At 42.0% G+C, this 66210-nt stretch overlaps 1 protein-coding gene across 2 annotated transcripts; it reads right to left on the bottom strand.

Annotated features, from left to right (window-relative positions):
- Window positions 1-8245: 8245 nt before the first annotated feature.
- LOC117188712 (protein gustavus) lies at window positions 8246-29583 on the bottom strand. Of its 2 annotated transcripts, none has more exons than XM_033392966.1 (3): window positions 29496-29583; window positions 13069-13958; window positions 8246-9562 (listed from the first exon to the last, which is right to left on the bottom strand). In XM_033392966.1, coding segments are annotated over exons 1-3 (1032 nt in total). In that variant the 5' UTR covers window positions 29498-29583; the 3' UTR covers window positions 8246-9422. The 2 variants fall into 2 exon arrangements, with proteins under 2 accessions (XP_033248857.1, XP_033248856.1); XM_033392965.1 differs by lacking the exon at window positions 29496-29583 and adding an exon at window positions 14308-14577.
- Between the last annotated feature and the right edge of the window lie 36627 nt (window positions 29584-66210).

Genomic DNA, 66210 nt, shown 5'->3' with positions numbered 1-66210 from the left:
GGGAGGAACTTGGAGCTGTGGGTGGGTTGCCAAGAACACCGGTCCAGGCCAGGTCAGAAGAATGGCCAATGTCCGATCCTACACCCACGCTTGCTTCCGAACTGGCATCAGCAGTCAACGTATCGTTGGCTCAGGCTCATGCGACACACAGGGCAGCGAACACTGACTCGATTAGTCGGGTGTTGCAGGAGGAGTTGCGTAAGGGGTTTATCGAGATGATGCACCAACTCAACGAGGTACTCCAGCCGGTTAGACAGCTGCAGCAGCAGAAGGAACCGCAGCGGGAGGAGGTTCACCACGAGCAGGAGTATCGAGGAGCAATTCCGAAAAGGAAGCCGTCTAGCACGACTGATGCGCCGATTCCGCCACCAAAACCATTTTTGGCTCGCTCGGGGCGAGGTGGTATTGGTCCTGAACCGTCTTCAGGAGTAGGACCGACCGCATCCAGTGAGCAGCATCAACGGGGTGGGCATCAAGCGCGAAATTGGCGAAACCCGATAGCACTCAGACACTCGGGTCAGGGTCGTCGCGAGGGTAGGAGAGCTGGTGGGATTCCTCGAGAAGATCCGCATCCAAATCCCCCGGGTTATAGACCTTGGCCACGGTGGGGCCGAGTCGAAAAATGGGACGTGACGTTCGACGGAGACAGCAACAAAATGACAGTCGAGGATTTTGTGTTCCGAATTGAATTCCTACAAGCCCAATGCCGCTGTCCGTGGGATGAAGTTCTAAAGGGATTTCATCACCTGGTTACAGGAAACGCGCGGGAATGGTACTGGCAGTACATCCGTGATCATGGCGGTGGTGTTTGGCAGGAACTAAGGGGCGACTTAATTGCTCGTTTCCGAGGCACGGCGTCCGAGTTCGACCGCATGAGAGAACTGCGAGAAAGAATGCAGCGGTCAAACGAGAGTGTGGAAGACTTTTTCCATGTCATGAGAAAGCTCGCGTCGAGGTTGGAGATGCCACCACCTGAAAAGGAGAATGTAGTGAGGTGTGGGTGTGGCCTACGTTGGGCGCGGCAGAAGAATGCAGGGCACGCCGGCGTGTGCTCAATAGTGTTCCGGAATCCGGTGGGCATGCCCACGCGTATGTTGTCCCTCCTGGGACTGACGACATACTCGTGGTGGTGTTCCAGTCCCACCTGAACGATAGGTGGCCAGGGCTGAGGGCGACGCGCCATCTAGCGGAAGTCCAGGGAGGCTCGATGGTGTATGGGGACATCGGGGGGAGCTGGAGCCGTTACTGCGGATATAAGGAAGAGAATAGGATTAGTTATATGTATTAGTAAGGGAAAAGGGGATAAATAGGAGTGAAAATATTAGAAAACGTGGATTGGATTATGGAAATCGTGGAGCGTGGACGGAGTAACGTCGAAATTTGAAATTTTGTGCTTAAAACAGAAAGTTTGAAGTGAGTACAGAAAAGGCGGGCGATAAAATAGGTTGTAATGCAGAAAATTTTACTAACAGCCGGCAAGGAATATAGCCACCAGAACCGGGCCAGAAGGTTTCCTGGAGAGGGACACTGGAGTTCGAGAAAGTCGACTGCAGAGAAGAAGACTGCCCAACGGAACCTGAGTGAGTTCGTTCCAGTTGCGCGTGTGTGAGCCAAGTAGCGCGGGACGTGTGAAGGGGGAGGGTGAAAGAGGACGATTTAGCTGCCAGGGCGATTCTAGCCACACCGCACGATCGTTGCATCGCCTTCCAGTGCGTGCCACACGTTTGGTCTCATTCACCAAGTAAAAACCCCGAAACCCTATTCACACACACACACACGCGCACACATATACACGGACCTATATAAATTTAGGGCTGACCGGCCACGGCCAGCGATCGCCCACGTCGTTTGAACTTAAAGAAAAAAAACATAATCCGCACTCCAAACACCGTTCCACATTAAATGTTATTTTGTTCCGTGTGTTGTCCTTTATTTAGTAATTAGTATTAGCTTAAACCGTTTAACGTAAAATCTTGGCCATTGAAAAAAAATATGTAAAAACACCAACACCTTTCACGAACCTAAATCTGCGATCAGCTGTTCAGTGCCAGAAGATTAACCCTTAGTGGGTGACGCGGGGGTTCCATCAGTCCACCGTATTTGGTCGAGCGATTTGTGGAAAAATATTGTTTATTGTTTATGTCCCGGGGACCCTTAACAAGAGCTCTTGGTAGGTTAAGTCTCCGTAGGGGCCCGAGTTAAATTAACTCCCGTAAAACTGGATCCACTCATCTACACATATTCCATTACGTATGGGTGAGGGTATCCCTGTTGGTTGAACGAAATTTCAGCAGTTATTTCCTTGTTTGCCTTTGTGTCGAACGTTTTGGTGTTTCTTAGTGGTTAGTGATAATTTTGAGTATAGCTATTTATTAATGAGAAAGATGAAATTGTCAATTTACGATTATTAAAGCTTGGATATATATTGAAGCATGATGCATTAAATTTAAAATAGAGGGAGGACGCGTGGCGTAAGCCATGGATTAGGCCAGCCGTTACCGTTCTAGCAGAGGGTGGCCAAAATGAACGTTGTGTTTGGTCACAGGTAGGGCGGGCGCGCGAAGTGATAACACCCAAGCTTCACCCACTTGATAGCCGTCTGTTTATGATTTTCTTTGTTGTTGTTAGGTTGTTGTTAGTTTTGATGTCCCGAGAAGTAGTATGTCTCCTTTTTTGTCTACATTTGGCGGGCAAGGGGAACTACCCAGCCCTGGGGTCGACAGCTAGCCGGCATTGCCCTCTGGGAAACAAGCCAAGTGTAACAGCTTTTCTCATAAAGCTGTCCCTGTTTTTGCAGGGAGTCAGTTAAGAAAGTCTAATGTCGTATGCTATAACGTAAACCTCCAACCACCATAACATATCGAAGTTTTGCTAAGAAAAAATAAGATATCGCAGATGAATTTGTGGATATTTAGGATAAGCCAAGTGGTGGAAATAAGATTCAAAGATTTCTACCATAACTTGAAGGAATTCCGACGTTCAGATTTCGAAATCAAAAATTAAAATTGAGAATAATTGATTTAGAGTGTAGTTTATCAATACACCTAATTCTGTTTTTGCACGATCTTCTTTTACACGGTTTTAAAAATCAAAAAATTTAAATCTATTTAGACGATTTTATTCCATTTAGCACGGTTCAAAATAACACAAGACAAATAGATAAAAACACACACTGCTTGAAACCATACGAAAACGAAAAAGAGCATAAAGAGAATATGTACATATTTGTTTCTTTTTCTTTTTTTTTGTGTATACATACATACATACAAGCAAATTTGCTGGTCAGAGCAATTGTAAATAGAAAAAATATAGGGAAATTCCCTCTTTGTGGAAATTCAAGGGGATTCAATTTTTGCAATAGAAATGTGTTAGTATTTGGTGAACTATCAATGCAATCAGACGTGTTTGCTAATAAAATTTTTTATGCGCAAATTTTTTTTTCCAACGTGTCCTAATTTTAGATAGGTTTTAGAGATAAGGAACCAATCTATTTTTTCCTACGATCAATCTCTTTTTTCGCCGGTTTTTTTAGGCACCAATTTACGGTGTAAAAACAGAATTAGGTGTAACATACTTGCAATCTAATATGGCATTAAAACAGAAAAACAGCTCAACTTTGTGACTTTGAGTCAGTACAAATTGGCTACTGTTGCCTTGTTATACAGATCACATTTATTGGGAACGGTTGGGAATTTTTGACGGATTTTAAACCCCGATTCCAACTGGAACCATCCATCAACTGATGACAATAAAAAAAACATAGTTCTACTCTGACTTGTAAAGTTTATTCAAGACTAAAAAAAAACCATGCATATATGTACAATATAATATTTGGAGTCCTTTAAGCTCTGTTTGGAAAATGGTTTGGCATTTATTTTTATTTTTAGAAATTGTATTTGCTTATTGCATCTTCGCATTAGGAGGATTTTTTCAAATAGCTTCGAGAGGCAAGTTAGCAGGTTTATTGGTCTATACGATGGCTTATTTGGCTCAGGAATCATCACTATAATCGCCTTCATCCATTTTTGGGGAAAGTACACACTGGTTGGTGACAGTTTCTCTATTTAGCGGCGTTGGGCATCTTCTTCTTCTTCTTTGAAAATGCTTCACGAACTCCGGGAATTGTAAAGTCTTGGTACAACAGACAAGTGATCGGATGATAAATCCGAAAGTGATTCGGCACTTATTGAACAGTCCAGTGTGTTGTTTCCTTTGATGATTGCGGTGTATTCTTCTTTTGTTGAGTTACTGAGTTTTTTCATCAGCCTAGACACGATTGATTTCAAATATAATAGTAGCTCACGAACTGGTTAATATAGCAACTAAATACAAGACGGTTTCAGCTTGAAGAACTAGAATCCAAGACGATGAGCAATAACAAGTGAGTGCTTGGTGCAGGATAAAGGGCTGGCTGGCCGAATTGCCCGTGTCCCAATTCAAGCGAGGCTTCGACAAGAGCGCGACAGATCGGGAGAGCGAAAGCGAAAGAAAAAAAGAAAGGCGCGATATGCAGAAGCGAGAGAACGGCTGCATAGGTAGCTGCCGTGTGCGAGAATATAAATATAAGTACATGAGCGGATGACAATGTGGTACATTGGGCAGTGTAAATAACAAACCATAATAGGATTTTACTCTAAGTACTGGTGAACCACTGGCTATGCTATTGGCGAATATTGGGCTGCATAACTCAATATCATTCCTTAAGGAGTCACAAGGTGTTTTCACCAGGGCATGCGTTTGGCATGATAGTCTCCTGATTCTATAAAACGCTCCCCTAGAGAATTGTTAAAGTCCATGAGCTGACCTTCGGTGATTGTAAAGCGTCGTACAGAAATTGAGTAAATCCCAGTTTATGTTATTAGACGCTGTTGGCATTCCACAGGGATATTCTAAGGGAGCCCATTGATTATTTGGACTGTTGAGGTGCAAGCATCTGAATCAGTGTATTTTGATTTTTCATTAGATTTTACATAGTTGTTCTCATGAATGACATAAAGTCCATCATTCTTTTCTGCAGAGTAAGTATCCCTCATCATGGTGTTTGCGGGGCCAAATTAAGAGCTGCTTTTGCGAAGAATTCTTCAGGTAAGTTTAGGGAAGTTCTTTGGTAGCGTTAATCACAACGGGCCGAAACCGGCCTAAGTGTGCTGGGCTCCGAGCGAGCTTGGCAGCCGTCTCTACCTAACCTTGGTAGCGTTATAAGAGCGTGTTGTAGATAGACGTCGGATACGCTATTTTAACTCCTTGTTAACACTGTGTAAACAGTTTCAGCTGTTAGCTATGCAAGAAAAGCGAGTGACGCCGGTTAATACCACTTGCATGCCCTTGCTGCTTTTAAATTTGTACGTGTAGTAATACTTCTTGGTAGCCGTCAAGCATCGAGTGCTACTGGGGGATAAACGGATGGCGAATTGGCTCGCACAACTGTAAACTCGAAATGAGGCGCGGCCACTCCGGTTAGGAATACCCAGTGCATGGCCGAGGGGGTGCTCGGTCGATAATATGCGGACTCTGGATACCTGCCGCAAGTGGGCTATGCCTCGGGTGACTAACCCCTTCCCGCCTACTCGTGGGAACAAAATGTCAGCTAACAAATCGTGTGGCTCCAAGGGCGAATCGGGTACCGGGGTGGCTGCTAAGCAGAGCAAAATTTCGGCTGGTAAGCGCTCCGGGACCGAAGAACCCAAGGAAGCCCCGACAGGTAGCGTCGCTGTACCACGGGGAGAAAAGTCGTCGTACCAGGACAGGAGACGAGCGGCTTTCATACTGGCCAACGAAGACCATAGCTACAGGGCGTCAGGAGAAGGATAGGATCTGAGGCTGTAGGCCTCCTCAATCCTGCCACATTTCCAGCCAGCCAAAGACGGAAAGGGCGCAGCCGCTAGCCAGCCAGGCCAAGCACAGCAAGCCAAGCGGGTTAAGACCCACCTCACGAACCGATCGTTGAGAACGAGCTCTAGGAGCGGTTCCTACAGGTACTGGAGGAGAACGGCGGACCACCGCCAAAGTGTGAGGCCGCAGGGTGGCATCAAGGCAAGGTGAAAGCCATCGCCTGCCAAGACGCTCGCTCTGCAGCCCTCTACATGAAGGCGGTGGCTGCTCTCAAATAGGTCTATCCAGGGGCGAAACTGGAGGCCGTGAGATGTGAGGATGTCCCCAACCGTCCGAGAGCCAGAGCATGAGTCTCGGCTAAACATGCAGAGCCTGAGAAAATCCTCAGGTTACTGCAGGTCTGTAACCCCCACCTTCCCACAGCCGATTGGAAGGTGGCCAAGGTAGAGGACATCCAAGGACAGAGGCGCCAGATAATCCTCGTCCTTAATGAGGAGTCGCTAGAGCTCCTCGAAAAGACGTACGGTGTGGTTGACTATGGATACAAAAAGGTCAACATATCCACCTACAGGTCCGATCGCAAGGGCAGGCAAGCGGAGGTCGAGCCAGACCCGGAGCTGCCGGAGATCCCAAAAGAGGGGGCCTCGTGTGAAGGGGCGTCGGATGCGGCATCCATGATGTCGGACGACATCCTGGATGACTACGCGATCGATGAAAGCGACATAGCCAGGGGTCTCAGCCACATTGTTGTCGGGGAGGAGCCGGAGTCCAACGACAGCGATCTAGAAACAACAATGGTGGAGGTGAGCCTCAGGAATGTCATTGACGCTCCTGCAGATAAACCTCCACCATTGTAAGCAGCATGCGCTGCTCTACTGGAGCCGACATAGTCCTCATTCAGGAGCCCTGGATCCTCGGAAACAGGGTCTCCGGTTTGAGGACTTCAGATTACAAGGTATACGTAGCTGAAACCGCAGGTAAAATTCGCACCTGCATTCTTGCAAAAAGAGAGTTGCACTTATTTTTGCTCCCAAATTTTAGCAATAAAGATGGCGCTCTGGGCGCTAATCGCAGACCGCGAGGCCAAGGACACCGGCCTTATCGTAGGGTGCGACGCCAATGCACACCACTGCCAGTGGGGAAGCACTGACATTAGCGAAAGCGGTAAGTACCTTTTCAACTATTTACTGACCACCCAGATGGTCCTTTTAAATAGGGGGAGTGATCCCAACTTCATTATTAAACACAGCAAGGAGGTTCTTGTGTCCCGCTTTCTTGTCTGATAAGATCTGGAAAGCTCTCTTGGTTTACCAAAGAATTAATTATCCACAAGTGTATTTCCAAATTGCGACTCCACAATGAACGAAAATCTGTGGCATCCACAATTTTGAAGATACGAGAAAACCCAAGACGTGAACTATAGAGCCCATTCTACCAGATTGCCGATTCTGGATAAGACCTGATTATTATAACCATAACAAAAAAATCAATTTGCAGTGGCTACGCAACTCCGTCTATGCACTTACTCGCTCTCTCTCTCTCACACTGAGTATCGGGTATAAGTGCAGAGCCGCGGGCCTAGCTGCTACTTGCTACTTACAACGTGCAAAACGCGCGCCCAAGAAGCCCCTCCCCTTGGTAACGGGACCTTGGCGGACTGCGTCCGATTTCTCTGGCTAAGACCCCTTTGCAAAGTGAAGCTTGCTGGCACGTTACGTGACTGTATTGCCGCTCCAATCGCTGAGCGCAGCTTAGCTCGGCTTGCATAGATAAGCAAGCATAAAACATAAATATTGAAGAGCGAGGTTTGAGAGAACGCTTGGCAGAGCAAGCACGTGCAAAGCTTTAATAAATATTGGAATAACATAAAAATTTGTAGCTTAAGTATGCGGCTGCAATCCAATAACTTTCTGCTATTTGGCAAGCAGCTAATCGGCGGGGTTCTGCTCCGAACACATCGAATCCTGGATCCAGTTGCACCTTTGCCTCATATTGGAGAAATTTGAAAATTTGTTGCTAACTGTGATCAATTTGGGCGCAGCTCATTTTGTTGCCGTTTGCCAAAAGTCGACTTTATTTGGATGCCACTTTATTTTTTTTTATCAATAACGCAGACTTTGACGGCACAATCAGCCTGTTTTGATTTTTATCTGATGATTCTTAGATACTAGCACAACGATATCACATTTAATAAGTTTTTACTAAATTTGATTAACGATTTTATTAGTTCATTAGCGTGATCCACTCAAAATCTAAATTAATAACTTTGTACAATTATTTTATTTGGAACTTACGACTTGATATTTCGTTACTAGAGATTAAAAGCTGATAATAAATAAATGCATGACAAAACCTAAAAGATATTCGTAACGCCAAGAAAAAGTATAAGTATAAGTAGATCTGATAGCAGGGATTTTTTGTTCTGTTAAATTAGGTCTTTATTAAATGTCATGAATTTTAATAATAAACTTACGAACAAACAATCTAGAATACAGTATAAGTACACATTTTAAAATTAACTGTTTACAAAAATCATTTCCAAATTAATATTAGATTCAAATTTGGCCTTATTTAATAAAAGCCACAATTTATGATTACTTGGAAGCTTATTGTTATAAACTATACAACGCATAACGCGCATTATAATTAACCGCAGTTATTGAGCATACCAGTCAAACTTCTCCAACTCGAACGACAATCAGTGCAAAATAATTTAATTTCTTTTCTTATTGTTGAAGCTAAAAAATAAAGCTGTCATACTTAAAACTCAACAAAGTTTATTAATACCCAGCTTAGTTAATAAAGATTTAAATTTGAATTATGAAATGCACTGCCCAATATTTAAGTTTCAGTATTGCAAAAATCCATATTTTTCTCTAAAAGCAACGCCATTGACACTCAATATAGTTCGAGCTTCAAAAAATTCGTCTTAGGGAAGTTCTGGCTAGAATGTTCAAGAATATTTGTATTTGTTCGGTTCTGCATATTTATTATTTGCTATGCATATTTTGTTAGCCAAAATTTGATAGCATTTAAGAAAATTATTTCTCTTGCATTCTTTATAAATTATTGCACCTATAAAATTTGTTTGTTTTGTAAATATGAATCTAATCTTCCGTAATAAATGAAATCGAGACAGTTTGAGCATGACCAATGACATATAAAATATACACAAAATATACGCGATCAAAAGTAGCTCGTTAAAAATAAAAATATACTTAAAATTAGTATATTTGCGTGTAATGTATTTTACAAATATATTTTATATAAATACCGCGGGGAGTACACTTAATTTTTTTATTTTTAGGAATATAAGTATTAAATGAAGAACGTACGTTTCCTCAATTTATTGCAAAATGAGATGTCGTTTTCTATTAGTACGGTTAATTGCATGCGACTTAATATACAATAAACCTTTTAAACCTAAATTCAAGTATTAATATATTTTATACTTTTTACGTTTTCTGGTAGAAGACAGAAAAACTAACATTGATCTAAGACTATTATAAACTAACTTAATTGTTTTTTTTACTGCTTTCATCACATGCAGCAAAAATTAAAATTGGTACACTTTTTACTTATCAAAAATATTATCTACGGTTTTTATACAATAAATAAGTTTTCATCGACAGTGGAAGTTGAAGTTGTTGTATACGTTCTTCCAAGTTTGCGCGTCCAATTTTTTGTCGAATAGTCCTTCGGCAAAGATCCATTAGGGGCAAGGGTTCAGCTTAAATAAAAAATAATTCATTTTTATTATTTAGAAAACCGTTCTTAATACCAAAAGTATTTTATAGATGTTTGGAAAATTTTCATATTTATTAAAGTTACTAGGGCCGATGTTACTCGATGGCCCGCGATTTACCAAGAATTAATGTGCAGAAACTATGACTCCAATGTGTGCTTATTAGTAGCTACAACTACTTCTAATATTTACACGGATAACAGTATCAAAAGCAAGAGCATTTACACCCCTTACTGAGTTAGTGTATAGTTAGTGCTTTTTTGACATCTGTCTTTTTTTTCTCCATTCTCACCACGACACCAGCCGTTTTATCTCCTTCCCCTCCGCCAGAGCACACTACGCACGCTACACGCGTGTGTGATAGAGTGAAGCACTGCAATTTAATTTGTTTCTTTTGGTTACCATAATGATCTAGTCCTGGTTCGGCGTTTTGATAGAGATGGTCAATTTCTACGATTCTACGTTTTCGGGTTTCTTGTATCTTCAAAATTATGGATGCCACAGATTTTTGGGCTTTGTGAGTCGAAAAATTTTGAATCATGTTCAGTGTGATATCTCAAAATTTGTTTGATCTAGCTTTAAGTCTCTGAGAATTATTGCGCGTCAAACAAGACGGATGGACAGACGGATAGACAGAAATGGATTTATCGACTCGGCTATTGATGCTGATCAAGAGTATATATACTTTATGAGGTCGGAAACGCTTCCCTCTGGGTGTTACACACATTCACTCTAACCTAAAATCGAATATGTCCTTATAATTTTTAAGTATCGGGCATACAAAATACTTCGATGGACCGAGATTTATCAAGAACTTATGTGCGGAAACTGTTTGGCGGTCAGATATTTCATTTGTTTTATAATTTTTTTATATAATAGACAGAAAACGTCATTATATGAAGTTTAAAATGTCGGAACTACATCTACGAAAATACCAGCGTAGCTGCTCGTTTTTGTTTATCCTTTTTAGGACATGGGCGGTGTACATACAAACGAATTTCTGCCTGTCTACGGCTGTAGCTGTGGCGGAAATCATGCTGAGAACATTATGCCCATTTCGGGCTTGAGTGATTAAGGGATATACTCCACCATATATAATATATACATACAGTCATAAAACAAACAATATAAACATTATTAATTTTTTATTTTTTTTTAGTGACTAAATTATTTTTTCATAATTAAAATTGAAGGTTTATACAGTACTGCATCAAAATATAGCAAAATAATAATATTCAAAAACTTGATGTACCAAAAATTAATTTTTTCATTTCTTAGTCCTGAAAAAAAATAGAAACGGAAGACTTAAAGATAGGAAAAAAATGTTCCTAGGTTCAAAGTCTAGTGGATTAGGTTAACTTTAATATAAGGTAGTGGCACTGCGATATTTAATTACTTTTGCGCATCTACGAGTTATTAGTCGTCCCCGGTTTGTCTCAAATGGATGGATCAATGGAGAATCATTCGGAATCATTCGAATCATTTCTTAGTCAGCCTGTAGGACTGATTCGGGTCATTGTTCTGCTGGAACTTCCACTTTAACGGCATTTTCTATTCAGCATTATACTGTCGAGTATACTTGAATAGGTAAATGCATCCCCACAGCATAATGGTTCTGCCACCATGCCTAACCGTTTTAATAGAGTACACCTAATTCTGTTCTTACACGGTCTTTTTTTAAACGGTTTTGATCAGGAAAAAATCGACCGTCTAAAATAGAATTAGGTGTACCTTGGGCCGTAGGAAGTATTCTTAAAGTGCCCAATATGTGGTTTCCCATCATACCCAAACAAATTGATCTTAGTTTCGTCTGACTACAACACATTTTTCCATTTTTGACGTGAACAATGCGGCCTTATTGCAGTACGGCAACTGACAGTTGCATTCAGATCATTTTTAAGATCTTCCGATTAAAGAAAGGGGCTTATTTATTTTCGAACAAAAACGTTGTAGTACTTCGATACAGCGCGCGTTTTACCGTATTTACATATGTGGTTTATCGTCGTTTATTGTTTTTTTTTTAAGTTTCTATATTTTTTTTCCAGGCTTAAAAACTATTTTTTTGGTACATGAAGATTTTTTTCTTAATTTTTTTTTGTTATATTTTGATATTTTACTAAATACACCAACCTTCAATAAAAACTATAAAACTTAAAAAAAATATTCACTGGAGAAAATTTTCTTGTCTTTATCCCTTGACAAATTGAGAATTGTACGCCACAAGAGCACGCAAATAATGGTCGACAGTTTCGGGGTGTCCGAAAACAAAACCTCACATTTACGAACACAGAGAGGAGACAGAACAGGCCCGATAAAATCTGTTTTTGCTCAACTCGCTCAAGCAAAGACCGACTTTTACACTTATCTTTTGTTACTGTTGTTCACTGAGCGAACGAAAAAATGTTCTGCGTATTTATGCGTGGTTGTGAGTGTGGTGCTTATAGGAACAATCACTTGCCCATGTGAATGAAAAACGTTGCTATTAACTATTGTTATGGGACGTAATGCAGTTGAATTTCATCGTTATCATCACATGTCTTTTCCATCATCTCTCATCAATTTGCAGAAAATTTGCAAAATATATAAAGTATATTAGGCGTTTGATCAAAAGTATCCCTTTGAGTTATTTTTTGGGGGACACGATCGTGTGGCGTGTGTTTCTCATAGTTTCTTCCAACGAGAAAACACGCGTCCAACGTCGCGAGTTGGATTCGCTGGCGCACAATCATAGATTTCAACTTTAAAGTTATGTTGCATGTTTGTATGCTATGTTAAAGCTTATTAATTAATATATGCACCAATTAGAATTTAAAGGTTATAAAGAAAAATAAAAGAGATCTACATTTTGGTTTTTTTAGCCGAAAAAAATTCTGACTATATTTTTTTTTTTTTTTTTTGATTTTTGTGTCAATAAGCGGCATAGCGTCATATATCCGCCCAGTAAATTTTGCCGGCGGAATTTTTTCGTTTTTTTTCTGGAGAACTTATTTCGTTTGAAAGCGTCATATCTCCGCTCGGAGGCACGGCGGAGATGTCGTTTCAAATCGTCATATCTCCGCGCGGAGATATGTCGTTTATGGAATGGCGGAGATATGTTGCTACCCCTCAATAAGCGTCATGCGAAAAATTTGTTTTCTGATGGAATAGGTGACAATACTGCCAAAGTTGCGACTTGTTATATTTTTCTTGCATCTACATACATATACGATTTAGCGCTGTCATTTTTACCAAACAATTGTTATGTATGCTAGTGCATATAGAAGCACAATTTGACCGATAGATAGGGTGGTATTAATTACATATAGGCAAATTGCTTAACAACCGAGCTCCTATTTCGCACGGAAACACATATAATCTTACGATCGGACATGGCTATATGGCCGTTGTTACAGATCAATAATTAATAATAATTAGTTTGTAAGTGTTTATAAATCAACCGAAAATCGAACCGAATTAAATGACATGCTACTATATATTTGAACTATACTTACGATCTAATCCGCCTATATAGCGCATAGTAATCTCGCAGTGTCCCCAAACCGCTGAAACAACTGGATACAGTTTTTTTCCTTTCAGCCCTCTAAACGCAATACCTAGATATTGCTGATCAACAATAAAACTCAAGGTTCCTTCATCCATATCTAAGGCTACTAAGAACTTGTCTGGAACCAGAAACGCTTCGTCGTTTTTCAAAATGGCTGGATATGTGACACCAGCACAATTTTTTGAATCGTGATACAATTTGTTTCTACCTAAGTCCCAGCCCCAGCTCTGTTCAGTAGATCCAACTAAACTTTGATATCCAACTGAGTGTAGGGGTGCGTCAGCAGTGGACACGCCAACAACTGCATGTGTTCCTCTTTGTCTTGTTGGCCAATAAATTTCCCAGATATGCAATCCCTTTGTGAGGCCGACTTTTCCACGGATGCAATCTGTACTCTGGGCGACTGGATGCCTGTGAAACGTCAACTTGTCGTCTTCTTTCACAAATATGTTTAACGACCTGTCTTCCGAGTTCCAAGAATGTTTCAGTTGAAGCTCTCGAATCGCTGGTGGCATATCAAGCAAAATATCAATGCGCGCTGGTTTTAAAAAATCAGCTTGTAGCTCCCTTGGTATAATTGGTTTAAAAGTAGCCTGTGAATCATTACGACTAACTGTTTTAACTCCACCACTAATTTTTTGACCCATGTTCATGCCACGGCAGCTTCTTGATCTTCTTTGGTCGATTGCAACTTTGTAGGATAGTCGAAGACGCTCAAAATCCCTAGGTTCCAATCTGGACAATACAACTCTCGGAGATAATGTGGATAATGATGAAATACTTTGAGGGCGTCGCCTTTCACTGGACCTTATTGAAGGTGTCCGACCACCCTTATACCTGAAATTAATCAAAATAGTTTTCATCTTCCATTAATTTGTTTGACTTTTAATTTAATGCGTACATCTATACATAAATATATTGGTTAACTATGAATTTACATCCATTAATCGTAATATGTACATACATACATATGTTCGTGAATAAATGATTGCATATGCTTATATGTACATACATACATACATATGTACATAACCATAAGCCTATGAGCCTGAAAACAAACTTACAAAAGCGATGCAAGTAAAAATATGTATGTACATATAAGACTAAATATTTTATCAATACACACCACAAGACGTAACAATTGTTTCTACAGATTAGGTATCATCTGTGTGTACCTAATTTTTACCTTTTTTTTCCAAGTTCCATCTATAAATGAATGAATTTAAAATCGAACAAAATGGCGTCGGCGACGATATACTAATTATTCAACACAATTAGTTGTTTATAGTACATATCCATTATTTGAAAATGAATCAAATCACAGAAACATAAATGTTCAAAAATAAAACACAGTACATATCAATAATTCAAGTCTTCATGTGATATTGTTTCTGTGAAAACGAAAAAAAAACAGCGATTCTTTAACATAAGACCATCGCCAACTACCACATGAGCTATCAAGGTTGAAAGAAAACAGGGTGTTCCCAGTAAAAGTCATAATATACTTCGAAAGGGTGGTTGCACGATACGATTGCCAAAACAGTTTATTTGGAACAAGGGAAGGAACATTTTACTTTGCAATTTACAACAAAAAAACAAATCAAAGTGTAATTTTTCATATAATTTTTTAATGATATTGATTTATTTACGATCAGGATGTCAAGCAGAGACATAACTTTTGCGAACAGAAAAATACATCTACAATAAGAGGCGATTTAATGATCGTATTTCACTATATTCCACTAATTATTATTTCGGAGTATGAATTTATAGTTTCTTTGCTCCTACGCTGCCGTATTCCATATTAGAGCATATGGATATAATAATTAACTAATGTAGTATTATTTTGGTTATCATATATGTACAAGTACATGTCCGATGTAAAATCAAATGTACTTGAATTCATTAAAAAAAAATTGATTTTTACTATTTATAATTTGTATATAATTTTACTAAAAATACTGGGCAGAAGTTAACAGTTGAAACGTTTGGAAAAGAGTAACCAAGTAAGAGTAAGTATCCAGAACTCCAGATACAAATGTACATAATTATGTAATCATCTGATTTCGGTAACTTATGCAACGGTCGCGATCCCATGATCTATTTATGTTGGGTACTGTTGAATGGTTGTTATATTTTAGATTTATTTAGTATCAATGGCTTCATGGCACTCTCAGTCCACCTATTATCATCTAGTTTGAGCTCAAATTATAAAAAAGTGGAAATATTTTTTACTATGTAATTATAGTTTTTCTTACTACGTATTCGCTTGAATCTCGTTACTCGGGGGGTTTTGCACATAAAATTCTTTATGCTTATACCATGAAAAGTGGACAGTCAAAAACAAAGGTTTTTATACCCGATACTCAAAATGAGTATTGGGGTATATTAGATTTGTGGTAAAAGTGGATGTGTGTAACGTCCAGAAGGAATCGTTTCCGACCCCATAAAGTATATATATTCTTGATCAGCATCAATAGCCGAGTCGATTGAGCCATGTCTGTCTGTCCGTCCCTATTAGCGCCTAGTGCTCAAAGACTATAGGAGCTAGAGCAACGATGTTTTGGATCCAGACTTCTGTGATATGTCACTGCTACAAAAATATTTCAAAACTTCGCCCCGCCCACTTCCGCCCCCACAAAGGACGAAAATCTGTGGCATCCACAATTTTAAAGATACGAGAAAACCAAAAACGCAGAATCGTAAGGAATGACAATATCTTTTAGACTGCAGAATCTGAATTGGATCGTATTATTATATCCAGCATAAAGAAAACAATTTCAATTTGTTGTCGCCCTGTCTCTCCCTAACACACACGCAGCATATCCGGCTTTGCTTAGAGTAAAACATTAGCGCCTAGATCTCAGAGACTATAAAAGCTAGAGCAACCAAATTTGGTATACACACTCCTAAGATATCGGACCTTGACGAGTTTGTTTCAAAATTTCGCCACACAAATCTCAGAGACTATTAAGGCTAGAGTAACCAAATTTGGTATCGGCACTCCTGTTAGATCTCACTTTAAAACTTATATCTCAAAATTTCGCCCCACCCCCTTCCGCCCCCACAAAGGACGAAAATCTGTTGCATCCACAATATTGAGGATACGAGAAAACTAAAAACGCAGAATCATAGATAATGATCATATCTATCAGATTGCGGAATCTGGATCAGATCAGATCATTTTTATAGCCAAAAGGAACAAATCAACACGCTCAGACTAATTTTCTGTCTCTCTCGCACGCACTCTTTGTCGTGTCGTTCAATATTAGCGGCGTCTGCCGGAGGAGAGCCATACTGACTTAGTATCGGGTATAACTGTAGAGTTGCGGTGTCCGCTGAAACTCACAACGTTCCCCCTCGTTTTTTGTCGTTTTATGAAGATTTTGTTTGTTTCTCAAGAAAAATGCACGTTAAACTAACTAACTAAGATGAAAGGCTAACGGAACACACAAAAAGTTTGAACCCAAATGTCCTTGTTTTCAAAGGATCCTTACATCTACAAGTATTTACTTTTCATTCTTGGTTTTTGGTCAGGAAATAATATGTTTTTGTTATTACAATTGTTATCTCTGTGTTTTACCAGCTTTTTTCGCGAAAATCATAATGTTTATGTCGTTTCCATGCTGTTCCATTTATTTTTTCAATTCAGTTAAAGTTTTGGGCCTCTGCATTCATATAAGAACGTTCATGATTTGCTAAGATACTATTTTCTTTCGTACCTTTTTCATTGTTTTTCTCCGTGCTTGAGTTAAGTGTACGTCTGCAGTTGCTAGAATATTGAGCTCACAACAGTGGAAGCATTTCTATATACATTTCTGATATATACCCAAAAATCGAGCAACGTTTTTTTAGGCAAATTCTGCCCAAATTACAAAATGAAAATGCCCGTAAAAGTATAACGGTCGCAAAGGGTAGCAGTTAATTTTACATACATTAGTTAATATATAGTTTATATTAATTTAACACCGTTAGTAAGTGACATTAAAAATGTTGTGGACCTCAATAGACGAGCAATAAGTTTTCTCCAATTCTGCAAGGCCCAAATCAATACGAAGAAAATATGAGCTAACAAATATGAAGAAAATATTTTTTCATAAAGACGTTCTACGTACTCCGGCCTTTGTTATCCATTTTTATACCCGATATTCAAACAAATCTGTTTGAAAATTCTAATTGTAGATACATTTTTCCGATATCTTTTACCTGATCGTCGCTAAAATTCTTTGTTACAATGCTGTTACAAATGGTGTACAATCTCTTGTCGCAATATTGATATTTCTAGCGACATTGAATCAACGTTAATTGAATAATTAAGACAAAGTGAACTTCAGTTGAGCCAAGAGTCGGCAAGTCTAATGATTGGAATGGAATTTGGAATGGCAAAACTGCATAAGCATTTTTACCGACGGAGCCGAAGCTATGACGGGAGCTATGTATCGAGGGTTTAAAAAAAAAAAACTCGAAAACTAAAAATGTACATTTTTTTTTACACAGGGAAGCAACGATGATAAAGTCGCTGCGTGATAAATTTTTGTCGTTCCCACAAGATGAGATGTTGTTGAAATATTCAATTACATCAAGCTGACAAAGACACCCGTCATCCGACGTACTTTTATGTCGCTCGCTTTTATATAGTGCAATAACACGCAAATTAATTCGCGAAAAGACGGCCAGGGTATGCATGGGTACTTGTGCTCGTGTTGTCCATGCAAATTATCAAGTAGTGTTATAAATACTAATAAAAATCGATCATATGTTAAATATTGGGCAAGCTTTGTAAGCAATGCAGAACAACTTTGCTAAAGTCACGCTCGGCAGCAACAACAATAACAACTCGGACGTCGACAGTCGTCACTCAGAAACAACGCCTTCTTCTGTATACGTGCACCCGAGATAACAGTAGCAACAAGAGCACGCTCTCTCTACCCTGCGATATTATGCTCAAGCAGCACATTGCGAGGTGAGTCGAAGCTCCCCCTCTCCCAACCGAAAAGTACGCAAAACGCTAACGGAACGCTAATACAGACTGTGCTCGATCTCTATGTGCAAATAAAAAACAAAATTGACCTCTCAAGCAACTAAGCAAAACATCTGAAAACACTGTGCCAAATAAGGCGCTAACAAACAATGGATTCGCGATTCTGAGTGTCGCAAAAGAAGATGATGATAACGCTTAAACACCTAATGTGATGCAATAAAAGCCTCCACCTATTTATGTGCGTCAAGCAAACTATACTGAAATTGGCGAAAACCATCTATGTCAAATACCTATGGGCAAATACCTCAACAATGAACAAATTAATCACTAAACCTACCAACCAGTGGTTATCAAAGGAATCGAATCAACAGATCCTGTCAATAAGATAATAGATGGTCTTAAATATTTGGGCTTTGAAGTCAAAATGGCAATGAACTTAAATATAAATACAATTTCCCAACCAATGTTCTAGATAGAACTGACTCCTGATAGTATGCCTATACGCGTTGCCTGCGGGGATCTCACTGAGCCTTACCCCGCAAATGAGGAGGACCCATCTGCAAAAAATGTAGCAACTGTGGGGGATCCAATACTGCCAACTATAGAAGTTGGCCTGTCCTAAAGAGGTAATAAATCGCCTAACCCAACAAAAAACAGCAGCTCGAATCCCAGTCATCCGACAATCATCCGTATGTACCATCAACTACGACTCCACAAGATTATTTTGCTAAGGCGCTAAGTTACACCAACGGGTCGTACGTCTGTCTTTAAACCGAAATTTCAACAAACCACTGGTAAATACACTGGTAGCAATTCAACAAGCGTTGCAGGAACTGGAGCTCCACCTGGAGATCTATGCGACAAACAATCCCGATGGAGATCACGGAGGTACCAGAACTCTGATCAAGCCTCGTATCAGGCATTATACGTTGCCATAATTTCCTACGTACCCGCAATACGAGAATGGGCTGGTAAATAGTCGGCCTACCACAGAAAACACGATTTCTTTGTTTTTAAACATAATCTCAATCAATGGTCCTCAGATTTTAGCATATCTTCCATGAAATAGGACTTGTCCTGATCCTCAAAATAAGCGTTTATTTCACAAACAGTCTTTGCCTTTTTCTCCGCCGTTTCTCCGGTTGAAATCCACTGCTTTGACTTTTGAGTATGGTGATATATATGCCAGTTGTGCCTACAGTCACAAAACGGCGAAAAAATTCGTTCTAATTTGCGTTCCTTCAAAATCCTTCGAAATTAAGCGAAAATGCAAAAGTGACCATGCTAAAACTCCCGCCAAAACTAGCAGTGTTGACAAAACCAGTTGTAACTTTTTCAGCAATCAGCTTATTGAAAGCAATAATCGAAAAAAATATTTATGGGTGCTTAGAAATGTGTTCTTTTGGAAAGGCCGATTACTTATCAGCCCGCCCTCGTATACTGCCCACGGCACTTCGAAATTCTTCGACCTATTACGTGCCCGCTTTGTATCAGCTGGTGACAACATTGCCAAGCACACCCATTGCGGACCTCGACTCAGCAAACCCAAAAGGAAGATAACTATATAGTCTTAAAATCTCACCACGAAACAAGCTTAACGGGTGGCATATGGCTGGGGCTTTATCCAACTTGATTCTTTAGGAGGGCTGCTATGATTGGGACATCCTTGGGCTTTATTAATACCTGCATCGAAAAGATTTTTAATGATCAATGATCAAAAAGGTGAGTTCGCGTTGAAGCATACAATTTAAAAATTGTTGTGTAAGAAAATGAGCAAAAAATAACATCGTGGTGCTTTAAAGGTTGTAGTATATACGTATCTACAGGGTACATGTCACTAAATTTTTTCAATAAAGTGACATAGCGCCCACTCCTAAAGTGTCTTAGCGCCTGCGGGCGTTATGACACAAAATTAAGTGTCATAACGCCCTTAATTTCGTAAAACTTGCAAAGTGCATCAAGAATCAATAAAAGTACGTTTAAAAAAAGTTCCGTTTACTGTCTTATCTCGTTTGTTATCGCATTTTACATGTTTTCGGCACAATGATCTTCTAATTAGTTTGTCATTAATCTTCGAGCAAAGTGCATGCGTAATGGAAGCTTCATATGAGTACAAGATTGTTGCTGGGATTTTGAAAAATTCAAAGTTGTTGCTTTTAACAACAGAGCAACAATTATTTAAAATAAAGAGTGCGTTAAAAAATAGTTCGCGTTATATTTGTTATATAAAAGACTGTGGTGTTTCAGTGGCTTTGTCCAATATTGGCGTGTGCACTCAAATGAGTCTCGAGTGCAAACACAACCATGCCTCTCCACAAGAACTCATAAAACAACTGGAGTTGATCAATAATGTTAAAGGTCAAAGGTCAACAACTGGTCAGGAATATCAATTCAGAGTGATAAATAACCATCTTTTTGTTGCCAGCTATAAAAAAAATATTTAGAATCCTCTTGAAAATAATTTCAAAAACAATAAAACCAAATTCCTTTTTTGTTAATAGTTAGACCAGAAACTTAAATAGCAGCCTATTTGTATAGTCACTCAGAAAAAGATATGCCAATCAAAAAACAAGGTTAGAATGATTCACTGTAAGAAATTGATAATTCTTCGAGAAAGCATATCGGATTAGCTTGCAAACGAAGAAAAAACTGACAGTGATATAAATTCATGTTCCTTCGGTAGCAGAAGGATTGACTCAAAACAAGGCGATTTGATATTGATTTAAAAAAAGTTGTGGGTAGGAACATTTTAAAGAAAAACATGCTTCCCTATATAATTTTCGTTAATAATCAGTATTAAATTTAGTCGAAGTTTAGATCATTGTACTTTTAGCTTCAGTCATGAGACTGGACACATAGATTTCTTCTAGATAGACACATACCCTCAGTCGTAATTCAGAAAAGCGTTATGCACCAGTATCACTATCGGATCCATCAGCCCGCTGTAGAACAAAAACAGAGAGGACCAGATGTTTGCAACGCACAGGAGGAATCTCGATCCTATACAATTATATAATATATGTATATGCAATCTTATGATTTGTGTAACTCATACAATCACTTAATTTTGCGGTTTCAACTAAAACGATCCGTTTTCATTGTTAGGTGCTCTAGTTTTCGCCACTTATTGTCATCGATATTTTTCATTTTCTCATGTTCGGTAAAGCGAACATTTTAGTGTGATAGGAGAAGAATGTCGTGCGTTATGCGAACAATATGTTACGCTACCAAAACGCAAAATGTCAGGGCAAAGAATTATAATTAGTTATAAAAAATGCACAAGCTAATTGCTTTGGCATTGGTGTCAAATAAATGTTAATGCAGCATTCGTTTTGTCGTTGTATAAAATGGACTTTGCTTTTCGTTTCAGTTCAATTTGAGCAAATTTTAACATCATTAATACTGAACGCAGGTTATTTATGAAGAGTGCAAGAAATTGGGCGCTGCTGCAGTACCCTGGAAGTAACTTTGAGAGGTTTAGACGACACTTTGAGACCTGGAAAAATGTAGCTTGAAATCCAGCTAACGGGATTGGACGGAAACTCCAAAAGGTCAGGTTTTTGTGCTAGTAAGTTGTAAGTTTCTTTAAAAGCTTTTTATGATGCAAGAGGTAAGCTTGAATAAATCCATGCTGAGATGAAGATAAATATGTGGAAGTTATTTACGATATGTTGAAATGCACTTGCATTGCTAAAATATTATCAATAATTTCTAAAAACGACATAATCTTAATTCATTGCGTTAGACTAGTTTGTTTTTCTATGAGGAGGAATAATAAACGATTTCTTCCAGAAGGTACGAAGCATCAAGTATACATCGATAGGGAGAATACTTTGTGCGGGTATTAACCCAGCGAAAAAAACGACTTAACTAGTCGAAGACCGTGAAGCGGTGATCTTTTTACTCAAAAAGGAGATGGAAATGCCGTTCGCCCTTGGTAGACTGTATGGGTACGGGTGGCCAGAGTAGCTTTCCTTTAAAAAACTGGACAAAGGAATTGGCAATTGCCTGATCAGTGTTTGCCGACAGATTTAGTGGAAGGCCTCAGGTTAACAATACTCTGGTCGGATCCGAGACAAAGCACATATCAAGCAATCGACATATGGAATTTGTCACATGGTTGTCTTGAGACAGGGATAGATTAAGTTTGGCATCAATAATTTCATGTGGTGGCATTCGTTTACCAAAGACCAAACCAAAGACTGACATTATGGTCTTTATAAGATAGTGAGGACAAAGAAACGGTTTTTATAGCGGACAGGTGTTGTACGTATATCGTTATATCAGAAGACAGTGAAGGTGGATTTTACTAAAAAGTAATGAATATAGAAAAGCCGGGAAGAATGCAAAACATTCGTTCGTTCTCAAAACATTCGTTCGTTCTCTTTCGTAGATCAGACGCGTTTTTGTTTGCGCTCCGCATATTTTCCCTTTGTTTAGCATAAACAGCCGGTGTTTTCATAAATAAACTTTAATTAACTTCCTAACCAGCCTACAATCTGGAAATCTATTCTATTCCGCGAGTGCATGCCTTTTGATTTGTGTTTAAACATTATTTATTATTTAACTTTTAATTTTTCGGCGTCGGCTTGTCGTGTTCGTGTTGTTGCCGTGAGTATGTATTACATTGCATTACAGCTCTCGTCTCTCGTCTTGTTGCTTTTGTTGTTTGATCACTCTCTCGCTATTACCTCAACTTCAATAACTGTTCTTTCTCTCTCGCTCTCGTAACTTCCTGTTCAGTAGCTCTCTTTCTCTCATTAGCTGCTGCTGCAACTGTTCTCATCTCCTCCTATTAGCATTTGTCTGGCACACTGGTTGTGAGGCATGCCGTGCGGTTGAAACTGACATGGTCATATTTATGAGGCAGACGCGGAAGGGCTTTAAGAAGCTGACCGTTGCCTTTAAAAAGCAGTACGATCGGCTCCTAGCCATGGAGTCTCAATTTGGCAGTCTTATTGAGTCTCCGAGGCGTAAAAGGGTCACTCCGCGGGATCTGCTAGTGCCAGCCGTCACTCAGCCGTTCGCTGCCGAAAAACTGACTCCGACCGCTCCCGGTGTGCAGCAGTTGATCTCGTTTGCCACTCCAAGAGCAACGACAGCTGCTGGCGATGCAGATTCGGTAGCCGAATTCATCGTCCATGTCCGTGGTGTCCGCAAGTTCGCTTGTTGTCCCGTCTATCCGAATCCCACCAGACGTTCCGGACCTCCGGATATTGCCACCACAGGTACTAGACCTGTGGTGACTAAACCACTGGTGGGAGTCTCACCAAAACGACAAGTTTTTATTTCACGGCTGGCCCCTGACCTCACATCTAATGATGTAATTGCTTTTATTCAAAGCAAAATAAAAGCCGTGGGTTTAAAGGTGGAGAAATTTAACTTCTCGTATGCCAGGGAGATAGCCTCGTTTAAGATAAGCATCTCCCCAACTCAATTTTACTCCGCCAAATTTTGGCCACCTATTCTGAGGAAAGCTACTCTGGTCATCCGTACCCATACGGTTTACCGAGGTCGAACGGCATTTTCAGTCCCTTGTTAAATGAATGTTCTTTACTTCATGATCTTCGACTAGTTAAGCCGCTGTTTTTACCGGGTCCAGACGAGGTTCCAGGTTGTGTACTCAGGTACTGCGCCGAGGCTGTGTGTGGACCCTTGCTTAACCTATTCACCCTGTCCATCGATTCTTCTTGCTTCCCCCCGATCTAAAAAGAATCGTTTATAATTCCTCTCCATAAAAAATGTAGCAAGTGTGAAGCAAACAATTATAGAGGTAGAGCAAAGTTATCCGCTATTCCCAAAATGTTTGAGAAGGTTTTAACTCCGCACTTGCAACATCTCTGCAAGTCACTTATATCTCCAACTCAGCATGGATTTATAAGGCGACGATCAACCACCACAAACTTGTTAGAGTTTACCTCTTTCATTATTAAAGGCTTTCAAGGTAACTTACAGACGGATGTTATTTACACCGACTTCAGTAAAGCATTCGACTCTGTAAACCATTCCCTTTTAGCGCATAAACTTGACTTCTTAGGGTTTCCGCTATCTTTGTTCCAGGTCTCAAAGCGTCCTCTTCAAAAACTCCCTCTCCTCTCCAGTAAAGGTTTCTTCGGGAGTACCACAGGGCAGCCATCTAGGCCCCTTACTCTTCACACTCTTTATTAATGACCTGCCTTCGGTATTAACATACTCTCGAGTACTTATGTATGCGGATGATGTTAAACTGTGTGTCCAGTATAAGGACATTTTATTTCATTCTCGCTTGCAATCCGATCTCAATAACTTTCAGTCATGGTGTTGTGCAAACTTGTTACACCTTAATGACTCGAAATGCAAAGTTTTCTGAACACATTTCTACCATGATAAATAAGGCCATGGGCGTGCTTGGGTTTACAAAGAGGTGGTCAAAGGAATTTGACGACCCCTATATAACAAAGACTCTCTATACCTCGCTTGTTCGTCCGATCTTTGAACACGGCTCCTGTGTATGGTGCCCTCAGTACAAAGTACACCAGGACCGTATAGAATCAGTACAGAAAAACTTTTTACTCTTTGCTCTGCGGGGCTTTAATTGGGATGAAGGTGTGAGACTCCCATCTTACTCTAGTAGACTGCTATTAGTATACCTCCCATCCTAAGTTAACCGTAGAAAAATGCTTGGTGTGATTTTGATGCACAACTTGATCAGGGGTGACATAGACAGCCCTGATCTGTTGAGCCGCATAAACTTCACGATTCCTATTGGACTTACTAGAAATTTTATACCGTTGTTCCTTCCACTTTGTAGATCGAATTATTCCTTGCATGAACCGTTTAGGGTCTTATGCTCAGATTATAATTTCCTCTACCATATTATATCCACCACTAATTCTCTTCCTCTTATTAAATTACTAATTCTTACACACCTTTCAAGTAATTAGTAATTTTAGTGGTATTTGTATTTTGAATGCATGCCCAGTTCTCTTAGTAACTTTAGTGCTAATTTTCCTCGAATATTAGTCTAACAGCTATTTTTCCTGCATGCTGGCGTAACAGCCTTCTGCTGGTTTCAGACGGGCCACTTGACGGTGCAGTAATGGCATCGCCTCTTGCAAGATGCAGTCTTTGCATGTCAACGTCCAAGAAAACGTAATAGTAATGCATAGTAATTCCATGTGTTTTTAACCTGTAGAGAGAATCGTTCCCAAGTGAGGTTGGAATCCACTGAAATCAGAACCATTCCTTTACAACTGTAGTGCAAGCCACAATGGCTTGGATATGGCATCACCAACAAGGCTTATATGTTGGAATGTTGAAATGGCTCATTTGATATGAACAGTTATAACCAATAAATTTGTTTTGTCCCCGACTTATGTGAGTCGTTAATTGAATTGATCTGATCATTCATTTTATCGTGATTAATTAATATACTACGCCACCAAATACCCAAATTCTTATTTATTGTTGAAAGTACGGATCTTTACTTTTTACTCTATGATGAACTTACAATGCCAGTGACTGACCAGTGCCTGTCCGTGCCTGACCTTATTTTTATGACCTTTGAATTTAATTATGTATTGACTTCTATCAAAGACTATACAATACCAAGATGTTGCATGAGGAACAAATGCTTTTTCAATTTTCGTTTGACGCTTCATGGTACGGGCGCGCGGGGCTAGTACTTCAATTCTCTTTTACGCTACCTTCGCCTCCGAAATGCTACTCGGCTTCGTCAATTCTCGGTCAGCGTCGAGTCGGTGTGAAAGCATGTCAGTGTCTGCGTGCCGAAACCGTAGGGCAGCGTGGTCGCTGATGTCTTTGGCGCGGTACAGTGGGGACTCAGCCGAAATAGTCAAAAAATTGTATGAGTGCTTTAGATAAATTTAATGTACGCATCTAATAGAGAATATTCCAATCAAATTTTCAAGATAGTTTTAGTTTAGGAGATATAAGCACTCAAAGTATAACATTTTTTCAGTGTGCAAATATTTATTGAACTCATATTCACTAACTAATTTAGCAAGCTGAGACGGTCAAAGGTCCCACTGTGCCGCTCCAAAGACATCGGCGATCCGCGACCACCGCTTCGACGGTGCTGAGGCTCGAGAGTCCAGAATTATTTCGTTGCTGGTGAAGGCATTGCCGAACAGACGACACCGATGGGCAGCGGGGTCGCGGTAGAGACGAAGTACAGGCGAAAAGGGAATTGAAACCCCGCGCGCTCCCTCGTGCCTTTTGGGTCCTAATGTTAGGACCCGCCATAGAACAGCTTTTTGGTCGCTCATGCAACATCTTGGTATTGTATAGTCTTTGCTTCTATACTTATTATTTTCTATACAGACTTCTATAGAGGAATATTGACCCAGCAAAAATAGATACTGAGATTAGAATGCTCTGATGTCTAGTTGAGCATTGTAATGTCAGTATCTATTTTTGCTACATTAAATGTTATCTGAGAATTTTCAAACAGATATTTACTATCTTTGCTGTGCAAATGTACCTATTAAAAGAAAGACAGACGTACAGATAACTCCTGGCTCCACCATGACTGTAAAATGATAATTATCAAACAAAATGACGCCTTTAAAAAGTTTAAGGGCTGAAACTATTAGTTATTAATTAGGACAAGTCACTAAAAAATGAGCTTTCTATGCGTAAAAGCGTAAAACGCTGTGTGCAGTAAGCTGGGTGCATTTTTGTTCCCGATTAATGTAAAGGATCTGCTGATAGTATGTTTCGACCATAATTTAACGGTAAAATGTGAGTCCGGGAGGTTTTGTTTTTCCTTATCTTTATTTCCTTTCCTTGAGTTTTTAAAGTTCAAATTTTGAATGAAAAGCACTGCTACGGCCGCGACTCTACATTTATACCCGATACTCTTGGAACAGTGCGATATCACAGTAGTCTGGATCATAGCTCGCAAACGACGGTCAACACTTTTTCCCTTTGCTGTCTCGTCACTGACAAAACCGAAAAAGACCACGAAGACACGGTCTCTCACTGAGCAGAACACTTTTTGTCTCTTCGCTTGTGTTATGTGTTTCGGATTTTCGGGTGAGCCCGACACACGATCGTGTCTCACAATAACAACTTAGAGAGACACTTTGGTCAAGCGCTCACAGCAAAAGTGTCTTTAGATGAGCAGAACCAAAAAAGTGTCTGAGTAAAGTGTTTTTAGTTTTTTTTTCGTGTATATGTTTATTTATTCATGTTTTCCGCATCTTTTGGGCTATTGTATTGTAATATGTATATTTATTTGCAAAATTGGCAAACGAACATTTTCGTTTTGCTTTTCACGATTCATTTTAAGCTCCAATAGTCAAACCGTATAGAATTCACAAAAGTTGATAGTTGCCATAAGCATCACACGTAAAAGCACGCATAAATACGCAAAAGACACTTTGTTCGTTCACTCGCGACAAGATGCTCAGTGAAAAACAGGAACAAAAGAGAAGTGAAAAAATCGGTCTTTGCTTGAGCGAAGAGCGAGTTGAGCAAAAACAGATTTGATCGGGTCTTTTCAGTCCATTTTCTCAATGTGTCCGTCAATGAGAGGTTTTTATCAGACACGCCGAAAGTGTCAACAGTTATTTGCGAGCTATGGTCTGGATACAAAATTTTTTTCTCTAGCGGCTAGTCTCTGACGGACGGTCAGACAGACATGGCTCAATCGTCTCGGCTATTGATGCTGATCAAGAATACATGTACATATACTATACATTATGGGGTCGGAAACGCTTCCTTCTAGGCGTTACACACATCTACTTTCCTCACAAATTTAATGTACCCCTATGCTCATTTCAAGAATCGTGTATAAAAAGACAAGGAAATAAACGCAATCTACTGAGATACATACATATGTATGTACATACAGAATATATAGAAATTGCAATTCCTCACTACATAGAGAGATGGCAACATACGATTTATTTTAAACAATAGTTTAATATACTGTATAATTCCAGGTATAATTTGATATGTTAGTTAAAAGTAGTTTTCCTAATTCAAGAGTATACAATCAAATGCAAGAGATAATGATGGGGTGGTCCTAATGTTTACATTGTATGTATGTAATATGCAGCAACATAATCATAATCACAATCTGAACTTTTGTGTCTTTGGTGCCCACTCACCGAAGGAAGTCCTCTAAATCTGGGTTCAATGTATTGAAAACGGTTACTAAATTGATCATTTGGATTCCAGATGATAATCACCAAAAATTCCTTTGAAGTGGTTGATATAAAAAAAACTATAAGATCAGTTGATATCCCGCCTAAGCTCTTAATCATCTCACGGTCTTTTTTCTCCGATTATCCATATCATTCCATGGAATGACTTTTTTTGACCGATCTTTTCTAAGTCAGCTATTATAGATAGAAGTCTATATGCAACATTTTAGTAATGACTAGTTTACATAGAAAAAGACGGACAGAAAGTATTGGGCTATGTACATACATATGTATATCGATTCAAGCTTGAAGATTCCCTTTCACAATTAACTAACCAATTTTTTATATATGTATGTATGTATATATAATATACTATATATATATATTATATTTATATATATATATACTATATATCAATACAAATGTACATACAATGCATGTATTTTGAACAAGTTTCTCTTTTCACAATGTCGACTTAAATATGTACATATATACATACATATGTACGTATGTACATTTAATTTGCATATAAACAGAGCAAGGACCGCTAAAGGTTAATATGCTTATTCATATCCGTTCCAAAAACTTTGTAAAACTGAATAACATTCTAAAAGGTTACTATATACATATACGAAATTTTGTACTTCTATTGTTTCTATGTTGTGAAAAATAGTCATATACATATGTATGTATAAAGCTTCAAAACAAAAAAATATAAAATATGTACATACATTTGTATATACATACATAAGCGTGTACTTCTTATTAAACTTTTTACATTTAGTATGCAAGTTATTCATTTTTGTTAAATTATGAACACACTAAAATACATGCATATGTACATACTGCCCAAACATACAATTATATTTATATGCAGAACTTACATACATATGTACATACTATACATAACGTTACATACATATCTACATATGTTTAACACATACATTAACTGTATGGAATAGAATATATCGAGAAAATTAATAAAGTATATTTTCTATATATGTATGTATATGTGTACATATGTATGTTCATATGACTTATAGCATAGCATACAATTTTGACCATTGTATAATTTTTGTGATGTTTTTGTTTATGCACCTATGTATGTACTTGCATATAAAACACATACTCATTAGTTTTCATTAAAAAATAAATGGGGGTACACACATAATTGAGTTCATGATTTGGGTTTTATGTATTTTTAATAACTACTTAAAAATACACGATAAATTATGCACTCACATTACTTCCTTCTTTTTGATTTTCTTTGAACAAAAACAAAACAACACATAAAATAGTAAAAGAAAATATTACGTAGAAACGATGGGATCATGGAACTTGGAAGGGATGCACACATATGTGTATAGTTATGTGATGTGGTACTTTTACTAAAGGGTCTTACACACTAGCATACTTCTGAAAGTGAAGTGAAATCACTTTTTAAGTTAATGCATACCATATTTAAATAATTTTAATAATATATATTTAGTCAAAAATTAATATATATTGGACATAAAATTTTGTATTATACCCGATACACAAAAAATATAGTTCCATATCAAATTTGTGTAAATGCATGGAACAATCAAAGCATGTTCCGACCCCATAAGGTTTATATTTTTTGGTCAGTTTCAGTAGCCGATTGTCTGACATGTTCGTCTGACGTCTAGTTGTCAGAGAATATATTAATTTTGAAGAATCTGCAGAAAGTACCAAAACAAAACGAGCACTCGATGGATCGAGATTTTTTAAGAATTTACAGTACGTGCAAAAACTATTTTGCGGTTAGACAAGTCCCTTTTCCCACATCTGATTTTGAATAAAATATTGGGAGAAAATGAAATCCCGTCACACTTCTGACGGTTTTGCCCCGTGTTCTACCGCTTGGCATCTTCCCTTTTCTGATGTCAGCAGCTATCCTGTCCGGATGCTCTTATTAAGCTTGGTATCTTTCTTGGACAAGCCCAAGTGTTGTAGTCTTTTTCTGCTGAGAGCTGGACAGGAATAGAATAGGTGTTCCACAATCTACGCCAAAAATAATTATATGGTGAGCCCAGCCTGTTTGCGTGGGTACCTATTTACCAATGTTCTGTGAGGGGACGTATGACTGCATTGCACCTTTTCTGCCAAGTTTGCAGAGCTCAGAGGTACGCTATGTGTGGTCGGCCATGTTTGCGGAGCTATGCGACCAATTGCCCATATTGTGTGTTAGGCGACTACAAAACTACAATTGGTCATTGTCATACGAATATCCTTGCCCGGGACCCATATAAAGCTGATGGCATAGTGCTGAGCCGTCTCGTGAAGAGATTTGCGGCAGTCTGGCAGAGTGGCCGAATTCGAGGAAATCGCATTTAGTGATCGCAGCTTAACTTTAGCTATTGATGTTTATCCGAGTTGCCATGACGATATCTGCTTGAATGCGGTTCACAGCTTCCCTGACTGCTATGACTTCCGCTTAGAAGACGTTACAGTGATCTGGGATCTGCCCAGCTTATGTTCTGTTTTGTAAGGATGTGATTCATTGAAGTTACCGATCCTTCTCTAGGGAGTTGTGCCGCATGAGTATGCAATAAAATCTGTAGGGGCTCCTACTTGCAGTTAATCCAGGTACCATTTTCCTTATAAGGTACCCCACCGAGGGGGTAGTTTTTGAGAGGATCTTGCAGAGGCTTGCGACCTCTGACGATTCCTCTATTTCGGAAACAAATTTTTGCCAGGAGGACCTTTTTGCCTTCTTAGCTTCTTTTTTGTATAGTGCTAGACTGATTTTATAGTCCGCCCAGTGATTCTTCTCGTTAGAGCTTTTGGCTCTGTTCAAGTTAGGCATGCAACTTTTACGTAAGCTATCTATTTATGTTATATTTCCCCCTTGGGTTTTTGCTGCCATGAAGGCTTTCTCAAGACGATTTAGGTCGTCCTTCTTGTCCGCGCATATTAGGGCATTAAAAGGGAGTTGTTTCTCCAGGGCTATGCCATATTTTTCCCAGTTGGCTTTTCTGGGGTTGACATAGTCGGTGGGTTTAGGGATCTCGAAAGATAATATCGTCTCGATGGGGTCATTTCCCCGATTACAAATAAATATGTTTGAGTCCAGGATGAAGCTGAAAAGTGACTAACCTTATACATTTGTGTCCGTGCTCCCCCATTGGGTGTGGTGAGCGTTGGCATCGCAACCTTTTAGCAGGTCTCTGTCCGACCTTTCGGTGTCGCTCGCTAGTTTGCGAACAAGGTCGTTGGGAGGATCATTTTTCTTATGGGCAATATTGGATGACATCAGCCTGAGATGAGTCCCTTTTATTTATTTATTTATTTATTTATTATTCGCCAACGGAATCAAAAAATCCTTAACTGGCTAGGCTAACTTATTTCTATCTAAACAAATAACAAAAAATAACATTAATAAATTAATTATGTAGCAGGAAGAAATCCACAAGCAACCGTCTGACGGCTCCCTTCCGCTGGCGAAAGTCAAAGCGCATCCCAGCTGGCAGCGCATTGTGCTGCCGAAGCGCCCTACTGATGGGCTCATGAAAGCCATAATTAATCCGGTGGAGATCAACTGCAAAGGGTGCATGGGTCCTGAGGCTCCTGGCGAGCGTAGTGAAGCTAATCCTACTAAGTAGGTCAGGGCAATCGATATTACCCACTAAAAGGTCAAAAATAAATTTTTGAGCCGCAATGGTCCTACGATCCTCGAGAGAGGAGAGATGCACGAGGCGACATCTGCACTCATAGGACGGCATCGGAATGGAAAATGGCAGAAGCTGGAGTGCAAATTTCAGAAACTTTCTTTGGAGTCGTTCGATGCGCGAAATTTGGACGACCCCGGTGGGATTCCAGACCATGGAAGCGTACTCAAGGAGCGAGCGCACAAGGAATGCGTACAGACTGAGCCTTGTATATGGGTCCTTGAATTGGGATGAATTGCGCTTAACAAAGCCGAACATCGCATAGGCTTTTGGCAATATTAAATTCATATGCCCTGCAAACAGAAATCTAGAGTCAAATAAGACCCCGAGGTCAAGTATCTCCGTCTGCTTTAAGAGAGGATGGCCATCTATTGAATATGAGGCCAGCACATTAAAGACACGCTTGCCAACCGTCACTCAGCCGTGCGCCGCCGAAAAACTGACTCCGACCACTCCAAGTGTGCAGCAGTTGATCTCGTTTGCCACTCCAAGGGCAACGACAGCTGCTGGCGATGCAGATTCGGTAGCCGAATTCATCGCCTCGGAGAATGTGCAGCCAAGTACGTCTGCAGCGTCCGTGTCCGTGGTCTCCGCAAGTTCGCTGTTGTCCCGTCTATCCCGATCCCACCAGTAAATAGACGTTCCGGACCTCCGGATATTGCCACCACAGGTACTAGGCCTGTGGTGACTAAACCACTGGTGGGAGTCCCACCAAAACGACAAGTTTTTGTTTCACGGCTGGCCCCTGACCTCACATCTAATGATTTAATTGCTTTTATTCAAAGCAAAATAAAAGCCGTGGGTTTAAAGGTGGAGAAATTTAACTTCTCTTATGCCAGGGAGATAGCCTCGTTTAAGATAAGCATCTCCCCAACTCAATTTGACACCATTTGCTCCGCCAAATTTTGGCCGGAGCATTTGGTGGTGAAGGAGTTTAAGGCTAAGAAGAAGAATAGGCCCCCCATATCCCTTCCAAATCTTTCCAGTGTGCCACAATCAACCTCAACTTCCTCTTCCTCAACTTCCCGTCTTGCTTCCACCTTTCCAAAAAACTAACTTCTCTTTTAGTAACCTATCAGAATGTAAGAGGCTTGCGTAGTAAGCTCAGCATTCTTTTCCGGGATAGTGTTGCATTTGCTTCCCCAGTTATTGTGTTTACTGAAACCTGGTTAAAGCCGGACATTCTTAGTTCCGAGGTTTAGGCAGGTCGGTACACAACTTTTAGAAAGGACCGTTCGTCTCGACGGGCAGGGGGGGTTCTAATTGCAGTGGACTCTTACTTCACGTCGGAACACTTCACAGTCCAAGTTCAACAGGAACTGGAATTCCTGTGTGTAAAACTGATTCTTCCCGCTTTCGCTATATTCATTACTTGCTCGTATATCCCACCTTCTTCGGATATTTCAATTTATGAGCAGCACTTGTCCGCTTTAACCGCTGTTTCTTCCTCGATATCTGATAAAGATCGTATGATAGTTCTTGGTGACTTCAACTTGCCAGGAACTGTTTGGTCTTCGGTAAACGAGTCTAGTATCCTAGTGCCCATGTCACGACATGACTTTGTTGACGGCTTGCTTGACCTATCCCTGTCTCAAGTCAACCATGTGAAAAATTCCTTGGGTCGATTGCTTGAGCTGTGCTTTGTATCGGATCCGACCATAGTGTTGTTAACCCGAGCCCTTCCGCCTACCACCCTACTTTCGAGGTGTCGCTAGATATAGGACCAACTGTATTGGATCGGTCGAATAGACTTCCTGAACGTGTCCGCTGCTTTCGTAAAGCCGAGTTTGCGAAGCTTAATAACCTCATTAGGGATTTTGATTGGTCCGCTTTGTACTTGTGCACTGATATCATAAAAGGCACAAACATTTTTTACAATGCTCTTGGCACATTTTTCGATTCTTGTGTCCCGCTTTCTTGTCCGACTAGATCTGGAAAACCCCCTTGGTTTACCAAAGAGTTATCCAGTCTAAAAAACTTAAAATCAAGACTTTATAAAAAATTTCAAGAAGTGGGTTCTCCTACTTCTCACTCTCGATATGTATTAGCTCGGTCAAACTTTTCAGTTCTTAATGCTCAATGCTATAAGAACTACCTATCTCGATGCAGGATACGTTTTTCTCAGGACCCTAAACAGTTTTACTGCTTCGTAAACAGTAAGCGTAGAACGTCCGCACACCCATCCTCGCTATCATTTCGTAATACGTCGGCAAATAATGATCAGGCAATTGCCGATCTTTTTGCCCAATTCTTCCAAGCCACCTATTCTGAGAAAAGCTACTCTGGTCATCCGTACCCATACGGTTTACCGAGGTCGAACGGCATTTTCAGTCCCTTGTTAAATGAATGTTCCCTACTTCATGATCTTCGACTAGTTAAGCCGGTGTTTTCACCGGGTCCAGACGGGGTTCCAGGTTGTGTACTCAGGTACTGCGCCGAGGCTCTGTGTGGACCTTTGCTTAAACTATTCACCCTATCCATTGATTCTTCTTGCTTCCCCCCGATCTGGAAGGAATCGTTTATAATTCCTCTCCATAAAAAAGGTAGCAAGTCTGATGCAAAAAATTATAGAGGTATAGCAAAGTTATCCGCTATTCCTAAAATGTTTGAGAAGGTTTTAACTCCGCACTTGCAACATCTCTGCAAGTCACTTATATCTCCAACTCAGCATGGATTTATAAGGCGGCGATCAACCACCACGAACTTGTTAGAGTTTACCTCTTTCATTATTAAAGGCTTTCAATGTAACTTACAGACGGATGTTATTTACACCGACTTTAGTAAAGCATTCGACTCTGTAAACCATTCCCTTTTAGCGCATAAACTTGACCTTTTAGGGTTTCCGCCCAACCTCCTGAGATGGATTTCTAGCTATCTTTGTTCTAGGTCTCAAAGAGTCCTCTTCAAAAACTCCCTCTCTTTACCAGTAAAGGTTTCTTCGGGAGTACCACAAGGCAGCCATCTAGGCCCCTTACTCTTCACACTCTTTATTAATGACTTACCTTCAGTATTAACATACTCTCGAGTACTTATGTATGCGGATGATGTTAAACTCTGTGTCCAGTACAAGGACATTTCATTTCATTCTCGCTTGCAATCCGATCTCAATAACTTTCAGTCATGGTGTTGTGCAAACTTGTTACAAGTTATGACATTTCATCGTTCTAGCCCTTTGTTGGCTCCCTACACCCTATTTGGTGGTTCTCTTGAGAGAATTACCCTGGTGGATGATCTGGGTGTTATGTTAGACCCCAAGTTAAAGTTTTCCGAACACATTTCTACCATGGTAAATAAGGCCATGGGCGTGCTTGGGTTTATAAAGAGGTGGTCAAAGGAATTTGACGACCCCTATATAACAAAGACTCTCTATACCTCGCTTGTTCGTCCGATCTTAGAATACGGCTCCTGTGTATGGTGCCCTCAGTACAAAGTACACCAGGACCGTATAGAATCAGCACAGAAAAACTTTTTACTCTTTGCTCTGCGGGGCCTTAACTGGGATGAGGGTGTAAGACTCCCATCTTACTCTAGTAGACTACTATTAGTAAACCTCCTATCCTTAGTTAACCGTAGAAAAATGCTTGGTGTAATATTTATGCACAACTTGATCAGGGGTGACATAGACAGCCCTGATCTGTTGAGCCGCATAAACTTCACGATTCCTATTAGACTGACTAGAAATTTTATACCGTTGTTCCTTCCACTTTGTAGATCGAATTATTCCTTGCATGAACCGTTTAGGGTCTTATGCTCGGATTATAATTCCCTCTACCATATTATATCCACCACTAATTCTCTTCCTCTTATTAAATTATTAATCCTTACACACCTTTCTATTAATTAGTAACTTTAGTGGTAATTGTACTTTGATTGCATGCTTAGTTTCTTAGTAAGTTTAGTACTAATTTTCCTCGAATGTTAGTCTAATAGCTATCTTTCTTGCATGTTCGCGTTTGGTTCGGTTTTGCCTGGGATCCGCGCGTAACAGCCTTCTGCTGGTGTCACACGGGCCACTTGACGGTGCAGTAACTGCATCGCCTCTTGAAAGATGCAGTCATTGCATGTCAACGTCCACATAAAAGAAACAAAGTAACATTTACTAATGTTGAGTGGGAGCGAATTAAGTCTGCACCAACGAGCAACTCTATCCAGGTCGCGCTGCAGAAGGATACTATCGCCTAAGGTTTTGACAGATCGGAAGATTTTAAGATCATCAGCATAAAGCAGATGCTCAGAAGCTTGAATGCTGAGACATATGTTAATAAAAATTAAGAACAGAAGTGGACCAAGTGCACTTCCCTGTGGAAGGCCGGAAGTAGCCAAGAATGGGTCCGAAGGCTTTCCATTTATCAATACGACATACTCTCGCCGCTCAAGATACGACCTAAACCAACTGAGCAGGCAGGAATGAATCCCCAACCGATGCAGCTTGGCTATTAAAGCACAGTGGGAGACTTTGTCAAAGGCTTTAGCAAAGTCAGTATACACAACGTCGACTTGAGAGTGCATTTCAAAGACACGAGTGCAGAAATTACTGAAAGCAATGAGACTAGTGGTTGTTGATCTACCCGGCATAAAACCATGCTGATTTGGGCTAATGTACGATTTCATGAGGAAGGTGATTTTTGTGGCAATGATTCGCTCTAGAAGTTTTGAAACATTGCTGAGTTTAGCAATTGGTCTATAATTGGAAATGAGATTTTTAGTACCTCTCTTAAAAATTGGCGTAATCGTGGCAGCTTTCCACTTACCAATAAACTGACCCGTTAACAGCGAATTTGTGAATAGAATTTTGAGAGGTTCACAGAACGCTACAATACAGTTGCGAAGCAGGAAGGCAGAAATGCCATCACAGTCGGGTTTATTAGAATTATCGAATTCATCAATTGCCACCAAAATGTCCTCTTCCGATACATCGAGTGTACCAATATTGACCACCGAGGGTATAGAGTTTAAGACTTCGAAACTGTGCCAACTGTGGCTCAAAATTTGAGCTAAAGAAAGAAGCAAAAAGGTTTGCTATACCATTATCCGTATTAGCGCTCAAGCTGCCCAGGTTCATAACGGAAGGAAGAGAGCTCGTTGACCTTTTGGACTTTATAAAATGCCAAAAAGACCTGGGATTGACTTTAAGTTCCCTCTCAAAGTCGGCAATATATTGGTTATACAAAAATTTTCCTAAAAAAGCAAACTCCCTCTTATGTTGCACATACCTTGCCCAATCTACAGGGTCCCGGGTCTTACCAAATCGTTTAAAGTACTTATTACGGATATGTTCCCTCAGAGCTGGCTTCAAACGGATGCATCTAACACATTTGCGAACATCTATTCTCGGCCCGGGTCTCCGCGTAAGTGTTTTTCGTTCGGCGCTCTTGCGCTCGGGAAACCACGCCGCCGTCGATCGAATAAGCGTACGAATAAGTGTGGGGAATAAAGTGTCAGCGTGGGATTGGCTGTCGCCTCGCGAAACGTCGCGTAGAATTAAGTGAAAGGGAGTGGGAGTTCTTTTGACGCATTTATTGTAAGGTGTTCTTTGAGCTAAATAAAGGTACATATGTCAAAAAATATGAAAATGAAGCGGCGCACAGTGGGATATTCAGCTTGCGAAATTAATAACTTCTGAACAAATAAAGATATCTTCATGAAACCGACTGCATTTACAAGAAAAATCTTTAAAAATGTAATCTGCTTAAGTAAACTATGCTAAAATGTCTAAAATGTCACTATAATAAGTTAAAGTTGTTTTTTATTGCCGGTGCATATTTCCCTATGTAAAATGTTCAATTTGTATTTTTATACCCGATACTCAAAATGAGTATTGGGGTATATTAGATTTGTGGTAAAAGTGGATGTGTGTAACGTCCAGAAGGAATCGTTTCCGACCCCATAAAGTACATATATTCTTGATCAGCATCAATAGCCGAGTCGATTGAGCCCTGTCTGTCTGTCCGTCTGTCCGTCCCCTTCAGCGCCTAGTGCTCAAAGACTATAAGAGCTAGAGCAACGATGTTTTGGATCCAGACTTCTGTGATATGTCACTGCCACAAAAATATTTCAAAACTTCGCCCCGCCCACTTCCGCCCCCACAAAGGACGAAAATCTGTGGCATCCACAATTTTAAAGATATAAGAAAACCAAAAACGTAGAATTGTAGAGAATGACCATATCTTTAAGACTGCGGAATCTGAATTGGATCGTATTATTATTATAGCCAGCATCAAGAAAACAATTTCATTTTTTCTCGCCCGGTCTCTCTCTAACACACACGTAGCATAGCCGGCTTTGCTTAGAGTAAAACATTAGCGCCTAGATCTCAGAGACTATAAAAGCTAGAGCAACCAAATTTGGTATACACACTTCTAATATATCGGACCGAGACGAGTTTGTTTCAAAATTTCGCCACACCCCCTTCCGCCCCCGCAAAGGACGAAAATCTGGGGATATTCAAAAATCTCAGAGACTATTAAGGCTAGAGTAACCAAATTTGGTATCCGCACTTCTGTTAGATCTTACTATAAAACGTGTATCTCAAAATTTCACCCCACCCCCTTCCGCCCACACAAAGGACGAAAATCTGTTGCATCCACAATATTGCACATTCGAGAAAACTAAAAACGCAGAATCATAGATAATGACCATATCTATCAGATTGCTGAATCTGGATCAGATCAGATCATTTTTATAGCCAATAGGAACAAATCAATTTGCAGTGGCTACGCAGCGCCCGACGTCACGCTCAGACTGATTTTCTGTCTCTCTCGCACGCACTCTTTGTCGTGTCGTTTAATATTAGCGGCGTCTGCCGGAGGAGAGCCATACTGACTTAGTATCGGGTATAACTGTAGAGTTGCGGTGTCCGCAGCAACTCACAACGTTCCCCCTCGTTTTTGCATCGATAAAGTACTTTTAATGCTAATTTGTAGTATTTTTTATTTAACTTTCAACTTAACATAATCTTAAAAAATGTATGATGATTATGATGATTTAAACAAACAAAAAAAAAGCGTGTTATCAAGGTCGAAGAGTTTGGAGGTGGATATTATTTGGATTTAATTATCTGTTCAGGTTTCCATGGTAGCGGTCGTCTTAGATCATCTTGTTGGGTCGACTGGGTGTATTCTGGCCAGTCTGCGCCGGTGTCTTGTTCTTGCAGGACGCCTCGCCAGTATATTATGGTGGCTTCTGAGCTTCCAAATATGGTTCTTCGCTTGATTGTTGATAATATCACCACCAAGTGGTACGTTACCACTCAGCTCCGGAGATCCTACGCAGAAATTTACTTTGGAACGTCATGATCCTCGCAAGGTTAGTTTTGGCGGTAATCCCATACACCTGAATTCCGTACTTCCAGGCAGGTGCTAGTATGGCTTTGTATATCATAGCTTTGTTTTTTAATCTGAGATTGTTGCTTTGTTTAAATAGCCAGAACATTTTCGGGGCCTTTCCCACCTTATTTCTCCTCCTGACTGTCGAAAGTTAAACGTGCATTCAGTGTAACTGCGAAGTATGTGTGATTCCTACGCTGCTCCACGAGTTTCCCCATCAGGAAGACACTAGGGCTAGAGCCCATTCTTAAAGTGTGCGACACCGCTGCACACTTATCAGGGTTCATGGAGATGTTCCATCGGCAGGCCCAGTTTTCAAATAGCTTGACGTATTGCTGTAGATTGTCTGTGGCATCATAATCACAGCTAGCCCTCGAGAGTACTGCTGTGTCGTCAGGAAATGTTGCCACCTTGAGGGTCTGCCCTGGTTTGCATGTTGTGGGTGAATAAGCAGTACAGTGTCGGCCCAAGCACGCTGCCTTGCGGTGCTCCTACCATGATGGTCTTGGTCAAAGAAGCTACACCATCCTAGACTACACGGAAGGTCCTCTCCGTCAGAAAGCTTTTGATAACGTCATACAACTGAGGCTTGAGCATCACTTTGTTTTTAGCGAGTCGTCCCTCGTGACAAACTCGGTCGAAAGCCTGCGAAATATCCAGGTAAACAGCTACAGTGTACAGCTTGTTTTGGAAGCCGTCTAGTCTGTGTTCCACTACCCTGTGCAGCTGTTCGGGTGTGCCGTGCTGAAGTCTGTACCCAAATTGGTAGTTTGGCATGGCTCTTTTTACCAGCGACGACTCCAGTACCTTTCGTAGGATGCAGCGCTCAAACATTTTGCCAAAATTCGACAAGATACTAATTGGTCTATGGTTACCTAGGTGTTCTTGTGGCTTTCCTGGCTTTGGCAAGATGATTATGTGGGCACGTCTCCAGGCTTTGCGAAAGTATGCTAATCTCAGCGACGCGTTAAGGATTAGCAACAGATACAGAATCGCTGTTTGGTAGCGCCTTTGCCACAACATTGTCAATCCTATCGTCGCCAGGGACCTTCTTGGACTTGAGTTTCTTTATGTCTTTCGAGATATCTTGAAAAGTGATTGGCGCCACAGGGAGCATCTGCTCTTCTACTAGATGTCGTCCGGAATGGTGTTATTCTTTCTTCCAAGCTCGTCGCAAAAGCCTCCACTCTGTCCATTTCTGTTCTTGCCCATGAGCCGTCAGCCTTCCTTACCGGAAAGCGAGGTGTAGGTTGCCGCTTGTAGCGGCCTGTCAGTTTCCAAAGGGCGCAGCTGGAGTGTACGTATGCTGTGGCCTCCGATAGCGGTCTATCCGTGGCCTCGGTCTTCTGTTTCGCCAATTTCTTCCTTACCCGGTTAGCCACTCTCCTGAAGACTCTGTTAACCTGCGGGTCATTGGTGCCTGAGTAGCTTCTTGAGCAGAAGAAGCCCTTCGATCTTACTTGAAGTGCCGCCTCTGTGGTATCCAGTCTGTGAAGTTCGACTGCCTTGAGGGCCGCAGCTGAAGAAGCGGCACAGACTTTGGTCCCAAGAGTGTCGACTGCAGCATCTACATCATGAGCGGTCCTTAAATATGTCTGTATGTCTAGCTAGTTACCCAGAATTTCCTTGAACAGGGGAATGTTTGAGTTGGGTTTCAACAGCCGGCATGGCTGGGATTGTCTGCGGAGCTGTCGATAATGTAGCAATAAGAGGCAGGTGGTCGGAGCTGAGGTCATGCTCTTCACGGATTGTAAGCTGATTGCTGGGGATAGATCGATATATGAAAAAGTCTAGTGGGTAGTAGGAGGGGATTCTTTTCGTCAGACTTTGTGTCGAGTGAATGGTTAGGGCGTCATGTAGCGCCAACCCTCTGCGGTCTCCTCTGTGATTGCCCCAAATCCTGGGCTTCGCATTAAGGTCTCCTCCAATGATAAATTTGTTACCCAGTTGGGCCAGAAAATTGTCAAAATCAGTGCTTGACCATGGAATCGATGGAGGTAAATAGGCTGCAGCAATGAGCATCTGAATTGGCCCCAATAGCAGAGTGGATGGTGGTAGTGGGAAATATCCTTCTGAACAAGTACAGCTGCTCCTCCTCTGGCCCTATTGGATGGGTGGTCGGCTCTGTAACACTCGTATCCGTGGAGCGTGTAGATTTTTCCTGGGTATAGGCAGGTCTAGCAGGACCTTTCTAGCATCTTGGTTTTTGCGTAGAGACTTTCACGGCGGATTGGCGATTTTCAATCGTCATGACGGAGATCTTGCAGGATCTATCATATGCTGCATCATATCCTCTGTCATGGCGTTGCATTTGGGGCTACCTGTCCAGTGGTCCTCGGCGCATCTGCCACACACTGGTCGCTTTAGACAATAGGTTTTCGTGTGGTTGAATTCAAAGCTGCCTCACGCTGTTGTTTTTGTGGGACAGCTCTATTTGCACCCGTTGTCTGCCGATTCTAGCGATCTTAAGAGCTTCCTTGTTGTTAGGGGTCTGGGCGAGGTCAATAAACCAGACGTTTTGGTTGGGTGGTTCATGCCTGACATCATCAGCGCTGATGGAAGGGCTCCTCCTGGACTTTGGGTTGTACAAGTTGACCACTCGACGTCCCAACTTCTCAAATGCCTGGTTGATGGTATCCTTGGGTGTAGATGCTGCAAGGTTTTTTGCCACCACCCTGAACTTTCTGTCCTCGGAGAGGCAGAAGTGGGTATACTGCACCCGCAGTGAATTTAGGATCCTCATTATCATTCTATGGCTGTCAACGTCCTTTGCGTAAATACGGAGGTCCCCTAAGGGTACCGTGCGGAATTCGTAGTCCTCCACTGGGATCGGGGGGCTCAGGGGAATTCTCGACGGTAGTAATTTCCAGCACACCAGGGAAGGCTATTGGCCTAGGCAAGGCGCAGGATGAGGGGCGGGGGTAACTAGGCGAAGTTTTCCCTTTTTGTGTGAATCGTTTAAAAGCTCAGATCCACGACGTTTCTTTTTTCCCGATATTTGCCATGTCACAGATGATGGGTTACACAAAGGTTTGGGAAAACTCATTTACTTTTCTAGAGAGGAAGTGATTGAGCCTGGCTGGACGTCTTAGTAGTTAGCATGGAGATAGAAGCAGATCTTGCCTTGGATTCAGGCATTGGTTTTAACGAAGGTGCGAGTGCTATCCTTGATGCGATATTTGGACGACAATAAGAGGCTGATGTTGTGGTTGACGTGATAGCTGTCGTGACAGACGAAGTGGTAGTGGTTGCTGGTCCAGGCCCTTGCAATGGGGTATGCATCAGAGCATTAGTAGAAGGGGGGTCACGGATACGTGGAAGAGAGTCCGAAGAACTGATTTTTGTTCTTTTCAAAATTTCAACAAATTTTTTAGCTTTATTTTAATTTTATTTTTGGAGCAGTTCCGAGCACGTCCGTTAACTTCACAGCAAGAAAAAGGTTTTGTTTTATTCTGAAAGTTGGTTGAATTTTTTTTGTTTCTGTAAAATAATCCGCCACTTCCTGTTTTGTGGGAGGAATATCTCATAGACTTATCATATCTGAAGGACAACTGCTTGCCGATTTATTTTGTGATCTCACATATCTAATCGATGATATGTATGAATCTAAAGAGGCTGCCAACATGTTGAAAAGATCTTAGTTTTGCTTAATTCGTGATGTATTGATATTCCTGTATTTTTTGTAATCTTTGTTTCTAGTTTCCTGGGCTTCCTCTGACATCTTTCCAATTGGTAGGCTACGATGTTCAATTAAAATTTTCCCAAGTGCCAGAATTTTATGAAGCGTGGGAGTTAGCTTTTTCTCAGGATATTTTTCCAGTAACAGCTCTGCAGTCTTCGAGTCATGTTCACCAAACTTGCGGGTATTTATTTTTTCTTTGCAGCTGAAAATATTCAATATGACACCCAATCTTTTGATAATGTCAATATCAACATCAGTTATTTCTGCAGTAATTTCGTGTTTCTCAAAGAATGTCGGTGATGAGTTTCCACCGTTTGCGTAATGGGGAAATGCCATATTCTAAGTTTTCCTTTTCAATTATGGAATCATACAAATTTTGAAATTGCTTCTTTTTATACCCGATTCTCAAAATGAGTATTGGGGTATATTAGATTTGTGGTAAAAGTGGATGTGTGTAACGTCCAGAAGGAATCGTTTCCGACCCCATAAAGTATATATATTCTTGATCAGCATCAATAGCCGAGTCGATTGAGCCATGTCTGTCTGTCTGTCTGTCCGTCTGTCCGTCTGTCCGTCCGTCCGTCTGTCCGTCCGTCCGTCCGTCTGTCCGTCCCTATTAGCGCCTAGTGCTCAAAGACTATAAGAGCTAGAGCAACGATGTTTTGGATCCAGACTTCTGTGATATGTCACTGCTACAAGAATATTTCAAAACTTCGCCCCGCCCATTTCCGCACACACAAAGGACGAAAATCTGTGGCATCCACAATTTTAAAGATACGAGAAAACCAAAAACGCAGAATCTTAGAGAATGACCATATCTTTAAGACTGCAGAATCTGATTGGGATCGTATTATTATTATAGCCAGAATCATGAAAACAATTTCATTTTTTCTCGCCCGGTCTCTCTCTAACACACACGTAGCATAGCCGGCTTTGCTTAGAGTAAAACATTAGCGCCTAGATCTCAGACACTATAAAAGCTAGAGCAACCAAATTTGGTATCCACACTCCTAATATATCGGACCGAGACGAGTTTGTTTCAAAATTTCGCCACACCCCCTTCCGCCCCCACAAAGGACGAAAATCTGTTGCATCCATAATATTGCCGATTCGAGAAAATTAAAAACACACAATCATAGAGAATGACCATATCTATCCGGTTGCGGAATCTGGATCAGATCGAATAATTTGTCTAGCCAAATCAACAAATCAATTTGCAGTGGCTACGCAGCGCCCGACGTCACGCTCAGACTGATTTTCTGTCTCTCTCGCACGCACTCTTTGTTTGTCGTGTCGTTCAATATTAGTAGCGTCTGCCGGAGGAGAGCCATACTGACTAAGTATCGGGTATAAATGTAGATTTTCGGTGTCCGCAGCAACTCACAACGTTCCCCCTCGTTTTTATTTGTTGTTAATTGGTAGTTTGAGGGTGGCCGAAGAAGGCAGAGACTTTTACAAAAAGTAGTGACAAATTACACACTCGGATAAGTCAAGCGTGCCGATCTCGAGCCAAATTAATAGCTTGAGGCCAAAAAATAATCTGTACTCCGAGTATATCAAGTTTTAACTGCCAGATCAGGCGCAGTTGCTGACGGCTTAGCCATGGCATAGGAAATAAAAGATAACAAGAGCGAACATATATAAAGAATAGATGATGAAATGAGAGCATGGTTCTGAGCGAGCAAAGGCAATGACCAAAATTGTACAGAAAATGAAAAGGATAGAAAATAGAAGGACGAGTAAAGAATTTAAACTCCGGCCTCGCCCGAACATACACCCCCCGTGGATCCATGCATGGATCCATGCTTTTCACCTCATCTCGTAGAGGCAATAGACATAATTTAGCAAGTGCTCTTCGGCTAACACCTGTAGCAATCCTGATCAAGGCGAGTCGAGATACGCCATCAGCTCCTGGGATACGCTCGAGGTTTCTCGCTAGGGGCGACTTAAGCGGAGGGAAGTTCTCGTCCTTATTCCGCGCGCCAACAAAATTTGTGGCATTATCTGACCAAATACGAATCGGTCTTCCTCGGGTGCAAATAAAACGGCGAAGAGCAGACAGGAACGCAGACGTTGTAAGATCCTTCACAAGCTCGATGTGAACCGCCTTAGTGAAGAAGCATATAAAAATGCTCATGTAGCACTTTAGTGGGGGCCGGTTTCGAACTTCTGATTTATACAGGAAAGGACCGCAATAGTCCACGCTGGTAACTATAAATGAACGAGATTCGCTAACTCTGTCCACTGGAAGATCAGCTATTATTTGCTGCAGAGTTCAAGGATTCACTGTAAAGCATCTGACACACTTTTGGATTATGTGAGGTCTTTCGGCCATCTATTGGCCAGTACGTTTGACGAATGATGGCGAATAGCGACTGGGGTCCAGCGTGAAGACGTATTTCGTGCAAGTGCCGTATCAGAGCAGAAGTGATGGAATGATTCCTGGGCAATATTGTGGGATGCCGTGCTTTGAAGTCAAAGGTAAAGTTTTTAAGACGCCCTCCATCTCGAAGCAAACCGCAATCATCTAAAAATGGCGAAAGCGAGGCGTTTGAGCTTGAAGCCTTGATGTCCTTTCGGGTTTCCAGGGCTCTTATTTCAGTAGATAGACGAGATTGCTGAGTAAGGCGAAGAAGCAGTTCGGTTCCCAAATGCAAGTCCACCATAGTTATTCCAGACTTTCGTCGATGAATGAATTTTGCATACATACGCAAAAATTCGGTGCATTTTGGGGAATGCATTTACAAACTTTGATTCTTCCACCAAATACCTTGATGCGCAGTTTGTACTTAGTATGGATTTTCGTGCCTCCAAAACCGGCTCTGGAAGAGCAGGCGTACTTGGCCATTGATCTTTACTGGCTGTCAAGTATGTAGGTCTATAATTCTAAATATGAGAATTTATGAGCTCAGCTGGTAATGATCCTCGAGACAGATCAGTTAGATCAGTTGGCACGTGCAGCCAAGACATTCCAGATGTGAGTTCCTGAATAACGGAAAATCTATTAGCGACAAATACATTAAATTTGGATGGCTGATTTTTTAACCAAGCCAAAGCGACTGTGGAGTCACACCAGCAATAATAAGAGCAATTGAAGTTCATCAAAGACACATTATGCATAAGCTGAGCGAGTAGCGCTGCACCACATAATTCCAACTTGGCTATTGTAATAGTCTTCAATGGCGCTACACGAGATCTGGAAGGTAGAAGATTTACCTTAATTCCATTGTCGCCTTGCGAATCAGTGTAGATGAAGGTTCTATAAGCATACATGTACAATAAACACTACTCTTTGGACACCCTAAAAATATTAAAAATTAAAAATTTGGTCTTGGCTGCTCGCAATTTGCTAGAGTATCTTGTTTCCTGGTGCTGTAATAAGAAGAAATAATACTAATATAATACTAATTATATTATAATAATACTAATAATAATAATAATTCCTGGCGCCTTGGTTGCAGAAATAATACTAGAGCAGCAGTTGGATCTGTCCCATTCGACATTAACGGAATTATTTCGGGACCCCCGACAATCCGCAGTACTATCATCATAAACACTGTTGCGTGACCTTCCCTCTATGCGGCGATTATTGTTTATTTGGTCGTAATGAAGTCTAGTGTAAGTTAGGCTAGGGCAAAGCGGGAGCGCAATAAAAGCTCGCTCTCTCGCTCTTGGTGAATTCGCCCCGCCTTGCCACCGTAGGTTAGCTAGAGTAGGAGATTTGAATTGTGAAGAAAATATAGTTTTTCGCTAACATTAAAGGAGATCGAGCGTATCCATTTTCGCCCCGCCGAATAAATAACTAAATTACAGCCACCCAAAGTTTTCGGTTAATTTCAGTTAGAAAAACTCTTCTAATTTTTCATGGCGCCCCCGGGTGGACTGTAAAGTTAATTATAGGCAACAACAATAAGTGACAGTGACACAAGAAATTGCAGTATATGCAAACATAATCGTTGCCCGCGTCGTGGTGTGTGTGTAAGCCAGCAACCAATTTGCGTAATATCATCGCGCCAATAATAATTTTGTGCAAATTTCTGCAACCGCCGAGGGATGCCCTGCGATAAAGCCAGGAAAGTAGAAGTTGGATTCAAAGATCCAAAAGAGGAATCAGAGGTATTTGTGCAGAAAATTGAAGGCTGAGCAAAGACATTCAGATCTCTCTGTGAAGTGTCTTGTGCTGAAAACATTGCACTTCGCTTTCAATTCTAGGCACAAACGTATGATATACATATAGTAGAGCTTGATAGCATGCATTTTATTAGTAATCGCATAAATATAACTAAACACACATAAATACATACATATGTACATATCGACACATACAGACATTTGTGAACCGCTATTTGGACGCATCAGTTATATGTACATACATCTATCGTTTACTGCAATCACTGTCGCCCTCCCCCGCCTTATTAGAAATAATAGTATTTTGTTGCGTTAAATCTACATACACAAATAATATGGCAGAAAACAGTAAATCCACTCTTGAAGACTTAAAGATTACGCTCAAAAGTCGAGTAAAAAGCATTCGCCGCTTAGAGGATCGATTAGATCAAGGGTCGATTCCTTTGCAATTTCCGGAATTACAATGTAGATTAGATTGTTTGAATGCTTCAATTGAAAAGGCGAACCATTTGCAGGAGCAAATCGAGGACATAACAGGTGATGATGCATATTCAGCCGAGTTGGAAGAGCTGACGATTGTAACCAAGGGAAAGATAATGTCGCTTATTGCCGCCTTTGATGCAGCAAGCGAGACGAAAACCAGTGTCTTCTTCAGCCCCAACTCATGCATTCACGAATAATATTTCCACATTGTTGAATCTGCCGAGAATATCGCATCAATCTGCATCATCTCTAAGAAATCTAATCGATACTGTTTCGTCGACTTATGGATCGTTACTGTCGATCGGAGATGATACAAAAATTTCGAATGCAATGCTCATTCATCTCGTTTTAAACAGAGTCGACCCAGTGACGAAACAAAAGTGGGATGAACAGCTTACTTATGAGAAGTTGCCGCTTTGGTCCGACTTTGAGAAAGTCTTGAATCGTCGATACCAGCATCTGTCTGCTGAAGAATCGACCAAGCCAAGGCAAGACAAAGTCATGCCAAGCAAGCAACATAATCGCAGTTCATTTGCTTGTTCTTCCACTTCCACCAACAGTAGAACTCAGCAAACTTGTAGCTACTGCAATTCAGGAGACCATGTAGTGTCAAATTGCCCTCCATTTTCGCGTCTCTCGGTGATGCAAAGGTTTGAGTTTGCCAAGTCGGCATCCTTATGCATTAATTGTCTGCGAAAAGGCCACGTCCTTCTCCTCCATCAAATCAGAATCAACCTTCCACGTCACATGTTCTGCATGCGACAGCGTTGGACAGGGTAATTCTGGCTACGTCGATTGTAAGCGTCCGAACTAAGAGCGGTGAACACATTCTGGCCAGAGCTCTGCTCGACTCTGGATCACAAACAAATTTCATAACCGAGGACCTCGCTAATCGCTTACAGATCCATAGAGAGAAGTCCTGTAATAACTTGCTTGGAATTGGTGAATCTGATTCTCAAGTAAAGGATAAAATACACACCGTGGTGAAGTCGCGAATAAATGGTAGTGCGTTCTCCTTTGATTTTTGGATCCTGAAATCAATTTCAGGTTATCACCCTGACCAGTCAGTGAATGTGACTGACTGGAGAATCACAGAGAACCTACCACTGGCAGACCCTTATTTCTACAAGCCACAAAGAATATATATGCTAATTGGAGCAGAATCGTTCTTTCAATTATTAGGTGTTGGTCAAATTAAGAAAGGTCCTGACTTTCCAACTCTTCAGAAAACTCTTCTTGGTTGGGTTGTGTTGGGAAAATATGTTTCCAGGAGTTCTGCTCCTCAAATTACAAATTACAGTTTGAGTTGCAGTGAAGAGTTGCTAGTATCCATCGATAGGACCTTGAAAAAGTTTTGGTCACTGGAAGAAATGCCATCTACCAAGAAAATTTCCACACCTGAACACAAGCTATGTGAAGAACACTATCGTAAGACGACTCAGGTACTATCATCAGGTCGGTTCGAAGTAAGGCTCCCGTTTAAATCAAATCCAAATTGTTTAGGCAACTCCTTTGAGGTTACTAAACAGCGGTTTTTGTCGCTTGAAAGACGATTGCATCGTGACCCTGAGTTGAAGAAAATGTACTTTGAATTCATGGTAGAGTACCTCTCATTAGGTCATATGTCTCCTACTGACAATCCGATTCCTTCTACTCCACACTGCGTAATCCCTCATCAGTGGGTTCTAAGGCCCCAAAGTACGTCTACCAAGCTCCGAGTCGTGTTTGATGCTTCGTCCAAGAAGTCCTCAAAGGTGGCCTTAAATAATATTCTGATGGTGGCACCTACCATTCAAGAGGAATTATACTCGACACTGCTCCGTTTCCGTTTCAGTTTCAGCTCATAGTGTGGAGAAGAGACCCTTCTGAATCCATGAGATTATACAAGCTCAACACTGTAACCTATGGGACTGGACCAGCCCCATTCTTAGCTATCCGGTGTTTGAAAAGGTTGAGTGAGTCTGCGAAGCTCTCATTCCCTAGAGCTGCTAACGTTATAGGGTCCGACTTTTACGTCGATGACTTGTTAACTGGTGCTGCATGCGTAGAGGAGCTAAGGGCAATTAAGTCCGAAGTGTCTCAAGTTCTTCAGACCGCAGGGTTTGAGTTGACTAAGTGGTTTTCAAACTCACCCGAGATCACCGCATCTGAGAGCACAGCCAAACCCATAACATTTTCGGATTCAGAGGCGACAAAGGTGTTAGGAATCTCATGGTTACCTACTGACTACTTACCTTTAAGTTCAAAATTGACAATTCAGTTATGGGTCTCTGAGCGACAAAACGGAACATTCTATCGGTGACATCAAAGGGGTCCCCTTGGTTTGTTAAGTCCTATCGTCATAAAAGGCAAGATCCTATTGCAGGAGCTTCGGCTTAACAAACTAGATTGGTCTAGATGAGTCGATCCCGCTGCATTTGGAAACAGCGTGGAATAAGTTGAAAAATACACTATCTCAATTGAAAGACATATCCATATCTTGGTTTGTGTATTCCGATCCGATGTCACCGGCTCAAATACATGCCTTTGCTGACGCCTCCATGAGAGCCTATGGAGCGTGTGTCTATATACGTAGCAGAACTGCAGAAGGTTTAAAAATATCATTGTTGACTTCGAAATCCAAAGTAGCGCCGCTCAAGACCCAAACGCTCCCAAGGCTTGAGTTATGTGCCGCTCACCTTCTCGCAGATCGCTGTCACAGAATCAAGTGGCATCATAATCACAGCTAGCCCTCGAGAGTACTGCTGTGTCGTCAGGAAATGTTGCCACCTTGAGGGTCTGCCCTGGTTTGCATGTTGTGGGTGAATAAGCAGTACAGTGTCGGCCCAAGCACGCTGCCTTGCGGTGCTCCTACCATGATGGTCTTGGTCAAAGAAGCTACACCATCCTAGACTACACGGAAGGTCCTCTCCGTCAGAAAGCTTTTGATAACGTCATACAACTGAGGCTTGAGCATCACTTTGTTTTTAGCGAGTCGTCCCTCGTGACAAACTCGGTCGAAAGCCTGCGAAATATCCAGGTAAACAGCTACAGTGTACAGCTTGTTTTGGAAGCCGTCTAGTCTGTGTTCCACTACCCTGTGCAGCTGTTCGGGTGTGCCGTGCTGAAGTCTGTACCCAAATTGGTAGTTTGGCATGGCTCTTTTTACCAGCGACGACTCCAGTACCTTTCGTAGGATGCAGCGCTCAAACATTTTGCCAAAATTCGACAAGATACTAATTGGTCTATGGTTACCTAGGTGTTCTTGTGGCTTTCCTGGCTTTGGCAAGATGATTATGTGGGCACGTCTCCAGGCTTTGCGAAAGTATGCTAATCTCAGCGACGCGTTAAGGATTAGCAACAGATACAGAATCGCTGTTTGGTAGCGCCTTTGCCACAACATTGTCAATCCTATCGTCGCCAGGGACCTTCTTGGACTTGAGTTTCTTTATGTCTTTCGAGATATCTTGAAAAGTGATTGGCGCCACAGGGAGCATCTGCTCTTCTACTAGATGTCGTCCGGAATGGTGTTATTCTTTCTTCCAAGCTCGTCGCAAAAGCCTCCACTCTGTCCATTTCTGTTCTTGCCCATGAGCCGTCAGCCTTCCTTACCGGAAAGCGAGGTGTAGGTTGCCGCTTGTAGCGGCCTGTCAGTTTCCAAAGGGCGCAGCTGGAGTGTACGTATGCTGTGGCCTCCGATAGCGGTCTATCCGTGGCCTCGGTCTTCTGTTTCGCCAATTTCTTCCTTACCCGGTTAGCCACTCTCCTGAAGACTCTGTTAACCTGCGGGTCATTGGTGCCTGAGTAGCTTCTTGAGCAGAAGAAGCCCTTCGATCTTACTTGAAGTGCCGCCTCTGTGGTATCCAGTCTGTGAAGTTCGACTGCCTTGAGGGCCGCAGCTGAAGAAGCGGCACAGACTTTGGTCCCAAGAGTGTCGACTGCAGCATCTACATCATGAGCGGTCCTTAAATATGTCTGTATGTCTAGCTAGTTACCCAGAATTTCCTTGAACAGGGGAATGTTTGAGTTGGGTTTCAACAGCCGGCATGGCTGGGATTGTCTGCGGAGCTGTCGATAATGTAGCAATAAGAGGCAGGTGGTCGGAGCTGAGGTCATGCTCTTCACGGATTGTAAGCTGATTGCTGGGGATAGATCGATATATGAAAAAGTCTAGTGGGTAGTAGGAGGGGATTCTTTTCGTCAGACTTTGTGTCGAGTGAATGGTTAGGGCGTCATGTAGCGCCAACCCTCTGCGGTCTCCTCTGTGATTGCCCCAAATCCTGGGCTTCGCATTAAGGTCTCCTCCAATGATAAATTTGTTACCCAGTTGGGCCAGAAAATTGTCAAAATCAGTGCTTGACCATGGAATCGATGGAGGTAAATAGGCTGCAGCAATGAGCATCTGAATTGGCCCCAATAGCAGAGTGGATGGTGGTAGTGGGAAATATCCTTCTGAACAAGTACAGCTGCTCCTCCTCTGGCCCTATTGGATGGGTGGTCGGCTCTGTAACACTCGTATCCGTGGAGCGTGTAGATTTTTCCTGGGTATAGGCAGGTCTAGCAGGACCTTTCTAGCATCTTGGTTTTTGCGTAGAGACTTTCACGGCGGATTGGCGATTTTCAATCGTCATGACGGAGATCTTGCAGGATCTATCATATGCTGCATCATATCCTCTGTCATGGCGTTGCATTTGGGGCTACCTGTCCAGTGGTCCTCGGCGCATCTGCCACACACTGGTCGCTTTAGACAATAGGTTTTCGTGTGGTTGAATTCAAAGCTGCCTCACGCTGTTGTTTTTGTGGGACAGCTCTATTTGCACCCGTTGTCTGCCGATTCTAGCGATCTTAAGAGCTTCCTTGTTGTTAGGGGTCTGGGCGAGGTCAATAAACCAGACGTTTTGGTTGGGTGGTTCATGCCTGACATCATCAGCGCTGATGGAAGGGCTCCTCCTGGACTTTGGGTTGTACAAGTTGACCACTCGACGTCCCAACTTCTCAAATGCCTGGTTGATGGTATCCTTGGGTGTAGATGCTGCAAGGTTTTTTGCCACCACCCTGAACTTTCTGTCCTCGGAGAGGCAGAAGTGGGTATACTGCACCCGCAGTGAATTTAGGATCCTCATTATCATTCTATGGCTGTCAACGTCCTTTGCGTAAATACGGAGGTCCCCTAAGGGTACCGTGCGGAATTCGTAGTCCTCCACTGGGATCGGGGGGCTCAGGGGAATTCTCGACGGTAGTAATTTCCAGCACACCAGGGAAGGCTATTGGCCTAGGCAAGGCGCAGGATGAGGGGCGGGGGTAACTAGGCGAAGTTTTCCCTTTTTGTGTGAATCGTTTAAAAGCTCAGATCCACGACGTTTCTTTTTTCCCGATATTTGCCATGTCACAGATGATGGGTTACACAAAGGTTTGGGAAAACTCATTTACTTTTCTAGAGAGGAAGTGATTGAGCCTGGCTGGACGTCTTAGTAGTTAGCATGGAGATAGAAGCAGATCTTGCCTTGGATTCAGGCATTGGTTTTAACGAAGGTGCGAGTGCTATCCTTGATGCGATATTTGGACGACAATAAGAGGCTGATGTTGTGGTTGACGTGATAGCTGTCGTGACAGACGAAGTGGTAGTGGTTGCTGGTCCAGGCCCTTGCAATGGGGTATGCATCAGAGCATTAGTAGAAGGGGGGTCACGGATACGTGGAAGAGAGTCCGAAGAACTGATTTTTGTTCTTTTCAAAATTTCAACAAATTTTTTAGCTTTATTTTAATTTTATTTTTGGAGCAGTTCCGAGCACGTCCGTTAACTTCACAGCAAGAAAAAGGTTTTGTTTTATTCTGAAAGTTGGTTGAATTTTTTTTGTTTCTGTAAAATAATCCGCCACTTCCTGTTTTGTGGGAGGAATATCTCATAGACTTATCATATCTGAAGGACAACTGCTTGCCGATTTATTTTGTGATCTCACATATCTAATCGATGATATGTATGAATCTAAAGAGGCTGCCAACATGTTGAAAAGATCTTAGTTTTGCTTAATTCGTGATGTATTGATATTCCTGTATTTTTTGTAATCTTTGTTTCTAGTTTCCTGGGCTTCCTCTGACATCTTTCCAATTGGTAGGCTACGATGTTCAATTAAAATTTTCCCAAGTGCCAGAATTTTATGAAGCGTGGGAGTTAGCTTTTTCTCAGGATATTTTTCCAGTAACAGCTCTGCAGTCTTCGAGTCATGTTCACCAAACTTGCGGGTATTTATTTTTTCTTTGCAGCTGAAAATATTCAATATGACACCCAATCTTTTGATAATGTCAATATCAACATCAGTTATTTCTGCAGTAATTTCGTGTTTCTCAAAGAATGTCGGTGATGAGTTTCCACCGTTTGCGTAATGGGGAAATGCCATATTCTAAGTTTTCCTTTTCAATTATGGAATCATACAAATTTTGAAATTGCTTCTTTTTATACCCGATTCTCAAAATGAGTATTGGGGTATATTAGATTTGTGGTAAAAGTGGATGTGTGTAACGTCCAGAAGGAATCGTTTCCGACCCCATAAAGTATATATATTCTTGATCAGCATCAATAGCCGAGTCGATTGAGCCATGTCTGTCTGTCTGTCTGTCCGTCTGTCCGTCTGTCCGTCCGTCCGTCTGTCCGTCCGTCCGTCCGTCTGTCCGTCCCTATTAGCGCCTAGTGCTCAAAGACTATAAGAGCTAGAGCAACGATGTTTTGGATCCAGACTTCTGTGATATGTCACTGCTACAAGAATATTTCAAAACTTCGCCCCGCCCATTTCCGCACACACAAAGGACGAAAATCTGTGGCATCCACAATTTTAAAGATACGAGAAAACCAAAAACGCAGAATCTTAGAGAATGACCATATCTTTAAGACTGCAGAATCTGATTGGGATCGTATTATTATTATAGCCAGAATCATGAAAACAATTTCATTTTTTCTCGCCCGGTCTCTCTCTAACACACACGTAGCATAGCCGGCTTTGCTTAGAGTAAAACATTAGCGCCTAGATCTCAGACACTATAAAAGCTAGAGCAACCAAATTTGGTATCCACACTCCTAATATATCGGACCGAGACGAGTTTGTTTCAAAATTTCGCCACACCCCCTTCCGGCCCCACAAAGGACGAAAATCTGTTGCATCCATAATATTGCCGATTCGAGAAAATTAAAAACACACAATCATAGAGAATGACCATATCTATCCGGTTGCGGAATCTGGATCAGATCGAATAATTTGTCTAGCCAAATCAACAAATCAATTTGCAGTGGCTACGCAGCGCCCGACGTCACGCTCAGACTGATTTTCTGTCTCTCTCGCACGCACTCTTTGTTTGTCGTGTCGTTCAATATTAGTAGCGTCTGCCGGAGGAGAGCCATACTGACTAAGTATCGGGTATAAATGTAGATTTTCGGTGTCCGCAGCAACTCACAACGTTCCCCCTCGTTTTTATTTGTTGTTAATTGGTAGTTTGAGGGTGGCCGAAGAAGGCAGAGACTTTTACAAAAAGTAGTGACAAATTACACACTCGGATAAGTCAAGCGTGCCGATCTCGAGCCAAATTAATAGCTTGAGGCCAAAAAATAATCTGTACTCCGAGTATATCAAGTTTTAACTGCCAGATCAGGCGCAGTTGCTGACGGCTTAGCCATGGCATAGGAAATAAAAGATAACAAGAGCGAACATATATAAAGAATAGATGATGAAATGAGAGCATGGTTCTGAGCGAGCAAAGGCAATGACCAAAATTGTACAGAAAATGAAAAGGATAGAAAATAGAAGGACGAGTAAAGAATTTAAACTCCGGCCTCGCCCGAACATACACCCCCCGTGGATCCATGCATGGATCCATGCTTTTCACCTCATCTCGTAGAGGCAATAGACATAATTTAGCAAGTGCTCTTCGGCTAACACCTGTAGCAATCCTGATCAAGGCGAGTCGAGATACGCCATCAGCTCCTGGGATACGCTCGAGGTTTCTCGCTAGGGGCGACTTAAGCGGAGGGAAGTTCTCGTCCTTATTCCGCGCGCCAACAAAATTTGTGGCATTATCTGACCAAATACGAATCGGTCTTCCTCGGGTGCAAATAAAACGGCGAAGAGCAGACAGGAACGCAGACGTTGTAAGATCCTTCACAAGCTCGATGTGAACCGCCTTAGTGAAGAAGCATATAAAAATGCTCATGTAGCACTTTAGTGGGGGCCGGTTTCGAACTTCTGATTTATACAGGAAAGGACCGCAATAGTCCACGCTGGTAACTATAAATGAACGAGATTCGCTAACTCTGTCCACTGGAAGATCAGCTATTATTTGCTGCAGAGTTCAAGGATTCACTGTAAAGCATCTGACACACTTTTGGATTATGTGAGGTCTTTCGGCCATCTATTGGCCAGTACGTTTGACGAATGATGGCGAATAGCGACTGGGGTCCAGCGTGAAGACGTATTTCGTGCAAGTGCCGTATCAGAGCAGAAGTGATGGAATGATTCCTGGGCAATATTGTGGGATGCCGTGCTTTGAAGTCAAAGGTAAAGTTTTTAAGACGCCCTCCATCTCGAAGCAAACCGCAATCATCTAAAAATGGCGAAAGCGAGGCGTTTGAGCTTGAAGCCTTGATGTCCTTTCGGGTTTCCAGGGCTCTTATTTCAGTAGATAGACGAGATTGCTGAGTAAGGCGAAGAAGCAGTTCGGTTCCCAAATGCAAGTCCACCATAGTTATTCCAGACTTTCGTCGATGAATGAATTTTGCATACATACGCAAAAATTCGGTGCATTTTGGGGAATGCATTTACAAACTTTGATTCTTCCACCAAATACCTTGATGCGCAGTTTGTACTTAGTATGGATTTTCGTGCCTCCAAAACCGGCTCTGGAAGAGCAGGCGTACTTGGCCATTGATCTTTACTGGCTGTCAAGTATGTAGGTCTATAATTCTAAATATGAGAATTTATGAGCTCAGCTGGTAATGATCCTCGAGACAGATCAGTTAGATCAGTTGGCACGTGCAGCCAAGACATTCCAGATGTGAGTTCCTGAATAACGGAAAATCTATTAGCGACAAATACATTAAATTTGGATGGCTGATTTTTTAACCAAGCCAAAGCGACTGTGGAGTCACACCAGCAATAATAAGAGCAATTGAAGTTCATCAAAGACACATTATGCATAAGCTGAGCGAGTAGCGCTGCACCACATAATTCCAACTTGGCTATTGTAATAGTCTTCAATGGCGCTACACGAGATCTGGAAGGTAGAAGATTTACCTTAATTCCATTGTCGCCTTGCGAATCAGTGTAGATGAAGGTTCTATAAGCATACATGTACAATAAACACTACTCTTTGGACACCCTAAAAATATTAAAAATTAAAAATTTGGTCTTGGCTGCTCGCAATTTGCTAGAGTATCTTGTTTCCTGGTGCTGTAATAAGAAGAAATAATACTAATATAATACTAATTATATTATAATAATACTAATAATAATAATAATTCCTGGCGCCTTGGTTGCAGAAATAATACTAGAGCAGCAGTTGGATCTGTCCCATTCGACATTAACGGAATTATTTCGGGACCCCCGACAATCCGCAGTACTATCATCATAAACACTGTTGCGTGACCTTCCCTCTATGCGGCGATTATTGTTTATTTGGTCGTAATGAAGTCTAGTGTAAGTTAGGCTAGGGCAAAGCGGGAGCGCAATAAAAGCTCGCTCTCTCGCTCTTGGTGAATTCGCCCCGCCTTGCCACCGTAGGTTAGCTAGAGTAGGAGATTTGAATTGTGAAGAAAATATAGTTTTTCGCTAACATTAAAGGAGATCGAGCGTATCCATTTTCGCCCCGCCGAATAAATAACTAAATTACAGCCACCCAAAGTTTTCGGTTAATTTCAGTTAGAAAAACTCTTCTAATTTTTCATGGCGCCCCCGGGTGGACTGTAAAGTTAATTATAGGCAACAATAATAAGTGACAGTGACACAAGAAATTGCAGTATATGCAAACATAATCGTTGCCCGCGTCGTGGTGTGTGTGTAAGCCAGCAACCAATTTGCGTAATATCATCGCGCCAATAATAATTTTGTGCAAATTTCTGCAACCGCCGAGGGATGCCCTGCGATAAAGCCAGGAAAGTAGAAGTTGGATTCAAAGATCCAAAAGAGGAATCAGAGGTATTTGTGCAGAAAATTGAAGGCTGAGCAAAGACATTCAGATCTCTCTGTGAAGTGTCTTGTGCTGAAAACATTGCACTTCGCTTTCAATTCTAGGCACAAACGTATGATATACATATAGTAGAGCTTGATAGCATGCATTTTATTAGTAATCGCATAAATATAACTAAACACACATAAATACATACATATGTACATATCGACACATACAGACATTTGTGAACCGCTATTTGGACGCATCAGTTATATGTACATACATCTATCGTTTACTGCAATCACTGTCGCCCTCCCCCGCCTTATTAGAAATAATAGTATTTTGTTGCGTTAAATCTACATACACAAATAATATGGCAGAAAACAGTAAATCCACTCTTGAAGACTTAAAGATTACGCTCAAAAGTCGAGTAAAAAGCATTCGCCGCTTAGAGGATCGATTAGATCAAGGGTCGATTCCTTTGCAATTTCCGGAATTACAATGTAGATTAGATTGTTTGAATGCTTCAATTGAAAAGGCGAACCATTTGCAGGAGCAAATCGAGGACATAACAGGTGATGATGCATATTCAGCCGAGTTGGAAGAGCTGACGATTGTAACCAAGGGAAAGATAATGTCGCTTATTGCCGCCTTTGATGCAGCAAGCGAGACGAAAACCAGTGTCTTCTTCAGCCCCAACTCATGCATTCACGAATAATATTCCACATTGTTGAATCTGCCGAGAATATCGCATCAATCTGCATCATCTCTAAGAAATCTAATCGATACTGTTTCGTCGACTTATGGATCGTTACTGTCGATCGGAGATGATACAAAAATTTCGAATGCAATGCTCATTCATCTCGTTTTAAACAGAGTCGACCCAGTGACGAAACAAAAGTGGGATGAACAGCTTACTTATGAGAAGTTGCCGCTTTGGTCCGACTTTGAGAAAGTCTTGAATCGTCGATACCAGCATCTGTCTGCTGAAGAATCGACCAAGCCAAGGCAAGACAAAGTCATGCCAAGCAAGCAACATAATCGCAGTTCATTTGCTTGTTCTTCCACTTCCACCAACAGTAGAACTCAGCAAACTTGTAGCTACTGCAATTCAGGAGACCATGTAGTGTCAAATTGCCCTCCATTTTCGCGTCTCTCGGTGATGCAAAGGTTTGAGTTTGCCAAGTCGGCATCCTTATGCATTAATTGTCTGCGAAAAGGCCACGTCCTTCTCCTCCATCAAATCAGAATCAACCTTCCACGTCACATGTTCTGCATGCGACAGCGTTGGACAGGGTAATTCTGGCTACGTCGATTGTAAGCGTCCGAACTAAGAGCGGTGAACACATTCTGGCCAGAGCTCTGCTCGACTCTGGATCACAAACAAATTTCATAACCGAGGACCTCGCTAATCGCTTACAGATCCATAGAGAGAAGTCCTGTAATAACTTGCTTGGAATTGGTGAATCTGATTCTCAAGTAAAGGATAAAATACACACCGTGGTGAAGTCGCGAATAAATGGTAGTGCGTTCTCCTTTGATTTTTGGATCCTGAAATCAATTTCAGGTTATCACCCTGACCAGTCAGTGAATGTGACTGACTGGAGAATCACAGAGAACCTACCACTGGCAGACCCTTATTTCTACAAGCCACAAAGAATATATATGCTAATTGGAGCAGAATCGTTCTTTCAATTATTAGGTGTTGGTCAAATTAAGAAAGGTCCTGACTTTCCAACTCTTCAGAAAACTCTTCTTGGTTGGGTTGTGTTGGGAAAATATGTTTCCAGGAGTTCTGCTCCTCAAATTACAAATTATAGTTTGAGTTGCAGTGAAGAGTTGCTAGTATCCATCGATAGGACCTTGAAAAAGTTTTGGTCACTGGAAGAAATGCCATCTACCAAGAAAATTTCCACACCTGAACACAAGCTATGTGAAGAACACTATCGTAAGACGACTCAGGTACTATCATCAGGTCGGTTCGAAGTAAGGCTCCCGTTTAAATCAAATCCAAATTGTTTAGGCAACTCCTTTGAGGTTACTAAACAGCGGTTTTTGTCGCTTGAAAGACGATTGCATCGTGACCCTGAGTTGAAGAAAATGTACTTTGAATTCATGGTAGAGTACCTCTCATTAGGTCATATGTCTCCTACTGACAATCCGATTCCTTCTACTCCACACTGCGTAATCCCTCATCAGTGGGTTCTAAGGCCCCAAAGTACGTCTACCAAGCTCCGAGTCGTGTTTGATGCTTCGTCCAAGAAGTCCTCAAAGGTGGCCTTAAATAATATTCTGATGGTGGCACCTACCATTCAAGAGGAATTATACTCGACACTGCTCCGTTTCCGTTTCAGTTTCAGCTCATAGTGTGGAGAAGAGACCCTTCTGAATCCATGAGATTATACAAGCTCAACACTGTAACCTATGGGACTGGACCAGCCCCATTCTTAGCTATCCGGTGTTTGAAAAGGTTGAGTGAGTCTGCGAAGCTCTCATTCCCTAGAGCTGCTAACGTTATAGGGTCCGACTTTTACGTCGATGACTTGTTAACTGGTGCTGCATGCGTAGAGGAGCTAAGGGCAATTAAGTCCGAAGTGTCTCAAGTTCTTCAGACCGCAGGGTTTGAGTTGACTAAGTGGTTTTCAAACTCACCCGAGATCACCGCATCTGAGAGCACAGCCAAACCCATAACATTTTCGGATTCAGAGGCGACAAAGGTGTTAGGAATCTCATGGTTACCTACTGACTACTTACCTTTAAGTTCAAAATTGACAATTCAGTTATGGGTCTCTGAGCGACAAAACGGAACATTCTATCGGTGACATCAAAGGGGTCCCCTTGGTTTGTTAAGTCCTATCGTCATAAAAGGCAAGATCCTATTGCAGGAGCTTCGGCTTAACAAACTAGATTGGTCTAGATGAGTCGATCCCGCTGCATTTGGAAACAGCGTGGAATAAGTTGAAAAATACACTATCTCAATTGAAAGACATATCCATATCTTGGTTTGTGTATTCCGATCCGATGTCACCGGCTCAAATACATGCCTTTGCTGACGCCTCCATGAGAGCCTATGGAGCGTGTGTCTATATACGTAGCAGAACTGCAGAAGGTTTAAAAATATCATTGTTGACTTCGAAATCCAAAGTAGCGCCGCTCAAGACCCAAACGCTCCCAAGGCTTGAGTTATGTGCCGCTCACCTTCTCGCAGATCGCTGTCACAGAATCAAGCCCCTATTAAACGTACTCATTGAACGAGTCGTTTATTGGTCGGATTCAGAGGTAACTCTTCATTGGATCCGGTCTCATCCATCGTCGTTGTCGACCCAAGCCTAAATTTCGAAAAAACTATCTCACCGACCAAATACAATGAAGCCTTTTATAAAATTGTCGAAATCGTGCAGCATCACGAGTATCAAGGAGAAATCGAAAAGGTTAGGAAAGTATCTACAATTGGTCCTAGTCTTCAGCGGTTGAACTCAATCATCCATGAAGACACAGGGACTTGGTGATCAGAGCGCCCAAGAGCTCGCCACAGTCCTCGTCGGCATCGAGGCCATAATGAACTCAAGGTCGCTGGGAGCCATCAGCCAAGATCAAAGCGACGGCGAGGCCCTAACTCCCGGGCAGCTGCTGACAGGCGGGTCGCTCATCGCCCCCCCAGAACTGCGGACTCCGGACCAGGAGAGTCTCAGCTGCTTGCGGCGATGGAGTCTCGTGAGTCAGGCAAGCGTTTTGGCGGCGATGGTCCCGCGAATATGTCCTGGTGCTGCAAATTTGGGGCAAATGGCACTAGCGGCCACCGAACCTCGATTAAGGAGACCTCGTCATCGTGGCCGAGGACAATCTGCCGCCTCAGGAGTGGCTCATGGGGAGGGTCATCGCCACGCACAAAGGAGAGGACGGCATGGTCAGGGTCGTCGAAATAAGGACTAGCACTGGAGCGGTTTTTCGGCGGGCCATACACAAGTTGGCGCCGCTCCCAATGTGTTGAAGCCGATGCAGGCGTTCAACGGGCCGGTGTTGCGTGACCTTCCCTCTATGCGGCGATTATTGCTTATTTGATCGTGATTATAAAGTCTAGTGTAAGTTAGGCTAGGGCAAAGCGGGAGCGCAATAAAAGCTCGCTCTCTCGCTCTTGGCGAATTCGCCCCGCTTTGCCACCGTAGGTTAGCAAAAGTAAGAGATTTGAATTGTGAAAAAAATATAGTTGTTCGCTAACATTTCGCCCCGCCGAATAAATAACTAAATTACAGCCAAAGTTTTCGGTTAATTTCAGTTAGAACGAGTTGCTGCGGACACCGAAAATCTACATTTATACCCGATACTTAGTCAGTATGGCTCTCCTCCGGCAGACGCTGCTAATATTAAACGACACGACAAAGAGTGCGTGCGAGAGAGACTGAAAATCAGTCTGAGCGTGACGTCGGTCGCTGCGTAGCCACTGCAAATTATTATTATTATTAAATAATGCTAATAGCAAATTGATTTGTTCCTATTGGCTATAAAAATGATCTGATCTGATCCAGATTCAGCAATCTGATAGATATGGTCATTATCTATGATTCTGCGTTTTTAGTTTTCTCGAATGTGCAATATTGTGGATGCAACAGATTTTCGTCCTTTGTGGGGGCGGAAGGGGGTGGGGCGAAATTCTGAGATATACGTTTTATAGTGAGATCTAACAAAAGTGCGGATACCAAATTTGGTTACTCTAGCCTTAATAGTCTCTGAGATTTGTGGATGCCCCAGATTTTCGTCCTTTGCATGGGCGGAAGGTGGTGTGGCGAAATTTGGACACGAAACGGTCAAGGTCCGATATCACAGGAGTGTGGATACCAAATTTGGTTGCTCTGGCTCTTATAGGTTCTGAGATCCTTGAACTCATATTTTGCAATTGGCAAAACCGACCATGAAACCTATGTGTTAGAGAGAGACGATCTGGTTGAGATCTTACATTCTAAAACATATAGTCATCCTCTACGATTCTGCGTTTTTGGTTTTATCGTATCTTTAAAAATGTGGATGCCACAGATTTTCGTCCTTTGTGGAGGCGGAAGTGGACGGGGCGAAGTTTTGAAATATTTTTGTAGCAGTGACATATCACAGAAGTCTGGATACAAAACATCGTTGCTCTAGCTCTTATAGTCTTTGAGCACTAGGCGCTGAAGGGGACGGACAGACGGACGGACGGACAGACGGACAGACAGACATGGCTCAATCGACTCGGCTATTGATGCTGATCAAGAATATATATACTTTATGGGGTCGGAAACGATTCCTTCTGGACGTTACACACATCCACTTTTACCACAAATCTAATATACCCCAATACTCATTTTGAGTATCGGGTATAAAAACTCTTCTAATTTTTTCAGAGCAGAAGCTGTAACAGGGCAACCGAGCTGTTAGCACCCCAGGCTAACAGCCTGTTATCGCTGCTGGGTGCCGCGCTCAGTTAACAGCCAGTTACATAGCCCTCTGCCTCGCTCTCGGGCTCTCGGTTCGGTGCGCTCCCACGACCGCACGTCGCTCACGGTAGTCTTAGCATGTAAGCTACAGGGAGTTACGTTTCCCACCCCGCTACAAGCTGCCGTCGTGCACATACGCGCACCTACAATCTACATATATACATAAATACATGGAACATATTTATTGGAACCACTCTGACTTCTTCTGTTGGATATTTTCCCACTCGTCGCTGGAAAGCCGCTCCGGTGATCCGCCCTCCTACAAACATTGGTCCTTCGAGCCGGATTTTCTCCTAACCAAAAGGAGAAGTGCACCCCAGCCAGCATCGGCGGATCATTCCAATCCAAGATAAGTACAAATTCGTCACTTGCCCATCTCCAGTGGCTCCACCTGTTGGTTCTCCGTTTCTTCGAATGCTACTATGTACCCACATCCCCATACCAAGTTAAACGGTTGGTTTCCCAGTTCCGTGGTCTGTGCATCCAGTCGCGCCACAGTGAATTTACAATAATTCACCCGCAGCAAGCTCAATCCAAGCCGCCGGCTAATACGCCGGCCCCCGCATACATACATATGTATGTAGTTATCGCTCTAGCTCCAAATTAAACCATATTTCGTTCCGCCAACGGTTGTGGCCTCCGATTATTTTCAAAGGTTTAATTTTATCTGAGCTAACTCCTGCGTTCCGCCTACGATCCAGTCATATATAGTGGTCTGTAAATAATATTCCTACCCCTCCCAGCTACCAGCTGATTCCGTACATACATACGTACAAATTACACAATTATCGACATCTACATATTCATCTACTTTCGTCCAACTCCATACAATTCGGCATATTGCGCGATTGGCGTGCTTTGGCGATTAATTGCATTTCAATTTCCAATTGTTGATTCTGTACATCACCCGTGGGACTAGGGCTGGGCGAGCGATCGATCACCATTAATACCGATAGTATCGAGTTTGAGCCGCGTCCGAATAAATATGGCTTCCTCAGCTGTATTAAATCGTGAAACAAATGCCAAAAGCTTTGACAACAAGTAAATCCAAACCCCACAGTTTATAACTGTTTCTACTGGTTTTTCGGTTCAACGTCAATTGAATGCGCCCGAGTGCCAAATACCAAGTGTATTTTCTTAGGTTATTTGTTCCGATAGGCTTCCACCACACATACAGCAGTCAGCTTGATGACTAGAAAGAAATAAAATTCCTTCTGCATTCCATCCGCAGTCAACATCCCACTACCTAATTCGTTGCAAATGTAAACGGAGGAACACCATACTGACAATATTTTCGAATATTGCCAGCCAATGTGACCGTTCCTCTCCTCAGCTCTTCTCCAATTGGGATCACTCATAGTTTGGGAGCCTCTACCAAGAGTAAACCTAAACAATCCGAGTTGATCCAACAATTGCATTCCAGCAAAAGCTCGAGACCTTTCCGTCTATTACGACCATTGTGGCTTTGGAAAATAAATATTTCTTTCTGCTCTTGTGGTGTCCGTATCTACTCTCCGAATCCAGCCAAGGTTGTAGCCATCCGCTCCACACTTCCGCATCCGATTTGGATGTTTTCTCTTTTCTGCGTGTGAGCGCCGAATATGCCAACAGGTCGCGAGGAGAGCAAACAACTTCTGCCGGTGACCTCTCCAAGTGTCAAAAGGCCACGCAGCTCTTCCGCCCAAGAAACGCCCACCTCGGTGACTCGCAAAGTGAAGTCCCCAGGTACTCCGGGGCCCACCACAAGCTCCACTGGTTCGAAGACCAAATCGGTCCTGTTCCCGTCACCGGTCACACTTAAGGTGCCAGCGCGTACGCAAAGCAGGCCAAGCGGCTCTCGACACTCCCGCACAATGGCTCAATCCGCCGCCACTGCCGCAATGGCTAAATTCGAAGCAGCCTCACGCAAGCTTATGCATTTCGGAGAGCGAATAAACCTTCCGAATCCCCGCACTCCATCTGCCTCGCTTGCCACGGTACGCCGTGACCAAATCCGAACCATGTGGGCCGAGGTTGAGGCAGAGCATAAGAACTGTTTCGCATTTGCGGCTGAAGAGGGTCCGCAGGCTGAAGCGGACCTTCAATCCAAATTCGTTCCGAGACCTTTTTACTGCGATCTATGTACAAAATCCCAGGCTATCTCCCGTGGAGAAGTTGTACCATCTCACCATTAAGACTAGTGGTGATCCGAAGGCCATAGTGGAAAAGTCTCCACTCACCAATGACGGTTTCGAGGCGGCGTGGAATGCCCTTCGTGACCGGTACGAGAACAACAGGCTCCTTGTGACCAACCAGATAAACATCCTCCTTTCGTTGGCTTCCATCGGTTCCGAGTCAAGTCGTGCTCTAAAGGAGCTTCTCAGCACGATCCAAGGGGTCTTAGCCGCACTGGCCCACTCCAAGGTCTCAACCGAAAATGGGACAGCTTGCTGGTGACCATTTGCGCCTCCAAATTACCGAGGTTGACACGGGCTTTGTGGGAAGATTCCGTCACCACAAAGAAAAATATTCCTTCATGGAAGGAGATGGAATCCTTCCTCAGCCAGAGATATCTGACGCTCGAAGCCATCGAGGGCAACCCGTCCGCTTTACACAGTTCGAAAAGCGATTCGCATCCGTCACCTTCCCGCAGCAATCCGTTCCGGTCCCAAGGAAGTCCTTATCCTAGGAGGGTTCACTCGTTCAAGACCGCAGTGAATCCAAAGAGGAGCACGTGTGATCTCTGCTCGAAAGAGAATCACCCAATACGGCTATGCCCTCACTTCCTCCAGATGAATGCTGATGCTCGTTCCAGCTGCATCAAACAAAGACAGCTTTGTCTGAACTGCTTCGCGCGAGGCCATCAGATCCGGCGATGCCAAAGTGTCCATAACTGCAGTACTTGTGGGGACCGACACCACACGCTGCTGCACCGTGGCAATCCAATTTCGAGTGAATCCACTGTCGTACCAAATCCGAGTTCTTCGGACGCGCCGCCCAGCGTTCAAAATTATTTCGCCTCTGGCCAAAAAGCTGTCCATCTGGGGACAAGTTTCCGCGCCCGCGCTT

Source organism: Drosophila miranda, chromosome 4 (genome assembly GCF_003369915.1).
Source record: "Drosophila miranda strain MSH22 chromosome 4, D.miranda_PacBio2.1, whole genome shotgun sequence".
Classification (NCBI taxonomy): domain Eukaryota; kingdom Metazoa; phylum Arthropoda; class Insecta; order Diptera; family Drosophilidae; genus Drosophila; species Drosophila miranda.
Note: the sequence above shows the minus strand (reverse complement) of the source record. Positions and strands in the feature narration are given on the sequence as shown.

Coding starts and splice junctions, on each gene's coding strand:
- LOC117188712 (XM_033392965.1), bottom strand. CDS start 14,327: ATGGAACTTGGAAAAAAAAG. Junction 13,959..14,307: donor ATGGAACTTGGAAAAAAAAG/GTAAAAATTAGG, acceptor GATTAATTTCAG/GTATAAGGGTGGTCGGACAC. Junction 9,563..13,068: donor CTATATAGGCGGATTAGATC/GTAAGTATAGTT, acceptor TTTTTATTTAAG/CTGAACCCTTGCCCCTAATG.